Source organism: Martes martes (genome assembly GCF_963455335.1).
Source record: "Martes martes genome assembly, chromosome: 1".
NCBI classification, from domain to species: Eukaryota; Metazoa; Chordata; class Mammalia; order Carnivora; family Mustelidae; genus Martes; species Martes martes.
The window spans coordinates 7,011,605-7,083,693 of NC_137888.1; positions in this window are offsets into that span (position 1 = coordinate 7,011,605).

Sequence of the window (72,089 nt, forward strand, 5' to 3'; positions counted from 1 at the left end):
TTGGAAAGACCTAGTAAATGAGTTCATCCAGGTCACAGCATACAAAAGCAATATATAAGGGTCGACTTACATAAACTAGAAATGAAACATTGAAATTTTAAAAAAAAATTTAGTATTAGAAATCAAATATATATGTACAGGATCTATATATGAAAAACTACAAAATTCTGAGAAAAATTCAGGCAGTCTAAATGGAGACATACAGAGTGTGGTAAAGAATTAGAAGAAAATATTCTTACGATGTCAATCCTCCTTAATCTATAGATTCAGGGCATCTCCAATCAAAATCCAAAAAGTGTTTATTTATGGCCATTGAAAATTAATTTTAAAATATATATGGAAAAGAAAGGTAACTAGAATGGTTAGAACAAGGTTGGGAAAGAAAAACAAAGTTGGAGGACTCATACCGCTGGATTTTTTTTTTTTAAGATTTTATTTATTTATTTGACAGAGAGAGATCACAAGTAGGCAGAGAGAGAGAGGTGAGGAAGCAGGCTCCTCGCCGAGCAGAGAGCCCGATGTGGGGCTCAATCCCAGGACCTTGAGATCATGACCTGAGCCGAAGGCAGAGGCTTAACCCACTGAGCCACCCAGGTGCCCCCATACCACTGGATTTTAAGATTTACTATAAATCTACAATAACTAAGACAGTATAATACTAATAAAAGGCCAGACATAGAGATCAATGGAACAGAACTGAGACTATAGAAATAGGCCCACCAGAAAAACAAAACAAACAAAAAACAACAGTTGATTTTGAACAAACTTGCAAACGTAGAAAGAATTGCTTTCTTAACAAATGCAGCTGGACATGTGGGACATCCATATGCAAAAAAGAAAAGCATTAAACTAATACCTCATACTTTATAGAAAATAAACTATAACTGAAAGTGGACGACAGACTTATTTAAATTATAAAACTACAAAATTTCTGTAAGAAAACATAGAAGCAAACTTTCATGACTTTTAGTTAGTTTTTAATTATATTAATGAACCACAATCCATAAAAGAAAAAATCATAAATTAGACTTTATCAAAATTAAAAACTTTTGTGCTGAAAGGGACATACTTAAGAGATTAAAAGGACAAACCATAAAATAGGAAAAAAATATTTGCAAATCACATTTCTGACAAAGGACTTGTATTCAGAACACAAAAATAACTCTCAAAACTCAAAAATAAGAAAATAAGCCAACCCAATTTTTTAATGGGCAAATGATCTAATAGGCATGTTGCCAATAATGGCATTTAAGCACATGAAAAATGATTAATATCATTGGTGACTAGGGAAATGTAAATAACACCACAGTGTAGTACCACTACTCACCTATTGGAACGGCTAAAACCAAAACAGTTGACAAGGTCATACGCCAGCAAGAATGCAGAACAACTCAAACCTTCATACTTGCTAGTTTGCTGGTGAGAAAGGAAAACGGTAAGCATTTTTGTTAAACAGCTGAGCATTTCCTTAGTGTTAAATATACACTTACTATATGACTTAGCATTTCCACTCTTAGTTACTTACTCAATGAAAGGAAAACTTACATTCATATGAAGACCTATGGTAAATTTTTATAAAAGCTTTATTCACCATTTCCAAAAACTAGAAATAACCCACATGACCTTCAAATAAAAATGGATAAACTATGGTAACACCCATACAATGAAATACTACTCAGGAATAAATAGAAACAAACTATTGATTGACACAGCAACATGGATAGATCGTAAACTCATATGCTGTGAGAAAGAAGTCCAGCCCCCAAAGCTATATATTATATGATTCTATTTATATATCATCTTGGGAAAGGCCAAGCTATTAAGATGGAAAGCAGATCAGTGGTTGCCAGGAGTTGGGTGATAGCAGAAGGAGTGTAATTGTTCTCTAAGGAACTGTGGCTATCAACGCATGACTATTCATCTGTCAAAAATCCATAAAACTTTGTATCACGAAGAGCAAATTTGCTGTATGTGACCTACACTTTTAAAAACTAACCAGCATGTTGGGAAGCTGGGATGTCAAGAGGGGATGCAGACTATGAGAAATGACTCTGTCACAAGCGAGTCACATAAGTTCACTGATCGGACTGTGGAAGAGCTGATCTATGTATCTTTGGGAAATCTGTTTCGACTGAATACTGAAAGGCTCAAGACAAATTGAACTATGCATGACACAGTACCTTACTTGGTAAATGTGTTTTCCTCTGGGGTATAGTTTAGCAATTCGAAACCACTTTGTGTGTGTACTAGGTCTGAACAAGCAAGAAATGTACTGTATATCATGAGTGTCAGGTTTCTCAGTGGGTGAAAGAAGTTACAAATGAGGAGGGTGACTAGACTGCACATTGTGATTGCTGGACTGGACTCAGAAGTATCAATACAGACTCATGCTTTTATAAAACAGATGTACATGTAGAAGTATGCAGAAATAAATATGGTATGTGTGCACATACATTCCCTGGTTCTGTCGGCAGACCTGGAAGCAATGACACTCCAGTAGCAATGAGCACATCCAGTGCCCAGATTTTGGTTCCTAAATCTATTTTGCCATATAAGAAACCAGGGCTTATGGAGAAGTGATTGACTCCACGGCTGCACCAAAGAATATGCAAGTTGACTGTGAAGGTTTAGTAAGCCCAGAAAACAAGGATGTGCTCAAAAAAAGTGGATGAAATTCTATAACAATACAGGAGTCAAACTGAAAGAGCTCCCAGTAGCCAAGTCTGAAAAAATTTAGCAACAAAATAAATAATTATAGTATTGGAATTTAACCCAAAGAATAAAATAAATAACTATGAGTTCATACAGTTGCAAAAAAAAAAAAAACTGAATAAATAAATAAGTGAGGGAGAAGAGATACTTCTTATTCTTAGAGAAATTTCAACTGGTAAAAGTAGAAAGAATGAGGAAAATAGAAAATCACCACTGGAATCTCACCATAAAGACCCACCGATAGAGGCTAGAATTAACAAAATTTTTAAAGGAGATAGGTTATTTTCATATTCCCAAAGGATCTGCCTCAAACTAAATATTTATTAATTCCAAAGGGAAAATAATGAGTTTATGATGGAGAATCCTAGCAGACATCACCCTAGACTAGTGGTCAAGGTTAATTCACCAGCAGTAAGACAGATTAATATCATGGATGTATCTTCCAATCTGATGCACCCCATCACACCTGTGATATTCATCCCCCAAACGCACAAGCTCAGTCTAATCACGAGAAACTAAATTTAAGGGACATGTCACAAGATAACTGACCACGACTTTCAAACTGTCAAATTTTTGAAAGACAGGGAATGATGGGGAAATCGGTACAGGTTGGAAGAGACCAAGCAGACATGACAAATCAATGCAAGGTGACATTCTGGATTAGAGCTCAGATAGAAAACGACATTAGGGGAAACACTGGCGAAATCTGAATTCCGTCTCCCGTTTAGTTGGCAACATTGTGCGAACGTTAATTTCCTAGTGTGAGCATTGTACTACGGTTTTGTTACCTGTTAACGTTAACAGGGGATGAAGGAGATCAAAGAACTCGGTACTGTTTTTTGCCATTCTTCTGAATGTCTAAGAATATCTCAAAATTAAAAGTTTTTAAAAAGGACATTGGTTAATTTTCACTATAATATCTTAATTTTTCAAGCTACTAAACTCCTGCTGTGGTGCCTTCTCTTCTCGGAAGCCGCATTGATTTTCTCCCGCTAGCCTACAGACACAGATTAATGCCACGCACAGATATATTTGTCCCTTTTTGAGATCCCGTTATTCACTCAGTGCCCACATAATTCACTTTCATCACCGCATAAACAAACACTCTAAACATGCTGTCAGTTCCCTGGCTCCTACTTATTGTCTTCATGTTTTGAATAACGATTCACCGTTGATTCAATAGATGCTATTATGTCTCAGGAATTCAGACCAATTGTTCAGGAGTGATTCTATTAAAATGGGAAGCGGTGAGTGAAGAAGGTTCAAAACTTCATTTCAGGGAGACCAACACAAAGCCCATTTGATTACAGGATTGCTTCATGTTACATGCTAATGACCTTGGCCTTGGCAAACACAGCCTCCTTCCTCAAGCAGGGTGCTCCCAGGAGTTGACATGGGCGTAGATCAGGCAATTAAAGTTGAAACCTCGAGCTACAAGTAAAGGACAATAAAAGTCTCCAGTAGGAAAGGAATTGTTCTTCCTGCCAGGGGGGAAGGAGGTGTCAGAGAGAGAAAGTTTGGTGGAGGAGCCAGCATTTGAGTTTGGTTGTGACACATGCATGCAGTTTCTACAAAGAAAAAGGAAGGAAGAGCATTCCAGGAAGGGGGGAAACAGTGATCACATAACACTGAGAGATTTGACATTGGTTGCACCCAGGGTGAGGAATAGTGAGAAATGCAGCTCACCGGATGGCTGGGGCGCTCATGAAAACAGTTAATTCACCTCTCTGAAGACATGGTCCCAATCTTTTCATATTTGATATGCTGCCAGGATTCTCAGATTTTTGCAAATCCCTATTGTTTTGTTACTAATAATGACGGCCCAGCAAATTGGTTCCCTGTGCATTCAGAAACTCTGGATTCTATACTGCAGGTTGGACCCTCCCCAGTGACGGCAGCTCAGTCTGCAGCGGGGCTGCTGGGGAGAGAAATCTGTCCCTCATCACATCTGAAACGATGAGAAATAGTCCTGAGCACAGGCATACTTTCCTCAGACTGTCGGAATTAAATGTTCTCAGGGTGATTCCATTTAAATTCAATGCAAATATTTTAGAGTCTAAAGATATTAAATAAGAAACAGCAGCCTCTGGCTTAAGTATCCTGCTGTTATCATCTTCATATTATTGATAGATAAGAGGTAAATGCCTCTGAGTTCTGAATAAATGTGGGGAGCTTAGAGGTGCTGCTTTATCAGCATTTGGCTGGCTTACTGGGTTTAAAGCGAGCCAAAATAATAACACATTCAGATGACGTGATTGTCCCTAAAATGGCATTACTATATTGAAGACAGAAACCAGGCTGTGCTTCCATCCCGTGGGATGAGAGGAAGAGGTTTGGGATGTAATGCCTGAGTAGCCAACAACCCGAAATTTCTTAGGAACAGGAATGAGAAAGTCCATACATGGTGTGGAGTTATTTCCATTTTTTGAGATAAGAAAGGCAATCAACAGACCTGAGTGACAGGTATTTATTTTTATCTGTTTTTTCCACTAAAGTTAGGGTTCTCTTACAAGGATAAGTGAGTCATACACACCCAGGATTTGTCAACACTGAATCCCTAGGAATATTTTCTGTAAGAATGGAGGTGTTATGGGTCTTGGTACTGAACTCCCAAGGACTTCTGACTTGCCATTTTTACCCTGGTTCTGCACTGGGGACCCAGACGTTTCCTTTTGCTTCCTGTTTTACTTCCTGTGACTGGGTCTTGAGGATTGTTTTAGTTTCCTGTGCTCAACTTGGTTTCCTCCTTACCACAGTGAGATAAACATGTACCATGGGAATTAACTGACACATGTTAGTGAATTTGTAAAAGAAAGAGATGTCATACAAATGAACATGTTTAATTTAACATCTTTTAAAAAATGGGCCATGAGAGAATCATGGAGTATTCATCTGAAAACATGGTAGAGTTGGAGTATTGGGTCTGAAAACAGAAAATTTTGGAAATAGTAGAGACAAAAATCCTGTGGGTCTTGTATTTCTCTATGGAGTATGGATGGATAATGTACTTAGGAAATATGTCACAGGCATTATCCATCCGGTTCTTGTTCCCAGCTAAAGGGAACTTGGAAGTCATTCTAATCAAATGCCTGCATTTTGCAGAGACCAAAAGGAAAACCCAAAGAAGTTCAATGTTTCCCCCTCTGTCCTAAGACCTGTTAATGTCTCAGCCTCAGGCTTTAGAGCCTCTGGGTCCAAAGCTCTTTTATAACCAGTTCCCAAGTCAAAACATAAAATGTGAAAAACAAATGTTTGATTTAGTTAAGTGGAAAAATTATGACAACTGAGTGATGTTTATCATAAAATGGGCCTGAGATACTTCTTTCTTTTTGAAGCATAATAATAATAATGGTAATTTGAGTTGTCTGAGCTCTCCTGAGAGAGCACGATCATCTTTTTCTGAAAGGTGCATGAAGTGTACCACACATTGCTTGTTTTTTACTCTCCCTCAGGAGTTTTCATTTTATTTTTACTTGTTTTCCTTCAAAACCTCAAAGCCACTTTCTTTTTCATCCCATATCTTAGAACCAACAAAAGTCTGGATAGCGCTAAGCCATACAGGATAACAAAGAAAAATGTACAAGGAAATTTCACTTGTCACCACAAATATATAACTGGACATATAGCTATAATCCTATGATTAGGGCTGCAGGGAGGGGCAGCACGAGGAAGTTATTTTGAAATGATGGAATTGTTCTGTCATGATTTTGATCATGGTTACATAACTCTATGCATTTGTCAAAATTCATAAGACTGTCCAGGAAAGAGTAGATTTTACTGCACACAAATTAGATAGATAAACAGATGGATGGATGGATGGATGGATGGATATATGTAGAGATGGGGAGATGGATAGATGACTGGTAGATAGATAGATAGATGATAGATAGATCTCATGATTACATATAGTCAATTGGAATTACTTTTTAAAAGTTAAATCATATTATGGTAATCATCTTTCCATCTCTTACATGTCTGTTTCTCATGTGAATATTATTTTATATTATTTTATAATATATTATATGATATTTGTGTTATATATAATATAAATAATATTATTTATATTATATAAAATGTGATATAATATATCATTATATTATATTATATTATATAAAATATTATATAAAATAATATTATTTGGGGAACATTTTTGAATCCAGCATGGACCTTCTCTTGAACCCGGTCACCATTCTTCCAAGGTGTCCTGTATTTTTTCTGCCTCCTGACTCATGCTTTTCTCCCTGCCCCTGTCATCTCCCCCAGATATGGCAGGTACCCCTGATCCTGCCCCCCAACCCCCAATCTATTGCAATTTCTCCAAACTAGGAGTCTCAACCTCTCCATGAAGCTTTCTAAAGCCCCCATAGTCTATAAATTTCTTGGTCCTCCAAACTCACAGAGTTTACTATCCTTACATTTTTGTCTGTTGGTGCTCCTGCACTGCCTGTGACATATTTCAATCATTATTTACTATATTCTCACCATCTCACTGTGAATTTATTTTCACTTACCCAGTGAAATAAACCATAACACCCTAGGGATGGATTCCATGCTGTGCTTCTTGTACTTGCGAGGGGTGAACCAAAATGTTTAATTGATTTGAAGGCTTGGGGTTGGACCTGTCGGATTTAAGCAATATGGGTAGGTGATCATCTTCATCTGTCAGGTGGGGATAATAACAGTGTAGGATTGTCATTTTGTTAAATGTGGAAATTTATATAAAATGCCAACAGAGCAAAAGCACACAGCAAGTAATAAGTTTGTGGCTATTATTCATTCAACAAAGAGTAACTGAGTAATTGCTGGGCATTTGGGACATGGTAAACAAACAAGGTAGATAAGATCCCTGATTTTGTGAAGTATATCTTCTGGAGGGGAAGAAGCTCAAAAGTGATTTCTATTGGACTTTACTGTTGGAACAAGGTATCCCTAAGTCCTCAAGTCTTCTGTTATTATCCAAATATATGGGTATGTGGTATGCAAGATGGCTCATCGCACATACTTGGGACATCTGGAGCTCTCCCAAATATTCCTGAGTATCCTTTGGGTGTCTTACAGTCCTCTGGTCACCTCCCTCTCAATCCCCTTTCCCATGGATTCCTGGCCCCCAACTGCGTCCCAGGCAAGAACACAGCCTCTTCTCCTTCTTCTGCTCACATTTACTAAATGTTGGAGGAAGAGAGAGGTGGACTAAAACAATGTACAGAACAAAAGCCAATTTCAAACTAAATGGCAGATATGACAAATTAAAGATGGCCACACAGTTTTTGACATTTTTCCCATGGAGAGGTAGCGTCTCTTGCCCCCCGTTGAATCTGAGCGAGATTGTGATGACTTCAGCCAATACAATACGGTGAATATGGTGCTGTACCCGACCCCCTCGAAAGCCAACAGCTTCCACTTCCTGTCTGTTGGAACTCTTGCTCTTGGAGCCTGAGGTGCTCTGCAAGACATCCTACTGACCTGGAGGGGAAACCGTGTGGAGAGACCACAACACCTACAAGAGGAAGAGGAGTCATAGCCAGGGGCTGACTGGAGCCCAGCCTCCCTCCAGCACAGCCCAGCTACCAGCTGAATCCCATTAGGTGACCCCAGTCAGTGCCCCATGGAGCAGATGACTCACGAGACCTGTAGATTGGGACTCTAATAAAATGGCTAATAGTTTAAGCCATCAGCTTTAGGTGTTTCATTCCTTAACAGTACATAATCAGAGCAGCCAAGGACATTGACACTTACTTCTTTGTGTCCAGTCCTCACCTCTGGGTCTAGACCCAGCCCTAGTCCTCTTCCTCCCTGAGACCCTAAACTCCTTGCCCTAACATGTAAAACCCAAAAACTGAATCTCTGTTTCAACCACTCTTGTTTCAGGCTGGTTTGATACCCGCGCCCACCTGCATACACACAAAGTTCCTTCGCAGTATCTCCTGAGTCAATCTTGTCAACCTTGTGCCCACAGTTCTGAGAGGTTTGAAATGATAGCATTTCTTTAATTGTCTCACATCACATTCTCTAGAAGCATCTCTCCCACCTCTGAGACATACCCCAAGGGGTGGCTTATGTGGGTATTTCTCCAAACTATTCGAATAAACATACAATCTAAGTAAAACCAATGTGCTTGTAGACAAACATGGCTTCTAGACAGCTCCCCGAGTGCCTCTGTCCACACAACCAGGTACCTGCTCATCAGCCCCTTCCAAAGAATAATTTGGGATTACCAATTCTCTCCCACTAAGCATAATTGAAGAGGGCAATAACATATTTATATGCATTCTATATGGAATAAACACCAGGAGTCTCGTTGGTTGTTCTTCAGATTACATTATTCTAGCTGTAATGTTTTGATTGATTATGTATCCCTGGAGAACTAGGGCCACGTGCTGATCGCCTGCCCGAGATGTGCACACAACTTTGTAAACGGGAGAAACCACAGCAGGTGAAGGGAGGGTGCCTTGACCCCATCCTTCTGGTCTTGTGGGCAGGTTCTTAGCTGCCCCTTTCATCAATAGCCAATATTCAGTCTTGCACAGCCTAGAGACACAACCCACAGAGGACGGGCGCTTTCTCCTCCCAGAGCCTGCCGGAAGTTAGTCTCTTTCATAGAAGCTGAAGGACCCCAGGAAAGGAGAAGACGGAATGCAAATGTGCGGCTTTGAGAGTGACCATAGCTGGACCAGGCCAGGTCAAGTGGAGGGCTGAGAAGGCCATAAAAATCTCTGACATGAGTCAGATACGGCCTTGGGCCCAGGCCTGCCCTGTTCACCATGCATAAGCTGCTCCGTATGTCATTCTTGTCATGAAGGAAGGACTTCTGTTAACTCTTTGTCAGTGGCTTCAAAAGCTCATGACCTCAAGCCAGCCCCCATCTAAGAGGTGTCTCCCGGGAGCCTGTATAATCTGAAAACTGTGTGTCTTCATTCCTGCCCTAGTGCTGGCTCAGTACATAGTACTGAAATTTAATTTCAAAAATTAAAAAAACAGGAAAAAAAAAACACATCAGGGCAGCTGACACACGCCATTTAGTCAAATAAATGTACTTTATTTTCAGCTAACTCAATTGCAAATAAAATGAAACAAATAATGGGTGAAACATCTATGTTACTTCAAAATAAATTTTTTTTCAAAGGTCTTACTTGGCTTCATATGGCTTCTTGAAAATACTTCCCCAAAAAGCACTCTTAATGCAGGCAGGTGGGGCCAGTACACTGTCCTGCTATCTGCCTTCCTTCAGTCATTAAAGCAAAAGCAGGGCTACAAGCGCTTCTGTTTGTAGCCTTTAAATATTGGACAGGATATTTTAGCTTGTAGAAATTACCCGAGATTATGTGCACACAGGCAAAATGAAACGAAAACTTGGGGCCACATTCTCAAAAAAATCCAAGTGGGTAGAATAGCCCACTTCCCAGACATAAGCCATTCCTTAAATTGTCAATGGAAGTGTGGATGCCCTAACTTAACGGGGCGTTGTAAATCCAGATCATCGTGCACATGGCTGCAAGCTGTCTAGAACGTGCTAGGCACTGTAACACAGCGCTCTAGAGATAGTCTAGATGAAATGGAATTCCAAGGCCACCACTTTACCAGCTGTGAGCAAATCATAATCATCTAGGTCCTCTGTTCCCTTAGCTTTCAAGTTAGTTTAGAAAGAGAAAGGACTGATCGGAACATTAAAGCTGAATAGTGCCTGGTGCAGAGTGAGTGCGTAAGGTCACCAGCTACTCCCATTAAGAAATCTTGAGGGCAGCCCTTTGGGTTCGGATGGGTGAGATATTGATAACCTCATTTCCCAAGTGTCCTCACTGAGCACCCGTGCGTGTGGATCCCTGGAAATAGGCAAATAGCCATGGTCCCCAGCTCCCAGCCACTGCCTCATGGGCCGATCCATCAGTACAGAAGGGTGCCTTGCAGGTGTATATACATAGCATTATATATCCTAATTGGTGTATGTATTAATAATGCAGGACCATCATTTTCGCTCAAATGCTATGCCAAGATGCAAACATTCTCCTTTTCTACAATAGTTTGAGTCATCCGTATGAGCTGGGAAGAGTTAGGAAGGGACAAGCTTCAAACTTGCCAAGCAAGCGTCCATGTTTTCTGTTTTAAGCCCGTGAGTTGGCTCCCACCCCTTGAGGTAAGGGCTCCAATTTTCAGTTTGGCACCTGCTTTAGGGGAGGCTGGTCTGTTGCAGTGCCTGGGATGGAGCACAGAAGGTCCCCTGGGACCTGTGCTGGGACTGACTGACCAAGATGGCAGTCCTTGCCATTTGTGCTGTGCCATGTCTGACTCTTTGCAGCCTCATTATCTGGTCCTCAGGCTTCTGCTCTCACTTCCTGTCTGAATCAGGGCACCAGGAGCAAAGCCGCAGCTCCCCATTGGGCACCAGACTTCCAGCTGCTGAGCAGGGACACTCATTGGGGGCCACCCAAGTGTCTTTCTGGCTCTATCCCTCCATCACTCAGTCCTTATCAGGACTTCAGCCTGGAAGGGCAAGGTCCTCTCCCTGCAAGTCCGTCATCCGTCCCACCACCCTCTAGGAGGGGGATGGGGGTGCTCCTTCTCCTTCTCTGGCAGGGTTTCCCCCAATCCTTTCCTCCTTTCCCCAGGGCCAGCCCCTCAGGGTAACCTCCATTCTCTGGGGAAGGTTCTCTCTGATCCAAACCCATCAGGTGAGACTATTGAAAGGGAACCACCAAGAATGAGAACAAAGGTGAAAATTCACTGCTTTGTATCCCATAGCTACCATGCCCAAGGGTGTGTGCGTGTGTGTGTGTGTGTGTGTGTGTGTGTGTGTAGAGTTGTTAAATAGTTGCTTTTCCACTTAAAATTAGTCATCGCTTATGAATACAAAGAAAAAGGAAAAAGAAAAAAAAGAAAAAAACTATAACTATGCATGGTGACAGCTGTTGACTAGACTTACTGTTATCATCATCTTGCAATGTATACAAATATCAAATCCTTATGTTCTACTCCTAAAACTAATATAATGTTATATCCCATTATACCTCAATAAAAAGGAAGAAGGAGGAGAAGGGAAGGAATGAATGAAGGAAGCGGGGGAGGGAGGGAGGGAGGAAGGGAGGAGGGGAGAGGCGGGAGGAAGAGAGAGAAAGAGGGTCAAGTGAAAAGTTAGGGAAGGTGCTCTCCATCCTGTGGTGCTGAGAAGTTACCAGGTAAAGGCACTGGTAGCGGTTTCTGTAGAAGAGAGTTGGAAGCAAGGCTGAGAAGGAAGGTAGAGGCAGGGATTGGGATCAGCAGGAAAGAAGAGCCTGTGGAAAATCCTAAGGGGACTGATGGGCTGCAGGGAAGGCAGCCAGTCTATGCTGAGAATGGAGGTCAGATGGGAGGGTGAGAGGACAGCGTGCATCCATATATGTGTAGCTCAGAGGTTAGGGGGAGCAAAGAGCAGTTGGAAATGAGAAATAGGGTGGTGAGGTATTCTGGGAATACAGAGGTTGGCGATTCAGAAGCTGTTGGTAGGGCTGGAGAGCCAGGCAGCAAAACTGAGATTCAGTGCCTGGGGCAGAATGGAAGCCTGGACAGGGGTGTGACAGGGCCCCCGGCTGAGGAAGGGTCTTCTCCATAGGATTCCCCGGCAGTTCTCAAAGGAAATAGAGGATTCTGTAGTTGGGTGACAGGACCCTCTACACAGAGGGAGGCAGAACTCTTACAGTCATCACTGTCTCACTGCAGTGTTAAGACGTAAAATCAAAGCTCAGCATCTTAAGCCCCCTTGACATCTGGCAAAGCCAGGAGGACCTTGAATACTCTACATCCCGGTTCCCCTCCCTGCTCTGCTCTTGCACACAAGGTCTCCTAGCCAGAGCGCCCTCCTTATGAAGGGGACCAGACCCAGATCTTGCTCATCCTGGAGCAGAGGGTTTCAGTTCAGCCTGAAAAACTATTCAAACAGCCAATCACAGCCTGCCTTGGGGACCAGGGTTCTTGAAGAAGGAAAAAAAAAAAAAGGGACAAAAATATCCTAGCCAGTTGGCTTAGCTATTTACAGTAGTGGCCCGCAAACTACCTGGACCACTTCCCTTCATGGGAAAAAGGTTTCAAGCAGTCATTGCTATGTGGAGTTTTATTTTGCCATAAATTGCATGTGTATATCATTGTATTAATATTTTGTATATGCTACAACATATTAACATTTTAAGGGAATAAGATAAAAATTACTAACTTATTACTATCATTAAAACTCTAATACTTGGGGCACCTGGGTGGCTCAGTGGGGTAAAGCCTCTGCCTTCGGCTCAGGTCATGATCTCAGGGTCCTGGGATCGAGCCCCGTATCGGGCTCTCTGCTCAGCAGGGAGCCTGCTTCCTCCTCTCTCTGCCTGCCTCTCTGCCTAGTTGTGATCTCTGTCTGTCAAATAAATAAATAAAATCTTTTAAAAAAAAACTCTAATACTTTCTTCCTCCCTGTAGACCCCTAAGACCAGGCAAGGTACTAATCATTCCAGAGAATCTAGTTAGCCCATCCCGGGGACAGGGGGACAAGACCCCTAGAATCTGAGCCATCCCTTTTAAGGCTGTCCTGTCAGCTCAGGAATTACCACCCGACATTCCAGTTCATACGGGAAGACAAGTGATTTGACTCGGGGATCCCACTGTTCCTGGGAGGACACCTCAGAGAGCCTGGTCCTTTGATAATGCCTCATGATCAGCCTCTCAGATGCCTGGCCACAAAACGACTAGAAGAAACACAAGGCCCAGGGGAACAAGGAGGCAAGTGTGGTGGTCACTCTGTTAGTGGAAATGTCAACATCCTCTCCCAGGAGGGTCATTTTGCTCAGCATTCTAGACTTTCTCCTTACAGATGTCATAAAAATACTTAGTACAATCATAAAAATGCCTTTGGATCAAAGTGACACAGTGTCACCTCTCTGCCTGCACCTGAGTGTTCTGATTATCACTCCCAAGCTGACAGAGAAAGGCCGGGTAGGGGGGTTGCTGCCAGAAACCTATGCTCTCCCTCACCCTTCCACCGACAAAGCTACAGACCAAAACTCACTTCCGTCCATCCTCTCTGCTTCCTTTCCTCTGCAGCCCACAAAGCCAAGAAATTCTCTGCCACCTGCTGTTCCCTCCCAAACTACCCACTACTTGCTTATTCTCAATTTTTCTCTCTCTCCCTGTCAGATCACTCTTACCAGGGTATGAAGTGATCCATGACTAAAAGGCACCTCCTGGCCCCTCTTCCAACCAGCTCAGGTTTCTCCTGTCTTTGCTCTTCTTTCTTGTGAAGCAAACTACACTTATGACTCGCCGTCTGAACCCTGTCTCCTCACCACCCCTCCACCCTGGTCCAGTCCTCCACTCTCCCCATGATACTCATATCTTGCCAAGGCCCGTGACCTGCATCCTACTGTCGAGCTCGTGGCACCTCTGTATCATCCTCCCGTCTGACCACTCAGCTGTATTTGGGGTAGCTGACCACCTCTTTCTTCCCAACACATCCCCCTCTTTTGAATTTCTGATGTGCTCACGGCCTTCCCCCTATGGTTTTGTGCATTCTTCTCCATCTTTGTTGTTTCCTGCTCCTTCTCTGTGCAACCTCTACATAGTGCACTGTCTTTGAAATTGGTTTTAATCTTTCTTGCTTCTCCAACTATACTCCCTTCTTAGGTCTTTCCAGTTAGTCTCATACCACCTGTGTTCTTTCTAGTCCAGAAGTGTAGCCTTAGCTCAGGCTTCTCCTCTGAACTCCAGATTTGCATTAACGATTTCATGCTTGGTACCATCACTTAAATATCTAGCAGGCATTTCAAACTTAATATGACCAAAACATCAGGAGGGTTTCTATCCACCAGAGTCTACTTATACCTGAGTTTCCTATATATGACATCATTGCCCACTCCAGAAACCCAGGAGTCTACCCTGTCCTCCTACCATCTCTACCCAATCAACCACCATGCCCCATGCACTAGTTTCCTGCTATAAGGAAGTGTCACACACTTGTGACTCAAACAGCACAAATTTATTATCTTATGGTTTTGTAGGCCAAAAGTCTGACAGAAGTCCCCCTGGGCTAAAATGAAGGTGCTAGTGGGACCATGCTCTTTTTTGGAGTCTCCGTGGGAGAGTCATCTTGTTGGCAGGTTGTCTTCCTGCAGTTGCGGGACTGAGAGCTCTTCTCCTGCATGGCTGCCAGCTAAGCACATTTCCCAGGTTCCAGAGGCCACCCATCTTCGATCCATCCACCCTTCCTTCCTTCCTTCTTTCCTTCCATCACCTTCTTACAGTCCTCTTCCCCAACCCTAAAACCACCAATGGTAGGTCGAGTCACTCTCATGCTCCAAATCTCTTCTTCATCTATTACACCTCTCTGATTTAGCTGGGAAAGATACTATGCTTTTTAAGAATCCATTAGATTGGGGCGCCTGGGTGGTTCAGTGGGTGAAAGCCTCTGCCTTCGGCTCAGGTCATGATCCCAGGGTCCTGGGATCGAGCCCCACGTCGGGCTCTCTGCTCAGCGGGGAGCCTGCTTCCCCCCACCCCGCCTCTCTCTCTGCCTACTTGTGATCTCTGTCTGTCAAATAAATAAATAAAATCTTTAAAAAAGAAAAAGAATCCATTAGATTAAACGCTCTTGGTAATCCAAAGTAGTCTTTCCATCTCAAGGTCTGCACTCTTAATCACACCCACACAATTTTCTTGACCATGTAGGGTCACATAGTCACAGATTCTGGGGATTAGACACAAACATCTTCAGGGGTCATTATTCTGCTTACTTCCCATCTGTTCTGTACCCAGTGCTTATCTCTGATGGGTTCCCATTTGTCTCTCCAACTCACCACCCTCAACCATCCCGCCATCCTCTGTCATTGGGTTTACCCAATGGTCAACTCACTGTTCTTTCTGATTCCACCCTTACTCTTCCCCACAAAGTAGAAAAAATGTTAGACTCAAAATTGTCTCCTATCTCTAGCATAACCCTTCCCTGTTTGTTAGTGATACTCAAATTCAAATACAAAAAGGCCTTTGTGATCTGGTACTTGTTCCCCTCTCTTATGCTGGAGGCTTCTCATCCCGTGGCCCTTGTGCCTTACTCACTAGACAGTTTTCCTTCCCTTAGAAGATTCTGTACCTTTCTCCAGCTCTTTAAATGCATGGCCGGATCCCATCCTTAGGCAGCAGACCAGACACTGTTTCCTCAGCTCCACCTTCCCTGGCCATCTCATTCAAATCAGACCTCTGGTCTCACCCAGCCCGATTATGAGCACATTGTCCTGCTTATTTCCCACACAGTAATGATCACAGTTTGTCTTTATTTTGCCTTTTTAATTTATATTTGACTTGTTTATTGCCTCTCTTCCCAAGTTGAACAGAATAGAGGAAAACTGTTGTATCTGCTGTGACATCTTGTCTCTCCAGTAAGTAGCACGGGGTCTCAAACACAGCAGATATGTGATAATTACGTTGACTGACTGAATAAACCAATGAATTATGACCACTCCTGAAACCTGAGTGTGAGTCATGGCTGCATGCTCAGTCAGAGAGGGAAATCCTCAAGAAGGTATTGATCCATGCCATCGTTTTATTAAAGTAAACAGGGAAAAGTAAGTCTGATAATAGCCATGAATACCACCCAGATTCTGGGAAGCAAAAAACCAACAGAGAAAAAATATTGCTTCTGCCTTAAGAATTAAAAGAACCTGAATATTCTGTTAGAAGGTAAGCATAGGTGAGGTAGAGAACAGATTATGTGAGTGTAGACTTGTTCAACTCCTAAAGATCCATGACGACTATTATCATGGTGATAGATGGGTCCTGCTCACCGCAGGCCCGGAATAAATGGCTGTTGCCATGAGCTCTTGCTTGTCCATGCTTAGTATACAAGGAATGTGCTATGTGTGACGATGTGCAATCATTTTGTGATTGACTTTTACAGTTTGCATTGCCTTTCTAGAGACAATTTGTTCATTGCTTCAGAACCGTTCTACTCAAATGGTTAAGTTCTCTATTGTTTGGTTTTTGGCTTCCATTCCCACACACATCTTTTCTGAGACAACTTTATGGCTGGGTCACTAATCATCTAAAATCTATTTCTATGTTCTATACTCCTACCCTGACAAGCATTTCAAAAATTACAGCTTGATCTCCTTGCTACAGATCTAGAGCAACGACACTCATTTGGGGCAATATTACCCCCTAGGGGACATATGGCATTGTCAGGAAAAATTATTGATTGTTACAATTTGTGGGGGGAAAGAGGGTGGAACTGGCATCTGCCAAAGGCCAGGATGCTGCTAAACCTACTACAGTGCACAGGCTGTCCCACCGCGACAAAGAGGTATCTGGTCCAGAATGTCAGTGGTTCTGAGGTTTCCCTGTGTCAGACAGGGAAAGAGCATATCTCCATCCTCTGCTCCATCATATCTTGGCAGCATAACAGGGAGTTGAGAGGGGGTAGGATGTATCACCGAAGCAAAGGCACATTTGGCCACTCAGAGACGGGACCCAGAGTTTTATTCCTCTTTACAACAACTGACCTAAAGATTAGCATCCCCAGCTTAGACAACTCATAGTAACTTACTTTTCTTTATTCCAAAACAGGACACAGCAGCAGTTGAAATCCATTCGACCCTCCCTGTGCCATGTGGTGTCTCTGGTGGCACCTGAAGCCCCTCTTCCTTTTCTCTCAGGACACACGTTCCCTGGGCGTCCCCCTCGACTACTTCCTCCCTGTCTCCTTTGTGAGCTTCTGTCCTCCTGCCCTCCCACACAGTGGCACGTCTTCATTTCACATCTCTCCTAGACAATCACATTCACTGTCTATTTTTATCTCTACCTGTATGCTGATGATCCCAGAAGTACATACTGGGGCCAGACCTCTGTTGGGCTCCTGACTTTACTGTCCAGTTGCTTCCAGTTATTTATGAGAATGTCCCTCAAGGATCTCAAATTCAGTGCGTCTAACACGGAGCTGTTATTCTACTTCCCATCCACAGTCTTGATTTTTCTCCTCTTCATTAATGAATGCATCATGGTCTACCCAAGCCCAACCATGGTGGTCAGTCTCGTGTCTTCCCTTTCCCACACAACAATTTCCAAACCTCAATTCAAATCAGGAATTGAGTCAGGTTAATGTTTTTCATTGATGCCTCTCCCATTCCCTTCCTCTCTTGTCCTCACTGACGTTGCCTTGTTCAAGTTAGCACCATTTTCCCAGCAGCCACTCTAGCCTTCTCCTAGCTGGTCTTGGGGATATGGGTTTTTCCTTTTCTCATTGGAGTTCCTCTCACCCACCAAAGTGACTCTCTTAAAACAACAATTTGATCATTTCAATCTACTACTAAAGTACTTGGGTGGCTCCTGTGTGCTTGGCCTGTCAAGGACTGGCCCAACCTGCCTTCCCAGACTTGATTCTCTTTGCATCTTTCCCCACACCCAACATTTGAATCCCACTGAACTTCTTGCATTTATCAACCTGCCTTGCCCATTTCTCACCTCATATCCTTTTAAACCCCACACTGTGGTTTCCACCCAGAATTATTAGAGAAATAGCGAGAGAGAGAGACTAGCTCTAAGACCCTTCCTGAATACTTTCTCATTTTCCTTCCATTTGCACAACCGAACAGCCTCTCTTCGGGGCTTCACTGTGGTAGTAGATAACTCTGTCTCAAAGTCTATAGTTTATTGCTCTCATTTGTATTCTCTATGTCTTCTTTCAGACTGTATCCTCTTTGATGGCAAAGAGTCATGTTGTGCACTGCATGCTTAGCAAACAGCCTAGTAGCAGGAACAGATCAGGCACAATAATTATTTGTTGAGTTAATTAATTGAATAAGCATCAACTTTGCTTCAAACACCTCTACCATCCTCGGTGCAGCTAATCATAGGGACTGAAACATCAACCACTCTGGTATGAAATCCAATTTGCAACAATCTTTCTTTGTGTCATGAAAGTTTAATGTTCACTAGGCTTGAGGAATTTAAATATAAGTAATAAATTAATAGCCCTTCTCCATGGAAATAAAGGGCTGTGATAGACATTTATGTAAATCAATTTTCATCTTAAATCACCTCACTTTTTCCAATTACATAGTCTCAGCAAAAGTCAATACCATACATCTTTCAGAATTTCCTAACCATAAAGTAACTTGTAATTTTCTACTTACTTACACAAATAATTATTAGTTCTGTGATCTATAGCAAATCTAAAATTATCCAGTGCCTATTAAAGTTAATGGATTCACAAGCTTACATACCATTTCTCTATCCTCCCACCCTTTAGGTCCTTCTTCCCCAAATATAATGAGCAATTCAACACAGGGAAGGATGATTGTGATAATTTATTCAAATATTCCTTTATGAATAAAATTCTAGTTGGTAATAATTTTGAGTTACCATCAAAATATAACCAATGACTCAAATATGTCAAAAGTCATGAAATTATCAACTTCATCTCAAAAGCTTATTAACCAATGATAAGCATAAAAATATAACTGTAATATATTATAAAGGGAGAACTGATAAAGTAGGTAGGCCTTACTCATTACACGGCATGGCACGTAGATGTATTAATTAGTATCCTTAGGTCATAAGCAACAGACCTTAACTCTGTTTAATGAAAACAAAGTAGAGAAAGATTTTTTGGAAGAATACCAGGACCTCACAGTATCACCGGGGGACATTACAGACTTGGGCTTGAAAACAGGCAATAGGATGGGCAGCTCCAACAGACAAGAACGTAGGAATAGTAGGGATATCCCATAAGGGGAAGCATGTGATCGGGCGGCCTACAACACAACTGAATGAACTCCAACTATCTTTATTCTCCTCCCTTTGTTCAAGACTCACTTCCAGGGATAAGATGTCCAGATAGCTTGGGTTGGATCATACCTGCCCTTCATGTAGAAGAGAGCAGAGCCCTGTATTTAGTCTGTCTTAGTTATCTTGGGCTGCCATAACAGAATACCACAGACTGGTGGCTTAAACAACAGAAATGTATTTCCTCAGAGCTCTGGAAACTGAGAGTCTGAGAACAGGATGCCAGCATTGTTCGGTTCTGGTGTGGAGCCACTTCCTGGCTTGCAGACAGCTGTCTTCTTGCTGTGTCCTCACGTGGCAGGAAGAGAGAGGGTTCTCTGGTGTCTCTTTTTTTTAGGGCACTAATCCCATCATGAAGGTCCCACCCTCATGATCTCATTGAACCCTAGTCACCTCAGAAAAGCCCCACTTCCAAATATAATCCTATTAGGGATTAGCACATCACCATATGAGATTTAGGGAGACATGAACATTCTGTCTTTAACACTGATTATAGCCCATGAGGAAGATGTAAGTGCCCACAAAGGGCACGAGTCTCCCTGAATAGCCAGACAATAACAGATTAAATTAATGAGTGAAATGACTGAGTGTATGAGGTCAGAATATAATTACGAAAGACCACGAAACTTTAACATTCTTAATTAAATTAAGAATAAGGATTAACTGGGGCATCTGGGTGGCTCAGTGAGTTAGCCTCTGCCTTCGGCTCAGGTCATGGTCTCAGGGTCCTGGGATCGAGCCCCTTGTCAGGCTCTCTGCTCAGTGGGAAATCTGCTTCCCCCTCTCTCTCTGCCTCCCTCTGTGCCTACTTGTGATCTCTGTCTGTCAAATAAATAAATAAAATCTTTTTTTTTTTTAAGGAAGAATGGGGATCAACTAAGTTGGAATAATTTTAAAGACGACCAAGCTATATTTATACATAATTCTACGAAAAGGAAAATTGTTGAAATATGCATTATCATATCCCTTTCCTTGTTTTTTTCCCCCTTTTATTAGTAATTTCCCTAACAGAGAAGCAATGACTAAACTCGAAAGGTTAAGAAAAATAGATGAGGGGCCAAAAATGACAGCATCTCATCTGTTACACTCATTTTGAGATTTTGTGAGAAACAAAATATGAATTCCTTTTGGCATCAGAGTATAGGCGCCAAGGGGCACAGAGAGTGAAGGGCAGGCAGATTGCTGATCTCTTATTGTGGGTCAAGCACTATGCTAGGGCTATACAGGTACTAATGCACAGTGATTATATGAGCTAAATGTTACTGCATTCCCCATTTTACAAATGCCTTGTGCCTGCAACATCAATTGGTCCCCTTTAGTTAAATCAGACCCGAAGTAGTAACCAGCATGTGCATGTTGAGGGCTGGGATGTAGGGGTGGTCCATGTACCCTGTCAGGTATGGCAGACAGAGTGATGAACAAAACAGACAAGACCGCTGCCCTCATGAAGCTGCCGTTTTAGGGAGAGGAGCCATATGATGGGTAAGAGTAAGAGGTAAATACATAGTATGTTTGGAAGTGATTATGCTAAGGAGGGAAATAAAACTCAGAAGCAGCATGAGGATTTGGGAGGGGGGAGGAGCATCTTTTTTTTTTTTTAAAGATTGTATTTATTTATTTGACAGGCAGAGATTACAAGTAGGCAGAGAGGCAGGCAGAGAGAGGGGAGGAAGCAGGCTCCCTGCTGAGCAGAGACCCCCGATGCGGGGCTCGATCCTAGGACCCTGGGATCATGACCTGAGCCGAAGGCAGAGGCTTTAACCCACTGAGCCACCCAGGCACCCGAGGAAGGAGCATCTTAAATAAGATGGAAAACAGCAGTACTCCTGTGGAGAACTGACCTGTCAATATTTAAAGGGGTTAGAAATAGGACCTTGGGAACCATTTCTCAAAGGACCGTGTGTGTGAAGCTCCCAGTGTTACAGGAAACACTAACCTGGTGAGAAGCTGGAGGAAAATCAGCCCATGTCTTTCCCTCTAACCACCTGTTTCCATACAGGGTTGGGCCCAGTGACCAGACATTCTGCCACTCTTCACTGCATGACTTGCACATGTTTAGAGAACACTCCATATAGTGAGCAGTTTTACGCATCCAACTAGTCCAACTAAACTTTTTGTTTCCATCAGTGGAACACAGCTCACGTGCTGATATTTGCCTCTGGGGATGGTGGTCATTTTGGATTTCTGCCTGAGCATCTTTCCGGCAATATCAGAATTAGAACAAGACAAGGTTTTCAGGCTCTTCTGCACTGATCAAGGGTGGGGTGATCCCATGCCCTATACCTCTTCTCACAAGCCTCTACTGTCTTGCCCGGTCTAAATGTTTTCTGGCTCAGCATTTTTCTTTTTCCTCATCTGGCAACTCTACTCCCTACTATCCACACGAAGCCTCTAAATTCTTACTATCTTTTACCTTCAGGGCTCCCTAAAGGCTACTTTTCCTAAGTAAATTAAAAACCAAAATGATGACATCTGAAAATGAAACAATCCCAACTGCACTCTCCCTGAGTTATTAATGTAGCAGAGCTTTGCCATCTAATGTCTGCTTTTCTGAAAGCATCAGATTCCCCTAAGGAGTCTCAGCATTTAAGCACTTAGAAGAAAATATGTTTTGCTGTTCAGAAGGTGCTCCAGAGCAATTGCCAGCCACGGAACACCACCAGGAAGATCCAATGGCTCCGGTGTTGTGCTCAGTGTGGGGGTGAACATCTTTACCAGAAAGGAAAGGGGGACTGGATTGACCGCCAGAGACAAAACCCAGCAGACAAGGAGAATTGACAGGAAAATAAAGAAGCAGGATGGGGGAAAGACACAGGAGGGTAGAGTGAGTGGTGAAGTTGGGCAGGCAGCATGGCAGCCAGGCCATGGACAATCTGGCACAGCAATAATATCATTGTCACCAGACCCTGGACAGTGACTGAACATTGATGGGAAAAAAAGACTTCTGTGGAGTTTGGTCATGGGACCTCAAACATCTTTGTTACTGATTGTGGTGGGTTGAATTGTGTCCCCCAGAAAGATATGTTGTAGTCTTAACCTCCAGTCCATGTCCATGAGAACTTGTTTGAAAACAGGGTCTCTGCAGATATAATCAAGATGAGGTTACAAGGGATTAAGATGAGCCCTAAGTCCAGTGACTGGGATATTAATAAAGAGAGAGAGCTTTAGAGACACACAGAGACGAAGGTCATGGAAGAAGAGGCAGGGACTGAAGTGGTGTAGCTACAAGCCAAGGGATGCCAAGACTTGCCGGCAGCCACCAAAAGCTGGAAAGGCAAGGCAGGACAGCCCTAGAGCGTTCAGAAAACAGAGTGGCCCTCGAGACACCTTGATTTTGGACTTCTGGCCTCCAGAACTGTGAGAGAGTACATTTTTGTTGTTTTAAGCCACCCAGTTTGTAATAGTTTCTTACAACAGCCCTAGGTAACTAATACAGACAGCAGACTGATCCTAGGATAATGCCTCAATTTGAGCGAGATAGTAGCTGAACTCACCTTCCAAGTTCAGAGTTAATGTCCTATATATTTATTTTCACTAACTTCCTCCTTCACTTCCTACCTTACCAGATCCAACCAATGGATTATGAAGTTTTCAAAGCACATATTAGAAAAGAGATTGTATGAAGAAATCAATCCACCATGGAAATAATTTTTAGGAACTTTATTTTTTAGATGCAATTTTGAACAGAAGTCGGAACTCTAAATTATCATTCAAACATAAAGAGAGCTTATAAAGGATTGTAGGCTTGTGTCACATTGGCCAAAATGTCTTCTCCTCGGAACTGGATTTCTCAACCTCCACACTGCTGACATTTGGGGTTGTCATGAGGGCCAGAGAGTTGCCCTGTTATAGGATGTTGAGCAGCACCCTTGACCTCTGCCTGATAGTTGCCAATAGCACTCCACCCTCGGTCATGGTAATCAAGAATATCTGTTGGTGTTGCCCAATATTCCCTAGGGAGAGGAAGGAAACTCATCCCTGGTTGAGAACTAGGGCTTTAGAGTTAGTATGCTTATCCCATACCTGTCCCTTGCCCAGATCTCTTCAGTAGGGAGAGAAACATCCTCCTGCAACTTTTACAAAGGAGTCTGGGATGACCAAGTAGATGCAAACTGATGTGATCTGGATTAGCGATACCATACAGGTGTGGGTGATCCCAATGAACCAAAGGGGACGGGCTTATGTGAACAGGAGGGTTTGGTGAGGACAGCACTCAATGAGAGACAGAGACAGGCTCCAGCTTCGATGCCCTAAGTATGCAGGGAGGCTGGTACATGATGTTGGCTAAGTGCCCCTTAGGAGTCTCGCTCCCAACTTGTTGAAAATTCAATGATCTAAAATGACAATAGAAAGTGGGTTCTGAGAACATTAAACTCAGTGCCATTCACCTTTTACATCCAAGTCAGCGTCTATAAGTCCACCCAGAGAGCTGCATGGAGCATGTCAAAATTACCGTTGTGCATGGCAACCATGAGAAACTACTAAGAAGATTAAATTATCATGTAAATTAATTAAAAATAAAATAAATATAAATTAAACTAAAAGTGCAACTCAGGCTTTAATGTTCTAGGGAATAAGAGGGTGGTCCTTCAGCTATCTGGTCAAATAGTGAAATTCTAGATTCAGAGATATTTATTTAAGCAAACCTTTTCTCAGGAATCATATAACAAAGCCAGTAACATGCATAGCTTCTGAAGCCATAGAAAAAACACTAAAATATTACTGGAGCAGGCATGGCAACCTAAACAGACCAAGCTCTCGCATAGTCAAAAGTGACCCAAATTCTTTACAGAGCAGAGGTGGAAGTTTGGCTAGAGCACATACAAGAGACCAGGACATCAATAAATTAGCAACCTACAACGACGTCACATTTACAGCTCTAGGCAAGAGGTGAGTGGGGGGTTTCTGCCCATTAGGGTCCACTCCTATAAGTCCTTAATCAAAAACTTAAGAAAAACAGAAGATACGGGACATCTGGGTGGCTCAGTTGGTTAAGCTTCCAACTCTTGATTTCAGTTCAGGTCATCAACACAGCGCTGTGGGATTAGCATCGGGTGGGGCTCAGAGGGGGTCTGCTTAGGATTTTCTCTCTCCTTGTCCCTCTGCCTCTCCCTCTGTTTATACACACTTGTGTTCTCTCCCCCCACTCTCTCAAATAAATAAATACATAAGTAAATCCTAAAAAAAAGAAAAAGAAAACCAGAAGATGCCACTGAGAACCTCCTGTGAAGCTACACCCCTCGCTCACACTGTAAGGACTGGGTTTTCCATCTCCTGTCGTGTCCCACCTGCGTCCCTCCTGGAGCACTCACAGCCCAGGTTGTCAGCAGCATCTGTTGTGTGATCACATCGTCAGGCAAAGCTCTTTGTCTGACAGGCTGGACATTTTACGTATAATTTTTCCCCCCGAGGGGATGTAAGATATTCAAAGTGATCTCAGTAGAATATTATGGTTTATCAACTTTACCTTTCCTAACCTCAAAGGAGCCTTTAGGGCAATGTCCTCACAAGCAGACACGAAATCATTCCAAAGCAAGAGCCACAAGCCAGTCGGGCTGGGTTTCTGTGTCCCTTGCTCCTGGCTCTTTCTTCAGGACTTGCCTTCCCCAACTGTCTAGAAGCAGATTGGTGGCTTAAGAAGAATACACAATTCCCTCTCTGAAGAAGTGGGGGCCCAGAGTCTGACCCCTAGCCAGGGTCCAGGTGGCCTGGGCTCTGAGAAGGGAAGAGCGAGAGTCAAGGGGCAGCCGGAAGGTGCTAACGGCCAACCCAAGTGCCAGCCGAGGGGATGGGATCAGTGAGATGGGAGCTAGCCACGGCGAGAACGGGTCGAGAAGGTGGGGTGACAGAACGGGCTTCAGAGCCTGGAGTCGGGCATTTCCTGAGGTTGCCCAAGCATCACCAGGGTGGTGTTATGGGTTGAACTGGGTCCCTTCAATTCATTTGTTGAAGACCTAACCCCCAGGACCTCTTAACATGGCCTTATTTGGAAATAGGGTCTTTACGGATGTAATTAGTTAAGATGAGGTCATACTAGATTAGGGTGGGCCTTAATTCAATATGACTGATGTCCTTATAAAAAGGGGAAGTTGGGACACAGACACACAAACCTTGTGCCTTGTGAAGCTTGCAGTTGTGTCTCTGTGAGCCAAGGAATGACCAGAAGTTAGAAGAGAAGTCTGGAACAGACTCCCTCATAGCCCTCAAAAAACAAACAACAAATAAACAACCACCACCACCAAAGCACAACCCTATCCTCACCTTGATCTTGGACTGCCAGCCTTCTTTACTGAGGGCATGGCTGCTGCAAACCCCTGCTTGGTATGAACAAGGGACAGTTTTATTCATTATCCTTCCTAGAACACCACCACAAGACATTACTTATCTTACACCCCAAAGGAAACTTACCACAACCAAGTGTTTTAATATTAGCAAAGTCTTTCTTTTTGAGACTAGAGTTTTGATCACTTTATACCCAATAGTTAAAAGAGCATGGAAATATATCTCTGTGCCAATTTAACTTATATGTTTTTGGCAAGAATACTATTTGATAGTTAGAAACAAGTTTTGTTTTGTTTGCATCTCTGAAATCTATTTCAAAGATCACATTGTAACTATTCCTCGTTCTGCAAGTTTTTCCTGTAGTTTTTTATGCCAAAACCAATTAAATTTTGACCTCAATTGACCCACTGTTTCTACAAGATAGGAGTCTGGTTTTGCTCGGCCTCCTGTGGTTTGATAGATTAACAGAGTGTGTCAGAATGGTACAGAAGACTGGGACGCCTGGGTGACTCAGTTGTTAGGCATCTGCCTTCGGCTCAGGGCATGGTCCCAGGGTCCTGGGATCCAGCCCCGCACCGGGCTCCCTGTTTGGTGGAAGGCCTGCTTCTCCCTCTCTCACTCCCCCTGCTTATGTTCCCTCTTTTGCTGTGTCTCTCTCTGTCATATAAATAAATAAAATCTTTTTAAAAAATGGTATGGAAGACAAAGTAATTGCTGGACAGAGAGCTTAGAGAAATTTAGGTGGAATTTGCAAATTAAAGCAAATCTAGCCCCCCCAAATCCTTTCACCCTGACAAAATACATCATAAAACAAAAAAACAGCAAACTTCTACTTGTGGAGAACTAAATTTGTATCTCAAATATTGGTGTCAAGACAAGGCCCAAAAGTATATACATTATCGACTCATAATATGAAGCTGTAATAATCAGACTCTGGCTTTTTGTTCCCATTTAGCAGTGAAATACATACATTTAAATGACAAAACGTCATTTTCTCAGAGATGTTAATTATAGGATGATCCTAGGGGCAGGCATGGAAACAGTGATTTGTTAGTGAAATCACAGCCTAACAAGTCACCTAAAGGAGCCTAATCCTCAGAGGGAGACAGACGTGGATCCACATTCCTCACTTGTCTTCGAGCTGTTAGATAAGCCGTGCTTACTAATTTTCCTTCAGAGGTCAAATTATCTTTGTTGGTATCAAACCAGCTTCATTTGTCCTGGATTTATTTATAATCTTTCTGATGACAATTCACAGAACCAGTCATCCCTGCAGTGACAGCATAATTATCTCTATGCATCGACTCAAGGGCTATGGTATTTGTCCCAACATTCGTCTTATGTTGAGAGAAGTGAGGAATTGAAAAGACTGAAGATGGATTAAAATCTTCAAACACTGAAATGGGGTTTTAAAAAGAGTGTAGCGGGGCGCCTGGGTGGCTCAGTGGGTTAAGGCCTCTGCCTTCAGCTCAGGTCATGATCTCAGGGTCCTGGGATCGAGCCCCCCATCGGGCTCTCTGCTCTGCAGGGAGCCTGCTTCCTCCTCTCTCTCTGCCTGCCTCTCTGCCTACTTGGGATCTCTGTCTGTCCAATAAAATAAATAAACTCTTTAAAAAAAATAAAAATACGAAATATAAAAAGAGTGTAGCAAGAAAGATACACACAAACTGATGCAACGTGTGACTGCTAATGTGGGTCAGAGCACATGGAGAGCCAGCCTTCTAACACCTCAACAATGCAAACTGATGCAAGACGGTGATCAAGTCAATGACGAAAATGCTCCAACAGTTCACAAGGTGGAAACCCAGGCGTGTCGGTTTCCCCCTCAAAATGAATACCTTTCCCATACCTCCATTCCCATCTACAAACACTATCATACCCCAAGTGGCCCACACTTGGAGCCTCATTCACTAATCTGACAAAGCTTTAAGCACTAAGTCCCCAGATTGCAGGGGGGAGATCAGAAACCCGGTCCCACGAGATATGCTCTGAGCAATGGCAGAGGAACACTGGAGGGTCTGCCAAGGGGGGATTGTCCCACCCAGCCCAGGAGGTGGGCAAAGCCTCTTTCAATATGCCCAAACATTTACCAAAAAGAAATTGCACTTCACTTCCTCAGAATGATTAGGGAGAACTATGTGTACCTCATTTCTCATGAGAAGGGAGCTTCATTTGGCCTTTACTCACTTTCATTAGAACAAATCCAATAAAAAGCAACAAGCAAATGGGATTTTTTTTTTCTCCACTGGAACATAAGTGCCACAAAAGCAGAATTATTTTCTATTTTGCCCACACTTGGCATTTACAGGCAGTCAATTAATATTTGTCAAGTGAATGAATGAATGAATGAATGAATGCATAATAAATGAATGAAATTTCATCCCTCTCCTTCCATGACCAGTGTGAGTCCGTAGTCCTGGGTCAGTGACTCTGTTTGGGAGACAGGAGCAAGCTGGGGCAGACTGAATCAAAGACAGTGCAGAAGGGAAGGGCTGAAGCCGGACACTGGTCCGCCTGAGCGATCACCTGACTAAGCCGGGTCCTCCCACCCAGCTCTCATCACCGATAAACCGACCGATAAACATCCCTACAAGTCTGGATCTGTGTATTCTGTCTGGTCAGAAATCATGGGGCAAAAAAAAAGGGCATTACTTATTGAACCCTAGCATCCCCACATTTGGTATATGGAATGTATAGACAGCACTGGGTGTAGATGTCTGGATATAAGCCAGAACCTTGAGTAATGAAGGAGAGTTGGTGAGATTAAAGGCTGTGTTGTAGTGGAGACATGTAGCTGCTGGGAGCTGCTGCAAATGGCCACGGCTGTCCCCTCTGCCATCCTACAGGGCCGGGGCTTGTGGCCAGCAGCTGGTGTTCACTGGGACAGAGCTGCTCACAACAAGGGGAAGCTTAACATCCCTGCCCCTTCAAGCTGGCAATACAGGGCTCACCCTGCAGATGGCTGCCATTTACTCTTGAAACACACAAGTGCAATATGCCCGTGCATCCGGTGCTTTCTTGGCAATGGTGGTGGAAAAATAATCACTGCTTTGTGGGTGTTCTCAGCCAGGTCTGTAGGCAGGGATTTTAAATTATAATCAGTAAGCTTGCTATATTTCTAGGGACATCAGGATCCAGTTTGAGGATCCAGTTTTAAATTGATAGTATCAGAGGACATGACCAGCAATGTCGCTATTCCAAACCCCATCTGGCATGGAGAGGAAAATGAAGGGCTAAGCTTTCCTTACCACGTGCCTTCTCCAGAGGCTTCAAGTGTCACACCAGCATTGCTCACCCACCACTACTATCCCCATCACTCAATCACCACCACCTTCATCACCTCCACCATCATAACTACCACCATCACCACCTCCATCACCTCCTCTGTCACCACAACCACCATCACTACCTCCATCACCTCCACCATCACCACCACCGTCACCACCACCTCCATCGTCACCACCATTACCTCCATCATCTCCACCAGTATCACCTCCTTTACCTCCACCACCATCAACACTTCACCTTCATCACCTCCACCATCACGGCTACCACCATCATCACTACCACCATCACCTTCATCACATCCACTATCACCACAACCACCATCACCACCTCCACCATCACCACATCATCATCACCATCATGAATACCACCATCACTATCTCCATCACTGCCACCACTATCTCTGTCACCACTGTTGTCAATATCACCATCACCTCCACCGCCATCATCACCACCAACGTAATCACCACCATTGCCTACAGCCACACCACCACCACCTCTTCATCCCCTCCACCATCACTACCACCACCATCATCATCATCCTGACTACCACCATCACTATCTCTGTCACCTCCACCATCTCTATCACCACCATTGTCACCATCACCATCACCTCCACCACCACCACCATAATCACCACCATTGTCTCCAGCCATACCACTACCACCACCTCTATCACCACAATTACCATCACTTCCATTGCTCATGTAGTTATGGAGGTTGGCAAAGCCAAAATCTGCAGTGTAGACTAGGAGGCTAGAGCCCCGGGGAAGTCTTGAAGCTCAAATCCAAACGCAACCTGCTGGCAGAATTCGTTCTTGCTCAGAGGAGGTCAGTATCTTTCTCTGCAGGCCTTCAACTAACTGGATGAGGCCCACCCACATCACAGAGCATAGTCTGTTTACATCAAGTCTATTACTGATTTAAATGTTAATCTCATCTAAAAAAATACCATCACAGCAACATCCAGACTGGTGTTTGACCAAATATCTGAGTACTGTGGCCTAACCAAGTTGACACATGAAATTAACCATCACACCATGCCAGAGACTGTGATGCAATTGGCTGGGGTACAATGTGAGCCTCAGGATTTCTGAAGCACTCCCCACCAAGTTTTCTAAGTTGCATTCAAAGATGAGAACTATGCTCTAGGAACACAGATTTTTGAAATGTTCAGTTACAGGTTTTTTGAAACCTTCAGTTAAGGGTTCTTTGATTCACTGAAAACCAATGTGAGGACCAGAGGGAAATCATTCCCAGAAGCCAGATTTCCTGGACCTTTGTAATCCCACAAGAGGCAACAGAGGCAAGTCACTATGTCACAGGACCTAAAATTTGTCATCATAAGATTTGGGAGCAACCACACCACTGGACACACCCTCAAAGCAGCCTAAGGGACATCAAACACAAGACTCATGGGGAAATGCAAAGATTAGAAAGAAATGGGGTGCTGTGCTGGCTCAGTGGGCTAAGCCTCTGCCTTCTGCTCAGGTCATGTTCTCAGAGTCCTGGGATGAAACCCCATATCAGGCTCTCTGCTCAGCAGGGAGCCTGCTTCCCCTGCTCTCTCTGCCTACCTACTTGTGATCTCTTTCTCTGTCAAATAAATAAATGAATAATCTTTAAAAAAAAAAAGAAAGAAAGAAAGAAAAGTTGCCACCACCCCAAATTCATGCTACGCAAAGAAATAGCATTGTTCCAAATGTGTCTCCAAAATGTCTTCTCCAAGGAGAGACAACAGATATAGGTCAGGCAAAGCTACAACTGACCTCTTGAAAGACAGTTTTTTGCCATGGAGTGAACTTCCTAGATCATGGTGCCCTGGTGCCAACAGCATCCTGCAAAGATGAAGCCATCGATGCTGTTTTTTCTCTGTCCATTAACCTGCTCTCAGATCCCATGGAGTTTCCACTTCATATTTGATATCAGTAACACAGGTCAAGATTTGACCAGGGATGATGTCCTGAGAGCCACACTTCACTTGTGGTGTCTCTCTAGGACTTGAGGTTGGTTAGTGACGTAAAGTCAGTGTTGTGATAATTCTGTGGGTTCCACAATCACCTTATGCTCTCTAAAGTGGGGAATGAGAAATGGAACTAACTCAACCTTGAAGCCCAAAGGCATTAAGCCCGTCATGATAGATGGTGACCTGGTTTACATATGATTGTTGGAGAATCCCAGACTCTAATGAACACAAAAAGAAATGCAAAAGGGCCTTAATTTCATTGAACATCAATTTAAAATTAAGAATTATGTATAGCCTTCAGACTTGACTTCCAAAGGGCAAGAATATTTACATTTGGACTTTATTACCTCAAAAACAAAATTAATTGAACTTTAACTAATAGGAATATGTAATTTCGTGGCTTCTAATTTCTTCCTGAAAATTTGTGCCAGTCTTTACAGTTGTTTTATACTATTCTGGCTCTTGTCCTCCAGGCACATGGGAGCACTGGGCTTCGGTGCCACTCTTGAACTCAAATATGCCATGTCACTTGCTTTGGCTTATGACATGTGAGCAGAAAAGATATTGTCACTTGCAAGTGAAAACTTTACGCACTGGTGTGTGCTTAGCTAAGGTTGGTCCTCCCTCTGCCAGCAATATTCCAGATGGTGGCTCTCCCGGCTAGGGATCAGAGTGAAGAGCTCAGTGAAGCAGAACAGACCCCCAGCTGGCCAGTGAAGTCCTCAGGAGTAAACCTTCTTAGTATTAATTCACTGAGATCTATGGATTGCTTGCAACAGCAACATAACCTGGTCTATCCTACTAAGACCGAATTTAATAAAAGAAGGGCTTTGTATTTAACTTGCGCCATCTCCAGATTGTTAACATTTTATTCCCAGATCATCTTAATGTTGACATTTAATCACATTGCTGAAGCTCTATTGGGCAATATGGCTAGAAAAAAAATGCAAAGAAATAAAGAAAGGAATAAATGTCTAGCCTTAACTCCAGTGTGGCTCAAAATTAATTTTAATATTTCACTACTTCAACCCAATTGACGGTTTCTGGGAGTAAAATATATACAGCCTAGTGGTAGTTCTAGGAATGTACCCCAAGGGGATGTGGGCTGCTGGAGGTAGGAGCAGGGCTAGCCAGATGGACAGCTCACCAGAGCAGGGCAAGACACCCGTGGATCCAAAGGTTAAGAGAACAAAGGCACAGGGGAACTCTCAGCTCCCCATTCCTCACATTTACGTGTGGAGGGAATGCTACTTGAATGACTCCTGGCCTCTTGCTCTGGCCTCCCTGATTGCTCACCACGGAAATGCAGATGATTGCCATTGGCTTATGTTCCATGACTGTGTAAAGCTGATCTCTTAGAAGACTGGAAATAACAGGGATTCAATCTCCTTCCTTCCCTCTCCACCTAGGACCCATGGGAGGCAGCAATGGGTACAATCTCTGACTTGGAGATCCCAACTTTACTGTTAAGAGAGCTGCTCCAAAAAGCAGATGGGAGAAGGGACAAGCAGAGAGGCAACAAGCCCATCAGGAGAAGGCCTGGGCTACATCAAATGACCTCCCTTTGATGAGCAATAAAATTGATGTTTTGGTCTCCATCTGTCTGTTTCTGTGTCTGCTTTCCTGTTGGTTCATAACTCTGGCGGGAAAGAGGGGATATTATTTATGAACTCCTAAATATCCCATTAGTGTCTCCTGCTGAGTGGCCTGTGAGCCCATATGGAAAAACAACAGCCATGATGTGGTACCAGTAGCAGCGGGACATCTGTCTTGTGCCCAGGCCTTATGGTCATGCCAAGTCCTTGTGGCTTCTGCTGGTACCAGCTGTTACTAAGACTGAGGGGTCCTTGAGGGACAGGGACTCTCTGGCAAACTTGCAGAGAGCTGCTAGGTAGCTGGGAGGGGTGTGTGTGTGTGTGTGTGTATGTATGTCTTTAGGGGTCCAAAGGGTACAATTATGGTGGAGACACAAAGGATAGGAAAATGTCTCTGCCTTGGAGAAAAGTTGTAGTCCAGAGAGTGGCAAGAAATCCTCACCCACTGGGAGGGGGGACGGGAGAGGGTGGTGGGGTTATGGACATTGGGGAGGGTATGTGCTATGATGAGTGCTGTGAAATGTGTAAACCTGGTGATTCACAGACCTGTACCCCTGGGGATAAAAATACATTATATGTTTATTAAAATAAATAAATTGTGTAATTAAAAAAAAAAGAAATCCTCACCCACTGTTAACAAGGAGAGACATTTTGGAAGGAGTGAACCCCAGAAATAGTGCATGGTATTAATCAATTGCAACTCCAGAAAATGTCTGGGGGCACCTGGGTAGCTGAGTGGGTTAAACATCCACCTCTTGGTTTAGGCTCAGGTCTTGATCTCAGGGTCACAAGATCGAGCCCCCATGGGGCTCCATGCTCAGCACGGATTCTGCTAGAGAATCTCTCTCTCCCTCTGCCTCTGCCCCTTCCCCAACTTGCACACATGTGTGCTCTCTCTCCCTCTCTCTCAAAACAAAATCTTTTTAAAAAAAGAAAGAAAGAAAATGTCTGTCATCCATTTAATTTCAATAATACTATTTGCGGTACTTCACAAAGTTCTTGGCAATATTATTTAAATCTTTTTAATAAGAAAAAGGAATGAAATAATGATATTTTTATCATTTTTCCTAACTTTTCCCTCTCACTGCTAGTGCCCAGTTCAGGCCTTTAGCACCATTCCTCTGGGTTACTCGGTCCAAGCCATGATGCTGAGAGAGATCAGTATTTCCCCACTGACTTCTCCATCCATGCCCACTTTGAAAGGAGACCAAGGCTCTGCATGGTGGTGAGAGGGGCACAGGTGGCACCTGGCTGCAGCTCACCATCTCCGTGTGCTCCGAGGGTTCTCGGGCTGGGCGGTCCCAGTCCCATCATCCAGAGGAGGAAATCCATGGGAGGAAATCCACAGGGAGATAAAGGCAGATGCTTCTTTGTTGCAAGATGAAAAATTCTATAGTGATATCATTATAAATATATCTATCTCTATAGATGTATACTATAAGCAGAGTTTTAAGAAGCTACAGATTCAGAAAAAAATATAAAGTAATAAAAGGTCTTATATTGGTAAGAGAATATAATAAAGTAATAGAATATTGGTTCGCAGAAAAGCAGGTTCAAAGGAGCACCAAATACGATAAGAAAGATACTCAAACTCAGGAGTAAGTGACAATGTGACACAACCTTAGATGGACAAATAGAAAACAAAAGCCCCTGACCATGTTGAGAATATGGAGAAATAGGAACTCTAATGTAGGAAATGAAAGCATGAATTGGTCCCTCCTTCTGCAATGTGATCCTGTAAAAATCTATTAAGATGCAGAATCATCACCTAGTTACCCATCCCCCCACCCACCTCCCTTTCTGCAATGCTCAGTTTGTTTCCTGGAGTCAAGAGTCTCTCAAGGTTTGTTTCCCTCTCTGATTTCTTCCCATTCAGTTTTCCCTTCCTTCCCCTATTGTCCTCTGCACTATTCCTTATATTCCACATATGAGTGAAACCCTAGGATAATGAAGGAGGGCACGTGATGTCATGACCACTGAGTGTTATATGCAACTAATGTATTATCGAACATCATAGCAAAACTAATGATGTAAAAAAAAAAAAAATTGCATTCTACAAAAAATAAAAAAAAAATGTCCCACCAAGCCCAGTCTTCGGGAATTATCCCAGAGAACAAAGATCAGCATATACAGATACATGTATAAGGATGGTCTGTATAGCTTTGTTTCCATGACAAAACATGACAACCAAGTGAAAGCCCATTAAGAGAGAAGTGGCAGAATAAACTCCACTCACTGTGGAATTTTATACAGTTATTAAAAAACGAGTTAGGAGGGACACCTGGGTGGCTCAGTGGGTTAAGCCTCTGCCTTCGGCTCAGGTCATGATCTCAGGGTCCTGGGATCGAGCCCCACATCGGGCTCTCTGCTTAGCAGGGAGCCTGCTTCCCCCTCTCTCTCTGCCTGCCTCTCTGCCTACTTGTGATCTCTCTCTATGTCGAATAAATAAATAAAATCTTTAAAAAAAAATGAGTTAGGGCACTAGCCCCTGACTTGCCGAAATATCACGTGGCGTTTCCAGTTAAGAAAAGCAAGATGTGTGGGTGTGTAAAATGATTGCATTTACAACAAAACAAAGACCATAAAAACAACTGTGTGTGTGTGTATTTGTATACGACTAAGAGCACAGAGAGAAGCACTAGAGGAGAGATAATTGGGGTAGGAAAGGCAAGTACAAATTTTTTTAAAAGTGCACCACAAATATTACCACGTCTGGTATAATTACTGTCACGTAAATTTGCATCTGTGTATACAGCGGCATGAAGAAGGGGGAGGGTAAAAGATAGGTCGAGTATGTGAGCACTGTTATTTCTTACGTGTCATGAAGAGTAGAAGGTTAATTAGCTGTATAACTAAATAGTAATGCTGCCATGTCTCCCTCAGACAAACAATTTTATTAAAAGTGTTCAGATGAATTAAGTAAGTAGCAGGTCTTTACCCACAAATATGTGGCTATTCGGAGCTTTTTGTTATATGAAACTGGGACTGGAAAGGATCATGCTTTTGAGGAATGGTATAATGTGATGGTTGAAAGCATAGCATCGGGGGGTGATAGCCTCGATTGGGAATTCCAACTTCAGCCGTGAAGTGTTAACACTTACTCTGAGCTTCAATTTCTTCTCTCTGAGATATGGGCACAAATTCTACTTCCCATGCTTGTGTAAAACTGCATGTGAAGATTCTGAATAAATTGTAGTTGTTGTTACTAACCTTTGGGGAGAAAATAGATCTATATCCACAAACTTATTGAGAGATCTTTTTGATCCATTAATTGAGAAAACATTTTGGTAAAAAAAAAAAAAATCCCAATTTTGTGTCACTGCCTAGAAAAGATTTATAGGAACAGGAAAAATAGGCAGAGGAAGTACGTGCCGTTAATATTAGGTCTCCAGGATGGTGGAGTTCCAGAGTGGTCTGGGGAGAAGATTCTCTTTTGTCAAAAAAAAACAAGCATGCGTGACTTCTGCAATTTGGAAAAAAAAAAGTCTAATGTCAAGGCTTCGAATATGGCTGATTTTTCAGGAACTCTTCATAACATAGCCTATTTTGTAGTTTGCCGTAGTAGCAATGGGTTTTGATGAGGTAAAAATCCGATGTAAGTCTGCTGTGTGCCTCTGTCAATTGCCCACTGAAAATGCATGAAATCATTTTGCTGAAAACAAGCCCTGACTCTTGGGGTCCAATTAGACTTCTGTCCAAGACAGACAACTTTCCATCCTGCCCATCCCTGGTCTGGACTGATGTTGTACCCATCCTTGTGTGGTCGTCCCTAGGATTAAGATGGCCCCTGTCTTCAGCTCCTTGGATGTCCCTAGCTTAGGCCATTTGTTCTAGCCAATGTTGGCATTGGGGCCATGCACCTTCCTGGGCTCCCAATTCTTTCATAAGGGTAGTTAGAAACAATTGTTGTTATCACTTTTATTTAATATTTTTTAAAAGAGTTAAGCATTTTAATTCGTAGATGTTATGTGTTAGTTTTCTCCTACCTGCTAACACAGTTCCCAGAGGAGGAGGCGACAGGGAAAGCAGCCATAGGTCCTTCCCGGTGCCACAGATGAGGTGTTTAACGTACCTGTACATGCTGGGACTATCCTAGAGTCATGCAAATGGCCCTGAAGAGAATTTAGATCCTGCCTCAGCCTCTCTTATGAGGAAAGGAGGAAAGTGACCCTCACAATTTCTTGGAACTTCACTTTTTAACATTTTAAAGTTTATTGTACAAAGCTTAATTTAGAAAATGTGAAGGAAAAAAAAAAGAAGAAGACTGGTGCCCATAACACTGCAATCTGTCCCTTCAAGAGGACATGCGACATTTAGGGTCGTAATGTAAGAGGCACATTGTAGCGCACTGATGGCAAAGCCAGCTTATTCTCATCGTTCTCAAAGCCACTGTGTGTGTGTCTCAATCCAATTATAGACAGAGCAAGCAAGTCCAAACTAAAAACAAGAATGGGGCCTGATCAATCAGAATTAATTTTACCTAAATGATATTTGAGATGCACCGATATAGCTTCGTGATTAGAGCCTGAAGCTGGCATCCTCCCTGCAGAGAATACTAATGCTGACATTCTAGTCCCGAGTGACACTTGGCGTCATCACCAGCAACTGCCAACCCGCGCCCTGCAGGTCCTCCTGGAAAACCAGCTTGTCAAATGTCGAGATTCCTGTGATGAGTCTGAACGGATCCATTTAGAACTCCAGCTCCTTCTCATTCATATTCATTACAGTTGGTGTGAATTCACAAGTGATGGCGGCATGTTTCTGTCAGTTCCTAATGCCTCTTAGAAATATGGGCATTTTTAACAAGTGCTTGCCTGATTGCAAAGCAAACACTCTGAGGTAATTTCTTCCAAAGAGAGAACACTTTGTTAAAATAGGACACATCCAGCAGTCTTCTGTTCATCTGTCCCCGTTCACTGTGTCAGTGTGCCAGTATCATGTGGACAAACCACATGGGACACATTGACTGTTTTCATAGCTCTTCCTCTTCCTGATGCAATGGCCATATTTAGATGGAAAAGAGTATTTTTTTTCTTTAATACAATACATGGAAGAAGAACCATCAACGGCAGCATTCTAACAAGAGATTTAAGAGAAGTGGGAAAGGACTGGGCTGCTCTTCTCTCTCCTTCTCTCTGTGGGAGGAATGGCGTGATCTTGGGAGTTTGCTAGAACAGCACAGGGAACTCCTGGAAAGTATAGCTGCTCCTTCTGTGGGTCAGCACCTACATCTGGGACTGCCTGGAGCACTGCAGAAGGCCCAGTTCTCCAGGTGAGCACTTGCTTGTGCTGACCACCATGTTACCACCTGAACAGGTCAGGTCAGCTCCTGAATTTCTGCACCTCAGTGACCTCACATTTAAAAAAAAAAGGATGAGCATTATGACACCGATTTCATAAAGCTGGTGCGAGACCTACATGCCCCCACAAAACTCTTAACACGGCACCTGGTGTATTGTGTGTGCTCAAGAGATCCTAATTTTTATGATAATTAACGTATTGAAGTTTCCCACTACTAGAACCTTCCACAGATCTTGTCTTTTTCCAGAATTGGTCATAGGTATTATATTTGACCAAAGATACACATGTATGAGATAGTTTCCAAAGGGTGGAGATGCATCGTGTCCATAAAACATTTTTTTATAGATCTTTCTTAGATGCCCACATAGCCTTGTCTGCTTCAAATGCAGTGGGTAGGTCATGTCTGCTCTAGAAATTAGAAACACTACATGGAGAGCTTAAGAACCCAATGGTTTTGACTGTGTGACCTCCGGGCACAGAAAATCATTCAACCTACTAAGCCTCAGATTCCCCAGTAGCATGATAAGCTTTACCGCATAATCTTGGAAATCCTCTGCAGGCAAAAATTCCAGTTCAACAGTTTTATAACCCAAGCTTTGGAGAATTTGTCTGCCATGTTTTCTCCTCTTTCCTAATCTCTGTCACAGAGAAGACACTAAATAAGAGTAGAGAAAAAACATGGATAAATTTAAAAAAAAAGATTCACTTGAGAAAAATAAACCCAATCGATCCTTTTCCACTTGAAGAAAAAATAATTATTCATTGATTAGATACTTCAACAAAAATTAATACTTCTGTCCAACTTATTGTGCTGCCCATGTATTGACTGTATAAAGCAATAATAATGCCTTCTTTTTTTAAAATTTAAATTCAATTAGCCAACATATAGTACATCATTAGTATTTGATGTAGTGTTCAATGACTCATTAGTTGCATATAACACCCAGTGCTTATCACATCCCATGCCCTCCTTAAAAAGCCCATCACCCAATTATCCCATCCCCCTGCCCACCTCCCTTTCCGCAACCCTCAGTTTGTTTCCTGGAGTGAAGAGTCTGTCACATTTTGTCTCCCTGTATGATTTCTTCCCATTCAGTTTTTTCTCCCTTCCCCTGTGATCCTCTGTGTTATTTCTCATATTCCACTGCCTTCTTAGGCTTACAATAAATACAATAAAATATAGTTCAGCAAGGATATGTAGATTGTAGGAATAGTAAATGAAGTTAAAGTATTCTAGTGTCCTAATATTTTCTGGGAAAATGTCAGAGGCACTAATTTATATTTGTCTGTAGTAAGTCAAAAGTGCATGTTTTAGGGGCGCCTGGGTGGCTCAGTGGGTTAAGCCACTGCCTTCGGCTCAGGTCATGATCTCAGGGTCCTGGGATCGAGTCCCGCGTCGGGCTCTCTGCTCAGCGGGGAGCCTGCTTCCCTCTCTCCCTCTCTCTCTGCCTGCCTCTCTGTCTACTGTGATCTCTCTCTGTCAAATAAATAAATAAATAATCTTTAAAAAAAAAGTGCATGTTTTAACATTGATTGTAGTTACTAAAGAATAGTAAGTGAATGTATTACTTCTGTAGTGCATTGAATGGTGGCCCACAAAATGATATGTCCACATCTTAACTCCTGGAGCTTGTGAATGTGACCATATTTAGATATAGAGTCTGCACAGATATAATTAAGGGTCTTGAGCGATCATGATAGATTGCCCTGGTGCACCCTAAATCCAATGATAGATGTCCTTCTAGCAAACAGAAGAGAAGATGGACACACAGAGGAGAAGACTGTAGGACAACAGAGGCAGAGATTAGAGTGACACTGTCACAAGCCAAGGAAGGGGAACAGTCACCAGAAGCTAAAGAGGCAAAGAAGGATCCCCTCCTAGAAGGACTAGAGAGAGCATGACCCTGTGACTCCTTGACTTCATGCTTTTGGCCTCCAGAACTGTGAGAGAATATGTTTCCATTGTTTCAAGCCATCATGTTTGTGATAATTTATTGCAGCAGCCCTAGGAAACTATTTCAACTTCCAAACTCATAATGGAAAAAAACAACTTTTAAAAAACTAAAAAAATAACTTCTCTTTACCATGGTCACAGAGATGACAAGGAATTTGCAACATAGAAAATCAACAATTGGCTTGTATTCAGAATACATAAAGAGCTCCCATAAATCAATAAGAATAAAAACACAGCAAAATAGAAACATGAGCAAGAGATTTGAAGAGAATATACCCATGTGACCAATAAATATATGAAATTTGACAGGAATTTCAAATTTAGCTCCAGGGGTGGGGATTGTAAGGCCTCCATTTTCATTCTCATCCTTTAAAGCAGTGTAGAAAGCTTTCAGGAAACAAAAACCATGTAGAGCAATTGAAAGCGACTGACTTATCTTGACCCCATGTCAAGGGTGGTGCAATTCCTCACAGGGAAATGATACTTGAGAATCAGGGCAACAGGCGCCTCCCCCAGAAGATGCCTGAACATCCACCTAAAACCGAGTTCAACAATCACAGAGAACTGCAAGAATCCAGCACTAGGGGGAAATAGTACATAGAATTTATGACTTTTCCCCATGATTCTTTAAAGTCTATCCACTACTTTTTTCTCTTTCCTTATTCAACTAATTTCTTATTTCATCAACTCTTTTTTTAAAAAAATCTTTTTAATTTTCATTTATATATTTACATTCTATCCTTTCATTATATTTAATTTTATTTTTGTATGTATATATACGTTTCTCTTTCTTTACAATTTTGGGATGCACATTCTTCCAACAGACCAACGAAAACCCAGAATCTAATATATGGCTCTATTTTCTTCACCTGTCTGATCCTATTCTCTCTATTTTTACCTTCTTTTGTTTGTTTGTTTCTTAAAGTCATTTTTAACATTCACCTTTACACTTATATTGAATCCAAAGTATTTAATGTTATTTTTGTATATATATGTTATTCTTTCTTTACAATTTTGAGATGTAGTTCTTTCTAACTGAACAAAACAAACTCAGGATATAACATAAATCTGTGTTCTGTTCACCTGTTTATATTTTTTTATGTTTTTAACTTATTTCTCTTCTTTTTTAATTTTCATTTTTATACTTACAATCTATCTCTTCATTATATTTAATTTTATTATTGTACACTTACAAGATTTTCTCCTTTTATAATTGTGGGATCTAGTTTTCTAACAAACAGATGAAATAACACAAAATCCAGTGTAATGCTCTATTCAGATCACCTGTCTGATTATTTTATATTTTAGATATTTAAATTTAATTTTTTTTGTTTGTTTGTTTCAGATCTCTTCCAATTTGTTGGGGCTCATCGTTTACATTTTGGTATTTTGTTCTCTAATTCATCTATTCTTCATAGACAGAATGACAAGACAGAAAAACTGACCTTAAAAAAGGGAATAAGAGGGAGTACAGACATCCAGGGATCTGATGAGTATGGATGGACCTTAAGTAAGATGTCGGAAGCAGAGTTCAGAAGAATGATTAAAAATATACTGCAAGGGCTAGGAAAATACATAAAAGACATTAGATAATCTCTACCAGCAGAAATAAAAAACTAAAACCTACTCATGTTGAAATCTAAAAGGCTATTCAGATATAGCATAATATGGAGGGAGAACCTAAGACCTTTGCAGACAGGACCAGAGTCCTTAGAGCAGAGGCAAGTTTCAGATCAGGAGAACGGGCCTCGGCCCGGGACGAGGCCTTCCCACTCTGTCTGCCCTGACTTGTGGGGTGGGCACGAGCCAAGGGACCCCGCCCTGCCTTGAGCCCCTAGGTTGGCTGGAGGGCCAGGTGGGCCTGGAGGGGCTGAGCTCGAGGAGGCCAGGAGCCCTTGCCACCTCCCCTGGGCTCGGGTGATTGACACAACTTGGTCCTGGACAGCCAAGTCAGGAGGAACTCCTTCCTAGAACCTGGCTGGCCTCCCCTCCCCCATGCCAACCGCTCTGCCCCGGTTGCCACGCACGGCTTGACCTGAGACACGGAACTCGCCACCGGGCTCGGAGTGCTCGGTTGCGGCCCCAGGACGCTGGCCCTCGCAGACGTAGCTGTGGAGCCCGACGCAGCCATGGAGGGCCCTCCTTCGGCCAGCGGAGCCACTTGCCAGGCGGTCCTGGAGCACGTGCGGGATGCGCTGCTGCTGATGTCCAGGAGCTGGACACGTCTCCCTGGGTGGGCCTGGGCGGTGCTGCTCGGGACCGCGCTGCTCCTTTGCCTGCTGAGGAGACGCCTCCCTGCGAGAAGCGCGAAGGCGCTGGGACAAAGGTGCTCTGCCCGCCCCCAAGTCTGCGGAGCGGGCCGCCAGGCGACGGGCCCCACCACACAAGACCAGGACGCCCGCGGGCCACCCGGGGTGCTGGCCAGTCCTCCCTCCTTACAGACCTTGGGCTTGGCAGCCATCAATCGACAGCTGAGCAGGCTGGTCCTTGGGGACCCTGCCGACGGCCTGAAGCAAGACCAGAGGAACCAGCCCCCCCGACGTCCCCAGGTCCCTGGAGAAGACGCCGTCGCAGGAACAGCCGGAGAGGATGGAGAACCACCTGGGAGGACAAGAGCGCCAGACGGCAGGGACCACACTCCTTCGGAGCCACCGGGACCGCTCGGCCGACAGGGTTCCAGAGGGAGGCCGAGAGGGCGGGAAGAAGACGGGGAAGAAAGGCCGGAGCCGTCAAGGGCACGCACGGAGCCGGGCGCGAAACATCGGACCCGCCGCTCACCGTCCGGGGCAGGCCCCGGGCTGCAGGCCGGCCCCCCGCCTGACCTCCCCGCAGGGGACGCGGGTGCCGGGACCCGCGGAGTCCCGCCAGAGAGCGGAGCCAGGACCGGCGACCACCCTGCCCGTCGGGCGGCCCTTGAGCCGCAGGCTGTCACCGAGGACGCTGGCTTCCCCGGGTCCCCTCCAAGGCCCGAAGCCGATGCGCAAGCCAGAGCCACACGCCTGCGGCAGGAGAGGCGAGAGATGGCCGAGCTGGCCGGACATATCCACCGTCTGCACACCCGGGAGGCAGCTCTGCAGCGGGGCAATGCCCAGCTGGACCGGGACATCCAGCAGCGGAGGCGGAGCCTGCAGGAGCCCCTGGACGAGCAGGACGCACACGCCCTGCGACTGCACGGAAGCCTCCTTCGAGGGGCAGCTCGGCGCGAGGCCCTGCAGAAGCAACTGGCCGGTCTGCGTGGAGCCCTGGAGCTCTCGGGCCACTTGCGCAACCTCCACCAGGACATGGCCCGAGACGCGCGCCGAGAGCTGCAGAGACACAGCGCCCACTGCCGCGAGCTGGTCCTCTTCCATCACAGCCGAGCCGCGAGAGGCTGGGAGGCCGCTGTGTCCCGCAGGGACACTTCTGGGAGCTGAGGAGAAAACAGGACCACCTGAGGCAGACGCTGGCCGGCCTGGAGTCCCACCGCCTGCCTTTCCCGAGGGACCCCCTTGTACCCGCGGCTCCCCCCGCAGCCCGCACAGCTGGGGAAGTGTCAGGGGGTCCCTGGGGTCACCGGGCCCCCGGGGAGCGGGGAGGTCCCCCCTGGGAGGGCACCGGGACCCCGGGTCGCCTGCGGGTGGGACCGGCCTCAGGGCCGCTGGGCGATCTGCAGCCACAACCCCGCTGAGCCTCTGAGCGGAGGGCCAGGAGGGATGTCTGCTGGCTCTCTCTCTAGGCAAGCGCCCGTGTCTCCCCTGGGGCCGCAGGGACGCTCTGCCCTGTAGCCCGCTCACCCTGCCGCCGCACATCCAGACACACCTCCGTGCATGGTGTCCTCGGGACGGACTTTCTACCATCGGACCCTCTACCACTGTGCACTGTAGGATTGTGCTTGCGTTTCAATCCATGGCACCAGGACGGAAGACATCCTCTCTCATGGACCTAGAGAGAGACTCCAAACACGATCATTTCTGTGGGCCTGGACCAGCCTTATGGATGTGCAGAAGGAACTCCGTCTTTATGGGAATAACGTGGACTTGCCTGAAAGAAAAAGAGAAGAAAACTTAAACAAAACAACATCCCACGCAACTGTAAAGAATCGCGAGTGTACTTCTCAACTAAACTTTAGTCTGAACTCACAGTTTAGTCCTAAATCCGAATTTTAGCCCTTCACTCAAATCTTAGTCCTAAACTCAAATGTTAGTCCCCAATTCATAGTTTAGTCCTCAAGTGATAGCGTTAATGTAGTCTTAAATTTACGGATAGGAAGTCTTAAGAACTTGCAGCCCTTTCTTCCCTGTTTTGTAACACATTCCCTTCATCCTTGTTAGTTTGCTTAAGATACTGTTTGTTGTTTAACATTGATGGATTTTCAGCAGTCAAAATACCAAGTGTTCTCTGGATGATTGACACACCGGCCCACGCACAAGGGCGCGGGCACTCGCTCCCATGCCAGGACGCCGAACCTAGACGATTGTCGTTGCTTTGGGAGGACTGGGAAAATGTAAAAATACAGTTGGAAATTTTGAAATAGGTTTCTTTTCAATTTCAAATCAGTTCCAAAGCGTACACGTGTAGAACAATAAATGACCGGAAAGAAGCGACGTGTGTGTGCCGTGTGTACGGAGAGGAAGGCCTCCATGGTCCTCTTCCCAGAGAGCAGAGTGCCCTGAGGGAGCAGGGAAGGTGGCAGGAAGGAGCACTGTGCCCCGGGGTGCAGAGGAGGAGGAGGAGGCCAGGGGACAGTCCCCAGCTGCAGCAGGGAGGAGGGCAGGACCCCGGAGGGGGCTCCCGGGCTCCAGCCACAGGGGAGGTGGACCCATCCCTGGGCCTGGAGGGAGGCCAGGGAAGTAGCATCTGCTGAGCCCAGTGGGGGGCTTTCCTAGCGACGGGGCCTAGTGCCCCCCTCGACCATGCAGGCCTCCATGGACTGCTGGTGCAGGGCAGCCCTCAGAGGGCCTTGGAGTGTGGGCAGGGGAGGCAGCCTCAGGCCCAGAGCCAGCAGGAGAGGGCCAAGGAGGAGTTTGGAGAAGGACCCAACCCCGTGAGTCTATTTCACTCTAGTGTGCCTGGGGGTGACTGCCTGCCTTCGCACCCACACGTGGAGTGTCTCTGCAGCTTCTCTGACGTCTTGGGTGCTGTTCTGGCACATGGCAGGTGGGGGGGTTGCGCCTTGATGGAGAAAACAAGCCAGTAAGGCCCGACGACCCATGGAATTCTGGCCTAGTGAGGGGCAAGGCCAGGAAATCCAGAACAAGTGGACAACGAATAGCAATTTCTGCCGAGATTTCCAATAGTGTGATGCTCACAGCGTCAGAGGCCATACCCAGAGGCCATCTGTGTGACAGATGAAGGTAAAGGAGGTAGTCGGGAGGGCAGGGGGCAGCCTGTTCTAGGCAGGGAGCACAGGAGTATAAATGCTGAGGTCTGTGCTTCCAAGGCTATAGAACCAGGGCAAAGATGACAGGGTAGGGGGCAGGGAGCAAGGCCATGGCACCACTCTTCCCTAGTGCAGGGTAGAGGCGCCAACGGAGGGTGCAGAACTGGAGACACAGGGCACTGGTGGGCACGGGTGTGATGTGTGTTCTGCACAGATATGTGTGATGGTGGGGACAGGAGATCGAGGGGTTAGGGAGACAGGGCTGGATCATTCTGGGAGGGGGCTTGTAGGGTCAGCATGGAGCACTAGGTGCTGGCCCTGGGGTGGTCATCATGGAGATGGAGGAGGAGGACAGCCTGGGGCTGAGTTTGCGCAGTTGTGGGGTCCGAGGAGAGGCGGCAGGGAAGACTGGCACCTTTTGTAAGAAGGTTGTGTGTTGTCTGGGTGTCCTCAAGGAACCCTCAGAAAATCTTTGTGTGGGGCCTTGAGGAAAGTTTGCAAGGTGTGGACCCTTTCCACCCAGTGGGAAGCCTGCTGTCTGAGGAGTGGAGCGTGGAGGAGGCCTGTGCGTTGGGGCTGCCAACAGGTTTCCACCATCCCTGAAGGCCCTCGTGAGCAGGTGGTCTCAACTCCCCGCTGCTCCCACCACAGAGATCTCAAGGACAGCTTCCGGAACAAATGGGTACAGGGTGAGGATTCCCAAAGGGACTCACATCCTCCCCGATCGAGTCGATGCTGCCACCAGTGGGAACCCCGACAAGTAAGCCATGTCCCCCCACAGAGTCCCAGGCAGCAGGAGACAGAGGCTCGGGGACTGGAAGCACTCATGAATGTGGCATGTCCCCTCACCTCTGGGCCACCCTGTCTCTCTACCTGTCCCTGCTGCAGGCTGCCATGGGATGGGATGGCAGGGCAGAACCAGAGGGCTCCCTGGAGGCGGCGGCCTCTGAGCTGAATCTGATGGATGAGCAGCAGGGACCAGTGGTGCTTTCACGCTTGGAAGAGAAGGTGAATCCCAGGGACGCCTTGTCACAGAAAGATTCAGATTCCCCAGGTTGTGGAGCTGAGACCCTGCATGCGCGGTCGCCATGTGCTGTCTCTGCTGGGACCAGACCTGGAGTAGCAAGGATCTTTAAATGATGATGGGATAAGAGTGGGGAAGTTGATCCGTGCAGGGGCCTTTCTGGCAGAAGGCACAGCAGAGGCCAAACACAAGGCAGTAATCAACCTAATCTCAGCGAGCGAGGCAGTTAGCTTTCTGAGTCCAGTTCTGATTGGCTCATAGGGGAATTCTACCAGACATTTAAAGAACATTTAAAGAACAATTAATACCAATTTTTCTGAGGCAGTTTCAAAATATAGAAATGGAAGGGAAACTTCCAACCTCATTCTATAATGCCAGCATTACCTTGATCCCAAAATCAGACAAAGACCCCAACAAAAAGAATTTCAGACCAATATCCCTGATGAATACAGGGGCAAAAACTCTGAGCAAAATACTAGCCAATAGGATCCAACAGTACAGGAAAAGGATTATTCACCACTACGAATGGGATTTATGCCGGAGCTAGAAGGGTGGTTCAATATCTGCAAATCAACCTGATACGTCATGTTAAGAAAAGTGGTCCATATATATGATGGAATATTACTCAGCCATCAGAAAGGATGAATACCCAACTTTTGCATCAACATGGATGGGACTGGAGGAGATGATGCTGAGTGAAATAAGTCAAGCAGAGAGAGTCAGTTATCATATGGTTTCACTTACTTGTGGAACTTAAGGAAAAACATGGAGGACATTAGGAGAAGGAAGGGAAAAATGAAGTGGGGGTAATTGGAGGGGGGGCACCCACCATGAGAGACTGTGAGAGACCAGAGAGGACTCTGAGAAACAAACTGAGGGTTTTAGAGGGGAGGAGGGTGAGGAGGTGGGTGAGCCTGGTGATGGGTATTAAGGAGGGCACGTATTGCATGGAGCACTGGGTGGGGTGCATAAACAATGAATCTGCATTGCACTGGAACACTGCATCAAAAACCAATGACGTACTGTATGGTGACTAACATAATAAAATATAACATAATAAAAAATAACTTTAAAAAAAGAAAAGAAAGGAAAAGAACCATATGATCTTCTCAAAGGATGCAGAAAAAATATTTGACAAAGAATAACATCTTTTCTAGGCTAAAACTCTTCACAGTGTGGGGAAAGAGGGAGAATACCTCAATATCTTAAAAACCATCTACAAAAAGCCCACAGTGAATGTTCTCAATAGGAAAAAATTGAGAGCATTTCCCCTAAAGTCAGGAACATGACAGGGATGTCCACTCTCACCACTGCTATTCAACATAGTACCAGAACTCCTAGCCTCAGCAATCAGACAACAACAACAACAAAATCATAAAAGGCATCTGAATCAGCAAAGAAGTGAAACTCTCACTCTTCACAAATATCATGGTATTGTAGGTGGAAAACCCGAAAGACTCCACCCCAAACTGCTAGAACTCATACTGGAATTCAGCAATGTGGCAAGATATAAAATCAATGCACAGAAATCAGTTGCATTTCTATATACTAACAATGAGATAGAAGAAAGAGAAATTAAGGAATCAATCAAATTTCAATTACACCAAAACCCATAAGATACCTATGAATAAACCTAACCAAAGAAGAAAATGATCTAACTCAAAGAACTACATAACACTTATGAAAGAAATTGAGAAAGGCACAAAGAATATGTTCACAGATTGGAAGAAATACAGTTAAAATGTTTATGCTACCCAGAGAAATCTACACATTCAATGCAATCCCTTTCAAAATGCCATCGACATTTTTCACAAAGCTGGATCAAATAATCCTAAAATTTGTATGGAATCAGAAAAGACCCTGATTAGCCAAAGGAATGTTGAAAAAGAAAACCAAAACTGGAGGGATCAGAATTCTGGACTTCAAGTTCTACTACAAAGCTGTAATTATCAAGACAGTATGGTTCTAGTATAAAAACAGACATAGAGATTAGTGGAACAGAATAGAGAACCCAGAAATGGACCTTCAACTCTATGGTCAACTAATCTTTGACAAATCAGGAAAGAATACCTAATGGAAAAAAGACAGTCTCTTCAACAAGTGATGTTAGGAAAATTGGACAGCCACATGCAGAAGAATGACACTGGACCATTTCCTTACACCATACCAAAGTAGACTCAAAATGGATGAAAGACCTAAATGTGAGACAGGAATCCATCAAAATCCTAGTGGAGAACAAAGCAGCAACCTCTTTGACCTCAACCACAGCAACTTCTTGCTAGACACATCTCCAAAGGCAGGAAAACAAAAGCAAAAATGAATTATTGGGACTTCATCAAAACAGAAAGTTTTTGAACAGGAAAAGAATTAGGCGACAAAACCAGAAGACAACTGACAGAATGGGAGAAGATATTCCCCATAGTCTTACCAGATGTAGGGCTAGTATCCAAAATCTATAATGAATTTATTGAACTCCACACCCAAAGAACAAATAACCCTATTAATAAATGGGCAAAGACACGAACAGACATTTCTGCAAAGAAGACATCCAAATGGCAAACAGACACATGAGAAAGTTCTCCACATCACTCAACATCAGGGAAATACAAATCAAAACCACAATGAGATACCAACTCAGACCAGTCAGAATGGCTAAAATTTACAAGTCAGGAGACAACAGATGTTAGCAAGGATGCAGAGAAAGAGGAACCCTCTTATACTTTTGGTGGGAATGCAAGCTGGTGTAGTCACTCTGTAAAACAGTATGGGGGTTCCTCAAAAAGTTGAAAATAGAGCTACCCAACAATTGCACTACTGAGTACATAGTCCAAAGATACAAATACAGTGATCTGAAGGGATACATGCACCCAAATGTTTATAGCAGCAATGTCCATAATAGCCAAATTGTGGAAAGAGCCCAGATGTCCATCAGTAGTTGAATAGATGAAGAAGATACAGTATATACATACCATGAAATACATCTCAGCCATCAAAAAAAAAAAAAAAAAAAGAAAGAAAGAAAGAAAGAAAGAAGTCTTGCCATTTACAATGATGTAGATAGAACTAGTGGGTATTATGCTAAGTGACATAAGTCAATCAGAGAAAGACAATTACCATATGATCTCATTCATATGTGGAATTTAAGAAAACAAAACAGAGGGTCATAGGGGAAGAGAGGAAAAAATAAAAGAAGACATAATCAGAAAGGGAGATAAACCATAAAAGACTCTTAACTGTAAGAAACAAATAGAAGGTTGCTGGAGGGAATGGGGTGCGGGGTGGGGTAACTGTGATGGGCGTTAAGGAGGGCATGTGGTGTAACGAGCACTGGGTATTATATAAGACTAATGAATCAGTGAACTCTACATCTGAAACTAATAACGCATTTTATGTTAATTAATTGAATTTAAATTTAAAAAGTGGTAAACTAAGTTAAGAATAAATTAAAGAATGAAAAATTCAAGTGTTAATTTAGGAAAGAGATTCAGTGCTAAGGACTGACTATTGTTAACTATTTTCCATCTATAATTTTTATTCCTATAACCATATCCTGAGTTATCAGGAAAATAGAAACTTATTGAATAAAAAGTATAAGCTATCACATTTCTCAGAGGTTGTGGCCCACCATCTTGAACAGAATATGCATTTTAATAATAAATAATAATTAAATGATCTTTGTCAAAAAAAATCAATGTACTTCCTCTACATCCAAAACATGTTTTCTAAATCAGGAATTTCTTAAATCAAGGCTTTACAATGTTTGACATTGGACAAAACATGCAAATTAGTCTAAGCTGGCCTGGATGCCTGATTTCTGGGCCTGAGGACCCTACCCAGGACTTCAAATCACCCTTGAACTTCCTTTTGCAGCAGATAAGTGCTTCTGTGTTCTCTGACCCGATAGGAAAGAGAATGTTACCATGAGTGATTATCAAATGGGTACTTGAAACGATTGCGTCTGAGACTCTTACCACATTCTCTCCCTTCTGAAGCTAACTTCAATTCATTAATCTAGGAAGACTTATTGAACCCTATGGCCAACTTGACTGACTTTTCTTACCGCGGCACATATGCAAAATGAGTCGTTTTTCATAAGTTTCAAAATGGTTGTTGGGAATGACAGTTAAGTTGGCATTTATTTTAAGTTTCATGCCCTCCTCTCCTCATAACTTCCCCTGAGATCAGCCCCTTCTTCTGCCTCATTAAGAATCAAGTGCCTGGCATGGTAATTGAGGAGAAATCTAGCAACAAATTTTCTTCACTGATTTTTGTCATTTAGAATAGAGCTCCAAGACATTTGTGTGGGGTAAACACTGCTGTTTTACAGAGATGTTGAATAAAGATAGATTCCCTTAGCTCACCAGACATCGTAGCGTAATAAATGCTCAAGATTGTCTCTTTTGCTAAATGCTAAATTCACATTTCCCTCTTCTACATGTACATCAATTTACAAGAATGAATCTCCAAAACGAAACAAATGTACCTCCCTAAGTGGTAAGAATCAATCATCATTCTACTATATTAAAATTATATTATATTAAAATGCCTGTATGGCCATTTTTATTTGATATGCAACGATCAATATTAATTTCTCATAAACACATGCAATTCTGTACCCAGTGGCATTTATTTTCAATATGAAGAACATGCTTCAGGAAAAAGCTGTTATGTTCATGCATAAACTCATCCCAACATCTGCATCTAACCTCTCCCATAACCCTGAAATCTGCAGATGCCTCTCTATCCCAGTGGGCTCTCTGGAAGGGCCTTTAATACTGCAACTGAACAGAGTAGAAGAACGCCTGGAAATGCTCAAAAGTGCCAGGCAAATAGTTTTGTGCTAGCTTAGTAGCTGGAAGACAAGTAGCTGATATACCATTCTTTGGGTACAACAACAAAGTGTAACTAGAAGGTCTGTTGATTTCTGTGCTTTCAGGGGACACAGAAAAGGGAGACGAACATTTTTAAATAATAAATGAAAGCTGTGTGTAAATAATATAATAAGCACATTTTTAAATGAAGGGGGAAAGCCAGCATCAGAAACTTCTCAGTAATAGAGTGATGACATTTGCTTAACATTTTCAGTCCTTTGCATTCATGGTGGACTCACTCCCAGTCTTGCAACAAACATATGGGGACAGGACAGGCTTTATTATCCATAGATGAAGAATCTTGGGTTTCAGATATATATATATTTTTTAAAGATTTTATTTATTTATTTGACAGAGATCACAAGTAGGCAGAGAAGCAGGCAGAGAGAGGAAGGGAAGCAGGCTCCCTGCTGAGCAGAGAGCCTGATGCGAGGCTCAATCCCAGGACCCTGGGATCATGACCTGAGCCGAAGGCAGAGGCTTTACCCCACTGAGCCACCCAGGTGCTCCTTGGGTTTCAGATATATTAAATGATGTCTGTGGCCATAATGTTAGTAAGCCATTGGGCATGAGCCCTTAAGCCCCAATGTTTTCCTTTAGGTAGGAAAGGAAACTATAACCCACTAACTATAGCTTTGCTCAATTATAGCTCATTAACCCCAAGTAGTATTTAAAAAGGTCAGTCTGGCCAGTAGAAAGAGGAAAGATGCCATCAGCATAGGGTGGGAGATAGCAGCCCACCTGGACTGAGGATACACATACTGGAAGATATTCAAAGTTATCAGAAATCAGAGGAGTCAGTAGGTAGATGGAAATGCAAAGGCAGCCAGTGTGGTTATATGATATGAGGGGCTGGAGAAGACAGTCCACCAATAATCAGAGTAGTGATTGTGTAGGTGACAACAAAGGTTGAAACACTATGGTTGGGTCTCACTTTTTATTGGGATGAGGTGAGAATTTTGTGATGGCTGTTGCTATTGGACCATCCACATATCCAATGCAGAAATCTGGCTCGTGGGATCACAAGTGGTTCTATTGACTTCACGGTACATCCTACGAAGAGGCTGACAGCACACACCCAGCTCAAGGAAGCACAGTCTTCCAGAAGCTTATGTAGAGAAGTACATCCTGAACATCATCAAGATCAAGTAACCTGGACCCTCTCTGGGAGGGTAAATCAGCGCCCAGACACAATGGCCATGCTCCCCTTCCTAGAAGGGAGTTTTGCCAAGCTTTGGAATCCACCACACCTTCCTCAGGGAAACATGGTTCATGGGAGAAGTTGTCCAAAACTGGGGATGTGGACCTCCTTGGGGGCTGGAGGCCAGTTCTCATATTAGGTTGTAGGTGCTTTTGGGGAGGTGGTGTGTGGAGGTGATCACATCACAAAAGCTGTGACCCTGGGAAGGTAGGTGAAGGAGAAAGAGAAAGCACCCATGGATGAAGTTGGCACTGAGGGAATGGGGTGGTCTGCTCTTGCAGATCCAGGAGGTCCACACTGTGGAAGTCACCTTCCTTGACCTTTTTCACTGGAAGGTGTTGTTCCCATTTTCATGACCTGCTGCTTACAGCTCTGCCTGTTTCTTATCCAGTCCACCACTGACTATCTTCTCTTTTGACTGGGACTGCCTGTAATGGACCCAGAACATCTACTTAGCACCAACTCGGAGCATGCTCAGCAAATAGTTCTGGTCTATTGTTTTTTGTTCCTTGAGAAGAAGGAATGTTTTTAATACCTCTTCTTTGCCCCTAGTAGGCAGAATCATCCCAAATAAAATCTTCTGGCAATCATTCTTATCTATAATTTGCAGAACTGATTTTGAAACAGAGTTTAATCACAACATAAACATGGGGGCGCCTGGCTCAGTGGATTAAAGCCTCTGCCCTTGGCTCAGGTCATGATCTCAGGGTCCTGGGATCGAGTCCCACGTCGGGCTCTCTGCTCAGCAGGGATCCTGCTTCCCCCTCTCTCTCTGCCTGCTTCTCTGCCTACTTGTGATCTCTGTCTGTCAAATAAATAAATAAAATCTTTAAAAATAATAATAATAAACATGGACATATAATTCACCATCTTCCTTTATTTGTTAATCTCCTAGCTAACATTATTGACTAGCCTCCTGAAGGAGACATGGGTGATAAACACATCCATGCGGATGTGGCAACAGATCTTGATTATCCAGAAGATCTCTTAAAAGACATTGTTATTAACTAGATGTTTTGCTCTTCCATCTTAGGACCAAGAAGGAAGTGACAAAAACAAGATGACACATCACATGTTGGTTAAATATGGGTTTTTTGCCATTACTGTTTTAGCTGTGGGCTTCAGAGTATGGTAGACACACACAAAAAGGATATAGTAAAGTTGGCAACGGAAATATTTATATTTTTGTACTGGAACATTTATACTTTGTAAATATTTCATATATATGGATTGAAAATGTGGCAGCTTTTCTTAATCTCACCAAATGCTCCTGGGCTCCTCTGGAATTCCCAGCCTCTCTTGCAGTCACACTGGATATGGATTGAAAATGTGGCAGCTTTTCTTAATCTCACCAAATGCTCCTGGGCTCCTCTGGAATTCCCAGCCTCTCTTGCAGTCACACTGGAGTCATGTGACTAGCATCGCCCCAGAGAGACTGGCCACAGAGGCCTGATCCCAGCCTTCTCTTGACTACTACAGTGACCCTACAGGCAGAGGGGTAGCATAGAGAAGGTCTGCCTGACCCACAGTAGTCTCTCTGGAAAGTGAGAAGCAAACTTTCCTTATGGGACGCCACTAAGTCCTGGGACATAGCCTACCCTCCCTGACTAGTACATCCTGCCTTGCGAGTGAAAGCCAGATTCTCACGTGTCACAAGCACTATGCAAGATATCCCGAGGGAGCAAGGGCGTTGTACTGAAACCCTGAAGGCCTCCATTCCTTCATTACATTTATTTATTCACTTATTTATTTATTTATTTATTTAAAGCGGGCTCCATGCCCAGCGTGGAGCACAAGGCAGGGCTTCTTGAGATCAAGACCTGAGCTGGCACCAAGAGTAGGATGCTTAGCCAAACGAGCCACCCAGGCACTCCCCTTTCAGTTCTTCAATCCCATATATCACATCATTCTGCATGTATATATAGTTGACAACAGGGACTATATTATCTCACTTAAACTAAACTCTCCATGACAAAATGAGTGACTGTCTTCAAAACCAATCTTAAAGAAAAAGAAAAAATATATATGTGTATGTATATATATGTGTGTGTGTGTATATATATATACACATATATATGTATATGTATATGTATATATATGTATATATATATATACACACACACACACACACACACATATATATATATGAAAAGCAATCACAAGAGAACCACAACATGACGAGAGCTAACGTGTCTATTCCTGGTGTAACCTCTTTGTCACCCCATTACAAGATAAAAACAATGACAGTCTAATCCAAATTGAGATGAAAACCATAGGGAAAAAAGAATCAGTGTTATCAAGAAGGCTACTTGAATGTATTCTTGCATTTAATAAATATTCATTGAGTGCCCTCTCTAAGCCACACACAATGTAGGCACTGGGGATAAAACAGGAACGAAACAGTTGCACTCTCACATGGAGACAACAGGTATGTATATAAAGCATTGAGAGACATACTCTAGGGAAAATAGAGCAGGGGAGATGGGAGAGTCTGGGAAATGGTTATGTGTGTAGGTATGGTGCTGGGGCAGGCCTCTTTGCCAAGGAGACAGGTGAGCAGACCCTAAAGGAAGTGAGGAAATTGTCTTACGTAGGGAAACAGCAGTTACAAAGTCTGGGGGTAGAAGCTTGCTTCACTCAATCTGGGAGAACTGTCAGTTGGGGAGAAGTAAGTGAGAAGGGAAAGGGTGGGGGTTGATGAGGTCCAAACTTCAGGGCAGATGAGGGTGAAGGTCATACGGGCTCTGTAAGGACTTGTGCTTTTGACTGTGAACAGGATGAGAGGCGGCAGACTGTCTGCACAGGGATGTGACAGGGTGTGTTTTTAAATGATCCTCTGGCTGAATGGGGCGTCCGGGTGGCTCAGTTGGTTAAGCGGCTGACTCCTGATTTCCGCTCAGGTCATGATCGTGGTCCTGGGATGGAGCCCCACATCTGGCTCTGCACTCAGCAGGGAGTCTGCTTCAGGATTCTCTCTCCCTCTGCCCCTGTCCCCAACCCCTTCTCAAATAAATAAATAAATAAATAGCTCTTTAAAACATTTTTAAAAAAATAAATGATCCTCTGGCTAAAAATTGACAAAGGGGAGTGGGGATGGAACCAGGGAGACCAGGCAGGAGTCACTGGATTTGCAACGTGGATATAAATCCACTTTTCTTTAATAGTGCCAGTCATCTGAGTGTGTAATTGAGCCTTGAGCTGGTAATTATTAATGTCATCATGATTAGCAAAACACTTAAAAGCTAAAAATCTAAGACAGTTGAAAATCAGAATTTATAGGCTGCTGCCTAATTTTTTTCTTCATTGTGCTTAAAGTTACTGGATAACCAATACCTCAAAAATCCCACAAAGATTAATGATAATTTTTTAGAAGTTCCTCTAAAGTCTCTCACTCAGTAGCAAAACCCTCATTAAGGAAATATTAAATACATAGGAACCAATATGTATCAACAAATTAAACCACTTTCCTTTGTCAGAAGATCTGGGAGAAACTTAGGAAACATCACTAAATTGTAAAGGTAAAAGTGTTGGAATAAATTATGTGATGGGGAATATCAGTTATATAGTTGGGTGAGAGCACGGATGTTTCCAATACCTCAGCTTATGTATCTGCTAGATTCTATTCCAGTAAGGAGATGTATGATAAATGACATTTTTTTAATGAATCACCAACTGAAAGATTTATTGGAGAAGATATTTTCATAAGAGCAATTTTTAAAATAAAAACGTCTGATGGAGAAACAGTATAGTAGAGCTCCCGGCGGAGAGGCTGCCTTGACCAGAATTATAATAACAATTTGTGGGTGAGGATTATGGAGGTGGCTGTAAAATCCACCAATGAAATTCAGGCACTGCAGTCTTCAAAATGGAGCTACGGCTGCAAGGGCTGGCTGCATTTATAAAGGCAGAAACTGTGCATTTGTCACTTGATTGCTGCATAACAAGCTACCACAAATTTATTGGCTTAAAATGGCACACAGGCATTATCTCATAGTTTCTGGAGTCAAGCATCCAGGCACAGCTTAGCTGGGTCTGATGCCTCCGTGTCTCTCTCAAGGCTGCAGTCAAGGGGAAGGTGGGGGCCAGCTCTCCCCTGAGGCCCAGCCGGGGAAGGGTCTGTGGTTGGCAGGGTTCAGCTCTGCACCAGCGCTAAGAATGAAGGCCTCAGCCTCTTGCTGACTGCCAGCTGGAGGCGGCCCCCAGGTCTTGGTAGCAAGGTCATCTCCACATACCTGCTCAACCCCAGACCAGCAAGGGAGAGTCAGCAGAGACGGGTCTTAGCTGGACAGAAGTTACAGTTATATCATCAAGTACTGGACAGGCCGTTGCCTTTGCCATATTCCATTGGTTAGAAGCAAGTCACAGGTCCTGTACTCCATTCTAGGGGAGGGAATGCACAGTGGAGTATGCACCAGGAGGCCAGAATCTCATAGGGTCCACCTTCAAGTCCATCTGTCACAACTGTCAAATGTAGTAAAATCTGTAGAAGATGTTGTAATGAGTCTAGAATGACCAGGAATATCATTCTTTCTGATAGATTTCTAATGGCTAATTCTTGGCAAAATATTTCAGAGGGTGGTCAAAATTAAAAACCTATCAACTGTGTTTTCTTTATGAAGTTGATGAAGAAAACAAAGGCAAGACAAATGTAGCTTAAATTAAAGTTTTACTGCTTGCATCCCACTGATAGATCTCTGAGACATGCAGAACGTGACCTTCCTCAAGGAACTCATGCTGCCTTAATGCTGATGTTTTGCTGGAGACCCAAAGTGACCTTATCTTAACAGCAGGTAGCCCCTCAAGGTCCTGAAAGCCTTGCTTCAAAATTCCTTGGAAACTTACTTTATCCTTCTCCTCCGTTCCCTCCACAAGCTTAAAAGTATGTTACCAGTCACTCCTCACAATCCCCGTGCAGTTCTCTCTGCCCATAGGTCCTGTCCCTGTGCTATAATAAAAAAAAAAAGAAAGAAAGAAAGAAAAGAAAACCTTTTTGCACAGTAGAATGTCTCAAGAATTCTTTCTTGACTGTTGGGCTCGAGGACCCCACATCATATGTTGGTGGTCCTGGTGTGGGGATTCTGCATCTTCCTTCATCTGACTTCAAGCTTCAGTGCAAACTTGGTGAGTTACTCTCTTCCCCTACTTTCATTTCAGGGACTTTTCAAGAAATACAGTCTTAACTGAAAATCAATTTTGGCTGCAAGTTAGTAACCTGGTGGGAATGGTAATAAGATCCAGAATCCTTAAAAAAAAAAAAAAAAAAAAACCCAGAAATTTGATGTCCTCTCTTTATTCTTATTCTCATACAAAGTTATCTGTCTTGGGCACAGGACAGCCACCTAAGTGATTAGCAAGGCTGCCAATCTTAAGTATCCCCTGTGAGTTTTCTTCCTGGTTGGTCTAATGTGATTCCCTTCGCATCCCTGGTCTAGCGCTTCTGGCCGAAGGACCTCCACTTGGAACCGGCCAAAATCCATACCTGATTGAATTAAAACCCAACCAGGATGTTTCCAGGGGAGGCTAGCTATAAGGACATTATGTGTTGGAATGTACCTTAGATCGTCGTGGATTTCTATCTTTACTATTTTTTTATCAGTGTCCCCTGATTAGGTAATTTCCCTTTGTAAAACTTTTCTGGTGTTTTCCATGGGTTAGAAAGGTCAGGTTCTTCACAGCAGAGCATGGTATTTTGGCCCATTCACTGGAACCGATTTGTAGTATAGGAGGCGATGGGGAGTGGGAGAATGGGAGCATCCCTCCTGCGGGGCCTGTATGGTGAGATGGTGATTAGCAATTTCATTCAAGGGACACTTCTAGTCACTTTGGCATCTGGAACCTGACATATCCTGCATAGGATGCCACCTGGGAGTCAGGAGGATTTTTGGTAATGGACCTTCTCTAGGCTTCTCCAGTTCATAAGGACTCTCCCTTGGCATCCCTTTTAACCTGCTGGAACCAATTCAGATTGCAAAATTAAAAAAAAAAAAAAAACTGATCTTCTGTAATGTTGTATGGCCTCAGTACTCCTTAGGAGATGAGGAAAAATGACCCATTAGTGTGTCATTAAGCTTCAGTTCGACCTATCCGTTAGATCTCTTCTGCAGGACAACAGGGCAAATTGGCAGAGGTACCCTGTGTCCAGCCATGAATGGCCCTATATCAAGACCCCAATCTAAGGGTCTTTTCCAGAATGTGTCTGGCCACTAACCAGACTGATAAACTCCCTCCTGATATATTGGATGATTGTTTAAACAGGCCTCCTCCAAATACACCCAGCTCGCTGGAGAAAACACAAGCCATCCCTGACAAAGGGGACACTGGCTCTCTCTTTCACTGCTCCTCCTAATAGACCCAGGTTACTCTCCTGTATGTAAGGGCTTCTCCCTCATTCATTTCCTGGGTTAATAGCTATGATCATTGGAGCCGACTCTCTCTGGTTCTTCCACCTCAGGACAGGGACTTGAAGGAATATCCCCAAACAGTTGTCAAACTCCTTTCATTTCAAGGAAGTTTCCTCACCAGTGCCCCTGGTAAAAACTGTCAATGGAAAACAAAATGATTGACTTAAATGTACATGGATCCAGGTGGAACATATTCAGTATTTAAACTAACAAGTTTAATTAAGAGAGACATGCCCTTAGAGTTTTCAGTATTAAATATAAAATTGTATTCTACCAAGGTTTGCTGATGGTCAAAGAAGCTCATGATCTCTGTTGCAATTTGTCAGCAAAAGAGGACTTAAAATGATGGTTAATTGTGTGTGTCTCAGAGCTTTCATGGGTAACTGTTAAAACAGCTTTCAAAGTCGGGGCACCTGGGTGGCTCAGTGGTTTAAGCCTCTGCCTTCGGCTCAGGTCATGGTCTCAGGGTCCTGGGATCGAGCCCCGCATCGGGCTCTCTGCTCAGCAGGAGCCTGCTTCCCCCTCTCTCTGTCTGCCTCTCTGCCTAGCTCTGATTTCTCTCTGTCAAATAAATAAAATAAAAAAAAAAAAAAAAAAAACAGCTTTCAAAGTCTTTGGTAACCTGCAATTTTAAAGTTTTGCTTGGGTGGTAAATTGGATTGAATTCGTCTTTTCCAAATGAGATAAGATACTGAAGCATTGATTGTTAACCATAAGGTTTATTGCTTTTGGCTTCTTAATTGCAGAGAAATCTGAGAATACTTGGGTCTGTTGGCAAATATGCTTTGTGCTTTATTGTTATGACCGAGTTTTCATGTCCGAGAGACCACCAAGGAGCCAACACCAATGCAATCACATGAGGGTTTATTTGACAAGCTTAAGCTTAGGCCCAAGTATACCCGACACAGCGGAGTAGGGACTTGGGCCCCCAACCAGATTATAGTCAGAGTTTTTAAAGGCAGAGTAGGGGTGGATTCAGAGGTAGGTGAGGACAAAGGGGATTAGGGATGATGTAAGTCTCTAAGGAATTTTTGGAAGCAAGGTCTCCAGGACCTTGAGGGGCTAGCTATTGTTGGGAGAAAGGTTATTTATTACCAGTAATAAAAATCTTCTCGTGAGACCCTTTAGATGTATATCAGTGGGCCATATGCTTCGGAATGATTCTCGACACTATCTTGGAGGTTTAGAGATAAAGTCTCCTAAAGGAATTATTAAAGTAGACTTATAGGATCCTGGTTGGACCTGTTGGGGTAGGGGGTTGGTCAGGCTAGGATTGTCCTTAGCAAAACCTCAAGGTGAGGGCAGTTGAGTCCCCAGGGGAGAGCCACTCTGTCTGTTTCAAGGGCTTGTCAATAGGTAAGGAATTTTAATGATTTTCTTCTGCCTCCATTTCTCACATCATTCCCCCCTGAACAATTTTTTTTTTTAAAGATTGTATTTATTTATTTGAGGGAGAGAGAATGAGAGAGAAAGCATAAGTGGAAAAATGTCAGCAGGAGAAGCAGACTCCTTGTCAAGCAGGGAGCCCGATGTGGGACTCAATCCCGGGACTCCAGCATCATGACCTGAGCGGAAGGCAGTCGCCCAACCAACTGAGCCACCCAGGCGCCACCCCCTTCAACAATTTTGACCCTTAAATCTTTAAGGTTGTTGAGGGTGGAAGGTCTCATCTTCCGTAACTTCTTCCTTCTGAATAGGGGCGTAGAGTTGTCCCTACCTACTCGGGTCAACACTGGTCAGTTGGGGAATGTGTAGGGGAGTTATGAAAGACAGAGGCAGCTGAGTCCAGGGGGGACTGCTCAGGTGATCTTTCCAAGTGGAAAGGATCATCTGTGGAAGTTATGACAGCGAAGGAGTTAAAGTCAGGTGAGGAGACATGGGAGAAAATGGCAAAACATGGTTAGTGTAACAAAAAGAAAATGAAGCTCAAATACATTTTTTGCTATTTGACAAAAAACCCTTTTCCAGTCCAGGGGTTTAAATCAATTATTAAAGGAGGGAGGGACTGTTTAAAGTGCTAACCTGAGTAGGTCAGAACCCAAGAAATATTTTGTGATAATCTGGAACGTCAAGATGGCTGCACTTATGTCAGGGCTAGACTCGAGGTGGGCACAGCCTTGTTTTTCTTGGCCTCCACATTATTAGAATTGTACTAGAGAAACATTTTTTTAATTATAAAATGTATTTATAAATTTCAGATCTAAAGAATTCTAGTGCAACAGACCATTCACAATCAGTTAATAGTTTTCACTGGAGACTAAGGTTTCTAAGAGTGAAAATTCTGCTAAATACAATTAAGACAGGTGGGGGGAAAAGGTTTAGGTCAAAATCAGAATGACTAAAAAAAGTTTTAAAAGGTTTGTAAAGGGATATCTTTGGAAAGGAATTTTATGTGCAGTCAGAATGGACTAAGGTTGAAATGAATGAATTTTAAAAGTACATTGATATAAGATTGAAATTGTTTTTCTCTCAAAAAAAAAAAAAAAAGACAAAAGTTTACTTGGATTGTTGGTCTGCTCTTAATAAGAAAATGTAAACAAAAGCTTTTTTCTCTTTTGTCTGCCCAGAAAACCCAAGTTAGTTCTATGTTTCATCATTGTCAAGTCTTTAATTACTTAAAATAGTTAAAGCTTCTCAATATTAAGGAAGCTAAGTTTTGCTAACTATGTAATACTACATATTTGCCTTTGAAATCTCTTATTGCCACCAAAGTTAAATAAATAACTAAGTTTTAAGTTTTACAATGATCCATAATCCTATTTAGGCATGTGCTTTAAAACTTTCTAAGGGTTTTAACAGACCTCCCCAAGATTTGAATTGTAAATGAAGTCTTTTTGACCAACTAGGCTTGTTTATTTGGTATGTTAAGTGACTTGGAAAACTGTCAGACAAATAATGATTAGCCTTGGGTTGTCCTGCTTGGGTAAATGTTATAACCATATATAAGCTTATAACCATATATAACTACATATATATATTTATAACCATATGTAACTACATATATATATACATGTATGTATATATGTATCTGTATATATATATTTGAAGTATATATATTTGAAATTCCTGAAGTTTTAATATGTTTTGCAATAAGATCATCACTTGATACTCTGATTTTTGAAGTGTTACATGTTACAGAAATAACTGAATTTCTTTGTCAATTGCATTATAGACTTTTGCCATTAACAAAATGAGTTTCATCTTCAAGGAGATTCATAAAAATGAATTTTTTTAACAAATGCAGGTTTTTGATATCTTTAAAACCATATAATTAAAATTGGCAAGAATTTTCAGAACTTAACTAAAAGCTGCCTTCAAATGGAAAAGAATTAGTAACATGGAACTAAACAAATTGAAAAAAAATGATTATGGTTTTGTGACTCTTGTTTAAAACACTGTGGGTTCCCCAGTGTTTGCTTTCCCAGATTAAGGAAACTTCCTTGTAAGATATTCATGATATACAGAAATAGGATAAAATATTCCTTTGTAAACAAATTGAAGCATTTAATTTTTCTCTCTACCTGAACCCTTTAAAATTCAGAAACTTTCAGTGACTAATCTTTCTTCCATGACATTTACAATCATTTGCATAAGTTCAATAAGAATCTGTTCTCCTCATAACAGGACACCATTAGAAACATTGGTTATTTTACCCAGGCTTTAACTGGGTTGTTGGTATTTGAGAGACAGGCATAGTCTCAGATATTGATGAGGGAGCAGGAGGCTGGCTGAGGACAAAGCAAAAGCTGGCACCTTGCACCCCCTCTCCATCCGCTCCCCTCAGTGATGTGTGTGGCATTCCTCAGGCACCCGTGACTGCCATAGATGAGAAACAAATAGTTAACTTGCAGAGATCACAATCCTGCAAGACAGGAATCTCCCAACTATCTTGATGTTAATGGCTTGCTAAAAGACAACATTAATCAAGCTGGGAGACCTCCGGTATCCCAGCACCTTGTAGGCCTCCTTTAGCATATGAAAACTCCGTTCAAACCTCCGTTTCCCTCACCTTCCCCCAACCTTGTAGGCCTCCTTTAGCATATGAAAACTCTGTTCAAACCTCCCTTTCCCTCACCTTCCCCCAACCGCAGGGTACATAACCTGCCATCCCTCACAACCCGGGGCAGCAGCTCTTCCTGCCCACGAATCCTGTCCCCATGCTTTAATAAACCACCATTTTGCACCAAAGATGTCTCAAGAATTCTTTCTTGGTCATCGGCTCCGGACCTCAGCCCACCGAACCTCACCTAGGTTCTAGAACTTCATCAATATGACCAGACAGTTTTAAGGAATTGAGGTTAACTTTATGAAACATGGAGTCAATAGAGCCCCTTGGAACTGCTGGCCTGATACCTTGCCTGCAGAGTTCCCAGCAGCCTCACTAGGTAAGTAAAGAATGTCATTTCCTGGTAGGTGCTGGAACCTCAGGATATTTTGGGGACATTGGGGACAGGAATTCACTCAAATCTGCAGGCATTGCAAGCATGTCTGATGTCAGATATCTGGCTTGGCTTCTGGCCTGGGAAAGTTCAATCTAGATTTTTTTTTTTTTTTTAAGATTTTATTCATTTATTTGACAGACAGATCACAAGTAAGCAGAGAGGCAGGCAGAGAGAGAGGAAGGGAAGCAGGCTTCCCGCTGAGCAGAGAGCCCAATTCAAGGCTCAATCCCAGGCCCCTGGGATCATGACCTAAGCCAAAGGCAGAGGCTTTAACCCACTGAGCCACCCAGGTGCCCCTCAATCTAGATTCTTTACAAAGAGTTCCAACAAAGCAGATTTTAGAAGATCTGTATGATCAATCACTATTCTGCTGAGCTTATGTAAATATTTAGGCCAAGTTTGTTAAAATTAAACTTACTTTTCAAATGAATTAGTCTTGACTTGGCTGTCTCTGAAAATAAGGGTGATTTGGAGAGAAAAATTATGTTTCACTAACACATCTTTGAGGATGATAAATTCTAGGTCTGATTGTCTTCAAGTGTTTGTTGTTTGCCTAAACTAGACAAATTGAGGTAAATTTCAGAGAAATTGCCACAGCAGTTCATGTATTGACAGTCTTCTTGCTTGTTATTCTTTGGGAATAATAGGACCCCATGGGCATAAGATTATTTGAACAGCTGGAAAATGGGATGGATTCCCCAGAAATTGTATAACTCAGCTTTCACCTTGACCAATTGGTCAATGGCTGGGATGACAAAATTGCTCCTTAAAAGCCAGAGCGTACTCCACTCTGTGGGGTTAACTATGGCCTTGTGGGGGTAATGGATGGCTCCACTTTCCATAGGATTGGATTGAATGTTGCAGTTTGGGACACTCATATCCCCAGACAAGTCTTTTCCCACTTGCCTGTGATTCCTAATCATTAGAGTATTGTTAACGTTAGATATCAAACAAAGGGTTTCTTGGTGGTTTCATCCCTTAGCCATATTTGTACCAGGAGTCACCTTTATTGATATAAAATTGCAAACAGAGGTTTAGCTAAGCATACAGCAGCCACCGTTAACCAGACCCAACTCGTAGTCACCCACAAATTCAAAAGGTGGCCCTCCAACACTGAATGGCCCTTGATATCATAACTGCAGCTCAAGGAGAAACCTATGCTCTATATAAAGAGTTATGTGTATACTCCAGATTGCCACGAAAATGTCACAAGGCTATTAAGAGGAATGAATACCCAAACTGAGGCTCCACAAAATCATTCCCTCTCTTTCAAGGACTGGTTAAGTTCCTGGTTCCGCGGAGGACTATGGGCAACTATTAAGGGTCTCTGTTGGACTCTCTTTCAAGGACTGGTTAAGTTCCTCGTTCCAGGGAGGACTATGGCCAGCTATTAAGGGTCTCTGTTGGACTTCTCGTTGTTATAACCATCATAATCCTAATAGGTTTCTTTTTCCAGTATTTCTCTGCTTGGTGCCAAGACTCCATCACTACAATAGCTTCACATCGACAGCTGGTCCTGACCACCCACAGAGATACTTCTTTGCTTTCCACATTGGACTCTGCTGCCTCTGCCTTTCCTAACTCCCCCTTATGTCCCCTAACTGAACAATGTTGACCCATAGGCAGGGACATCTCTATGCCCCTATTCAACAGGAAGAAGCTACAGAAGATGAGACCTTCCACATTCAACAACCTTAACAAATTAAGGGTCAAAATTGTTCGGCTGGGAGGGAGAGGGGGGTTGGGGATGAGGAAAACAAGGCAAGAGAAATGTAGCTTAAATTAAAATATCCTTACAGCTTGCATCCCACTGATAAATCACGGAGACATACAGAGCATAACCTTCCTCAAGGAACTCTTGGCTGCCTTAATGCTGATGTTTTGCTGGAGAACAAAAGTAACCTTATCTTAACAGCAGGTAGCCCCTCAAGGCCTTGCTTTAAAATTCCTTGGAAACTTACTTTTTCCTTCCCTTCTCCTCCCTCCACAAACTTAAATGTATATAATCAGTCACTCCTCACAATCCCCGTGCAGCTCTCTCTCCCCATAAGTCCTGTCCCTGTGCTATAATAAAAACACTTTTTTGCACTGTAAAATGTCTCAAGAATTTTCTTGACCATTGGGCTCTATGCGCATCAAAGTGACAAGTGTTCCAGAAGAATAAGTGACAACGTACACTATTTAGCATCGGGTTTGAAAAGAAAAAAGTTAATGGTCCCTTTGAAAAGGTAGGCGATGCTTTAATGACAATTCAGAAGGAAACCCAGGAGGGTCAACTGGAAAATTGGAAGACTGATTGCTTGTAAAATATAGGGGGCAGAGGAGGAAGGCATTTAGAAGGGAGTAGTACTTCCCTAAATTAACCTGAGGTATACTTTTGACTTCTAGTACCATGTTAATAGTCAATATATTTTTAAAAATAAAATTAAACCCGTAAGAATGAGAAGGGGGAAAATAAAAGACAAAACTGAAAGTAAACTGAAAAAAGAAGAGAGAAAAGAAAAAGCTCCCCATTCCCACTCCCAGCAGCACAACCCACGCAGTAACATATGACCATGTTCAAAGGGCAAACTATGAAAAGAACTGTTGTTATTCTGAATCTGCATTTCCTTATGTTTTGAGAGGGATAAAAATGGAAAATCTCTTCCCAAATCTACTTTTTCGGTAAAGATTAAAAAAAAAAAAAGTAAAAGAAACAAAGGAAGGAAGGAAGGAAGGGAGGGAGGGAGGGAGGAACGAAGGAAGGAAAGATTACTTACAGAAAAAGCATTTTAAAAATGGATGCTAACAAATATTGCTTAAAATGATGCAAATGTGTAATTTATAAAAATTCTAATATCTGCAGAGAAAATAAAATTGGAAAGATTTTTTAAAAATATTTTACATGAAGAAGTTCGGTGAGATTTAAATCCACTTATTAAGTTTAAATGTGATGCTTATTTAATTTGGCTCTTAGGTATGATTTGGGGGAGGCTCCTCTCTCAGAAGAGAAACTAAGAGATGTTGGCCGGGAGAGGGGAAGAAGGACAGAGGGAAGGAAGGAGGGAGGAAGACTGGAAAGGAGAGAGACACACACAAACACATATACTGGTCCCCCAGTAAATAATAGTTGAAGGTTGAATTTGACATGTAGATCCAACAGTTTGCTCTCTTGGCTCTCTTGGGCATCAGGGGTGGGGGCAGATTTTCACTTTTCACAGAAGTGAGACCATCCTGAGACACTCCCAGAAGTGATGGAACGTCAGACCTAGGCTGAGGCTCACCTTAGACACTAAATAAGTTGTCCCTGTTAAGCCCCCAAAGGCAAGGGTCTTGAAAGAGGAAATAGATTTGCTCTGGGGGTTTAAATGAACCTAATTTCTTCTCCACTTCAGTTTTGAAGTATTTACCATGCTAAATTAGTTCTGGCTCACGCTCTGTTACGATTTGTTCCCTTAATAATGAAAAAGTGAATTGGCTAAGGACCTATTTGTAACTAGATTATTTGAGAGGGCAGAACCACCAGCATGAATCTCCAAATGCATTTTCTCATATTTGAAGAACAATCAGAACTGCTTAATTAAGCAAGACCCTGTTATCGACTGCTCCATAAGTATGTCAGTCCTGGCTGGCTTGCCTTCCGGTCCATTCTCTGGGTGCTTCGATTTCATGCTGATCCACAATCCACAGTAAGCAGTGCTCAATAACTTGTCCACTGTTCCTTAAAAATATGTTAATGTTTTTAGTATTTGTGTGCCTTCAAATTAATGAGTCTTACACATTTCATATAAAATTGTATTAGAAAAGGAAACCAAAAAAATCCCCAAAACCATGTCCTTCCTAAGCATTTGGTTCAGTTACTACATCATAGCTGTCCTTAAACTATGTCATGGATGCCCATGCACGTAAGACCTGTATTCTACACTAACACATTACCAGATAACTTTGGATAGTCTGTCTACTTCCCATCCTTAGAGATTCACTAAGTAAATTAATAGATTAGATGATTTTTGAAGTCGTACAGTTAGGAAACCTATTTACTTTTGTTGAGCCTAGCAGTTCCTAAGTCTACTTGACCATAGGGCATCTTCTCTTAATAGAACACTACCTTAGCTTGGGTTATCCTGATATTCTACTGCAAGACATTTATTGAGAAATGATTGGAGGAAACACCAATAAGAGAATGAGCAGTAAGACAGGGAAGAGAAGGCAGGCAACAAGGTGTCATTGAGCAGGTCACCAGCAGGGTTCCTGCAGTGAAGAAACTGAAACACGAGCTCCTCCTCAGGCTTTCTGGCCTACAGTGCACATAGACAGAGCGCTTAGGGACAAGAGAAGCCCTCTGGCAAAGATGCAGATGTTGGCAGTTAGAAGCCAGGCTGCTATAGTGCTAGGGCCCAAGGGCTACTGGCTGGGCCCCCAGATCTGCTACAAATGTCTTTTTACCTTGCAGAACATGCAGGTTGTTTCAGGTCATGGGAAACACTGGTATTTATGCCGGGTGTTGCGCAGGTAAATAATGGTGACAATCTGGACAGACATGGTCCTGGAAGATGAAAGGGAACACCCGAAAAGGTAAAATTTATAGGAGGAGAGGCCCGAGACTGACTGGGCAACAGATTAAAAACTGAAACTCAGGTCCAATGTTCCCAAGGGTTTCATTTTGGGATTTAACCAATCTGGGAAAGAAGATAGTAAGGCTGATGGAAGGTTCTGAAAGTAGGAGAAAAGGAGTATCTCCAGCTTGTTCCATGGAACTGACAGTTTACATGTATAAGATGTTCTTGTATAAAGCAATTGGAAGCAGGTATCCCATACCCAACAGCCAAACTGTTAGGCAAAATCTGGATTTTGAATGTGTTTCAGAGACCTGAATGTAACATAGAAGACAATGTCCCTTCCAAGAGCTCCAAATTACAATCACCTCTGGAGGACACCAGAAAGATGTGCTGCCAGCCTGTGCTCTCAGAGCTGGGAGCTCAGAAGAGCTTCCCACTGTGAAGGTCTCAGAAGAAACGGAAGGAACAGTGCTTGCTCAGCTGATGTGGTCATTTTAATGTAAGAAGGATGCTGGGAAGCTTCGTGTGGCAAAAGATGAAGATACGTCTCCTTTAAAGTAATGCTCACAGAAGCAACCACTTTCTTCAGTTTGGGTGTGCCACATAGCCACTGCTAGGACAAAATTAGACATGCAAAAATTGTCTTGGGGGAGAGTCGGAGGAGATGAACATGGGACAGCCTTGAGACCATGCTGTAGGCTCAACACCTGTGGAAAGAGAGAAGGAAGGAAGACGGGTTGGACAAGGAAGAATTTTGGAGTGCAGCTCAGTTCCAAAAGGTCTAAACCAGACCACTGGGGAGTCCTCAAGTCAAAGCACCTTGGGGCACTAACACCCTGCTGCACTCTGGAGGCGCTCCACAAGAAGCTTGGCCTCAGTGTGCACAGTACATTCAACTGCATTCCCCTGAGCAAGAGATCTGAACATGCATTTCTGTGCTCATCACACGCTTGTACGATGCTGACTGTGTGCTAGGCTGTTGTCTTCACTCAGTGCTTACACCCATCCTATGCCACAGGGACCAGGATTAAGCTCGTTTTTACAAATGATTCTATAACAGAGAATACTAGTGAACTCTTTCCTAATAGTTATAGCATCTATTTCAATTCTCTTCTAACATTTTCCTTACTGCTTCTGTCAGTTTTTGATTATTATCGTTTCATTTATCTGTTTTCAATGTTCATTTTAAAATGTATATTTCCTAAATCATCTTTGTGCAATAGAACTTCCTAAGATGATGGGGAGAATCCCATATCGGTATTGTTCAATACAGTAGACACGGGCCACTTGTGGCTACCGAGTAGCTTTAAAGGCAGCTAGTGAGATGATAGAAATGACTTTTTTCATTTTATTTAATTTTAATTAATTTCGATTTAACTTTAATGGCTAGTTTTAAAGCCACATGTGGCTAGTGGCTACTTTACTAAACTGTGCAGCTTCTAGATAAACTGAGAGAACATGGAGCGCTAGTAGTTCTCTCCCCAAAACCTCAGGGCATGTTTGCATCACTAGGGGGGATAAACAGTGATCTGGGTTTAAACCTCTGCCTTGCACATTCAGATCTGATTTGCCAGCACCTCAAGAGCAAAGCCATGTCCTGGGCACGAAGTCACATCAGCCAGATTTAGAAGACTGAAGTATAAAACATGGGGAAATTTTAATTCATAATAGAGATAACTGCTATGCCGAGCTTCTGGAGTTGACATGACCACCCGTCTTTCCTGGCCAGCTTGCCCAGGAATTAGATAACCAAAGAAGAACTTACACAAGTTTACATTATGAAATTACATCATTTGGCCCAATTTTTAAAAAGTGGGCAAAGGGCTTGAATAGACATTTCCCCAAAGAGAATACACCAATAGCCAATAAGCACATGAAAACATGCTCACGGTCACCAATCATTCATGAAATACACATCAAAACCAGAATCAGATGCCACTTCACATGCATTCGAAGGGCTATAACCCCCTCCTTGAAAAAAAGAAAAGGAAAGAACAAGTGTTGGTGAGGATGTGTAGAGATTGGTATCCTTCTGCATTACTGGTAGGTATGCAAAATGGTATAGCCAATATGGAAGACATTTTAGCGGTTTCTCAAAAGTTAAGTATGGAATTACTACGTGATCCAGCAATTCCACGTCTAAGCACACACCCGAACAAATGGAAAGCAGGGACTCAAATACATGTTCACCCATTTTCATAGCAGCATTATTCACAAGGTGGAAAAAACCTAAATGCCCACCAACAGATTAATGAGTAAGCGAAATGTAATATACATGCAATAGAATATATTTCACCCTTAAAAAGGAGTAAAACTCCAGGGGCAGCTGGGTGGTTCAGTTGGTTATGCATATGCCTTTGGTTCAGGTCATGATCATGGGGTCCTGGGAACAAGCCCTGCATCGGGCTCCTTGCTCAGCAGAGAATCTGCTTCTCCCTCTCCCTCTGCTCTTCTCTCTCTCTCTCACTCAAAAGATTAACCTAGGGGCACTGGGTGGTTCAGTCAGTTAAGCCTCTGCCTTTGGCTCAGGTCATGATCCCAGGGTCCTGAGATCAAGCCCCAGGTGGGGTTCCCTGCTCAGTGGAGAACCTGCGTCCCCCTCACCTTCTGACTGCCACTCCTGCTTGTGCTCTCTCTCTCTGTGTCAAATAAATACATAAATTCTTTTAAAAAAATAATTAATTTTTAAAATCTTTAAAAAAAAAAAGGAATAAAACTGAGATACACACTACAACGTGGGTGAGCCTTGAAAACACTATGCCAAAAGAAAGAAGACAGGGGTGCCTGGGTGGCTCAGTTGGTTAAGCAACTGCCTTTGGCTCAGGTCATGATCCTAGAGTCCCGGGATGGAGTCCCACATAGGTCTCCCTGGTCAGCAGGGAGTCTGCTTCTCCCACTGACCTCTCTCCTCTCATTCTCAATCTCTAAAATAAAAAAATAAAATCTTAAAAAAAAAAAAAAAGAAGACAGATAAAGGGACAAATACTGCATTTTCCTCTTAGGGTATCTAGAATAGGTAAATTCAGAGAAACAAAGAGTAGTCCTTGTGAGGAGTTAAGAGGAGAGGAAATGGGAAGTTAGTATTTAATGGGGACAGAGTTTCTGTTGGAGCTGATGAGAAAGTTCTAGAAATGGATAGTAGTTAGTGATAGTAACTCAACACTGACTTTGCCTAATGCCACTGAACTGTTATACTTAAAAATGGATAAAATTGTAAATAACATGATATGTGTATATTTACCACAATAAAAATTGTTTTAAACATAAGAAATTCTATCAGAAAAACACTAAAATTCAAAATGTATATGGCCAAACCATTTCTTCCTGTAGTTAGAACATATATCTGAAAAGCTACCTCATAATCAGAAGGTGGCTAGGTGACCATGGCAGTGGACCAGAGAGGGGAGGGGAGAAATGTTTAGTAGAAATGGTCTCACCAATGCGTCCATCAGCTCTCTTTCCATTTATCCATCCGCTCAAAAGCTAGGACTAGGGCAGTGGGACCAGACAACTGGAAACCCAACTGACTTCTCCCCAGGCTGCAGAGCTTAAATGAGCAGTGCCCATATTCCTCTATGACTCACTTTTCATGACTTACAGGGGTGACTAGCCCCACTTCTTCTGACTGACATGTTCTTTCTTTCTTTCTTTCTTTCTTTTTTTTTAGCATTTTTTTTCTTCTCAGTGTAACAGAATTCATTGTTTATGTACCACACCCAGTGCTCCATGCAATACATGCCCTCCCTAATACCCACCACCTGGTTCTCCCAACCTCCCACCCCCCACCCCTTCAAAACCCTCAGATTGTTTTTCAGAGTCCATAGTCTCTCATGGTTCACCTCCCCTTCCAATTTCCCTCAACTCCCTTCTCCTCTCCATCTTCCCTTGTCCTCCATGTTGTTTGTTATGCTCCACAAATAAGTGAAACCATATGATAATTGACTCTCTCTGCTTGACTTATTTCACTCAGCATAATCTCTTCCAGTCCCGTCCATGTTGCTACAAAAGTTGGGTATTCGTCCTTTCTGATGGAGGCATAATACTCCATAGTGTATATGGACCACATCTTCTTTATCCATTCGTCCATTGAAGGGCGTCTTGGTTCTTTCCACAGTTTGGCGACCGTGGCCATGGCTGCTATAAACATTGGGGTACAGATGGCCCTTCTTTTCACTACATCTGTATCTTTGGGGTAAATACCCAGTAGTGCAATTGCAGGGTCATAGGGAGCTCTATTTTTAATTTCTTGAGGAATCTCCACACTGTTCTCCAAAGTGTCTGCACCAACTTGCATTCCCACCAACAGTGTAAGAGGGTTCCCCTTTCTCCACATCCTCTCCAACACACGTTGTTTCCTGTCTTGCTAATTTTGGCCATTCTAA